The sequence below is a fragment of the Callithrix jacchus genome, chromosome 7 (genome assembly GCF_049354715.1).
Source record: "Callithrix jacchus isolate 240 chromosome 7, calJac240_pri, whole genome shotgun sequence".
NCBI lineage: Eukaryota > Metazoa > Chordata > Mammalia > Primates > Cebidae > Callithrix > Callithrix jacchus.
The window spans coordinates 108522432-108587105 of record NC_133508.1 but is presented as its reverse complement, the minus strand read 5'-3'; the positions used below and the strand labels follow the sequence as shown (position 1 = coordinate 108587105).

Genomic DNA, 64674 nt, shown 5'->3' with positions numbered 1-64674 from the left:
AAAAGGTGACTTCTCAGTAGAATTGTTTATAATAGCAAATATTGGAAACAAATTTTCCATTAACATGAGATAGACAATGTATTGTATTAAATTTATATAGTGCTATGAAACAGTGGAAATCAATGAGCCAAAGTTATATAAATGAATATAGATAAATCTCATAAACATAATGTGAAATTGATAAAAACTACCGAAAAATACTTGAAGAATTATGTCATTTATAGATAAGTAAAGCCAGATAAAGTAATATTATATACATACTATGCATTTAAGATATACATGGGTTAAAAAATGTATATGTATGGAAATGAAAACACCAAATTCAAAACAGCAATTATCTTGGTGGGAAAGGAAGTGAGTTGTAGACCGGAAAGAGTCAGGAGGGCTCCAAGGGGGTGGTAACTCTATTGGTAGATTTAATTTCTTAAGCTGAAGGAATCTCTGCAGAAGATGAAGACAGATCTCCTAGACTGAAGATTCCTAAAAGACTTCCAGACACACTGCAGAACTAGCCAACTAACAGAGATGCTGTCTCTGTCACAATTAAGTTGCTGCTGAGTCACAAAGCTGCCTCCACAGCTGTCAGCTCCAGATCCACATTGCCAGAAACACATGTGAAGCACATTTCCATGTATTTACAGAGCCATGATCAGGAAGCACATTTCCATGTATTCACAGAGCCATGATCAGGAAGCACTGAATCAGGAAGTTGCCATCACAGCCATTGACTCCAGAACCATAGAGCTTCTGCCACATCTGTTCCAGCAAATGGATGCCCTGCATCCTACCTCTTTCCCCATATAATTCAGTTCTGAACCACCGCTTCAGACAGATGCATTCAATTGATTGAGCCTCCATCATATATTTAAGCTCTGGTCAAAAGGAAGCCTACAAAATACAGGATTGTTCATTTTTCCTTAGCAAAATCAAAATAAGAATAACTCTTATGAGAAAAGGTTATTCAAAAAATTTTAAGCAGACTACAGTGACAGATTTCACTCAAATAAGAGGAAAATTTCAGCTTTGTACCTGTATCCTTCTCCACTATTTATACGCTGTTTTTCTTTGGTTTGTTTGTTTTACCATGTCACAGAAATTGCTGGTTGTCTCTCAATATGTAGTTGAGCTTCTCTCTCATTATCAGAAAGAGAACGTAGCTAATGAGATATAAGCAACACTTTTATGTGCTAATTCCAAGAAGTCTCCTTAAGGGAAAGGAGAGGCTCTTCTCGGTCCTCCCATTGGTTGTATTTGCTGGAATGTAAATATAATTATTACCAATTTGACTAGCCACTTTAAATCATAGTCAAATTGCTAAAAATGATAGGCATGCTAGAAGGAATTTAGATCTCTTCTGAAAGTGGGGCTAAGCTTGGAAGTAACTGTGGGCATGTTTACATAATAGAGAAATAAATGTTTATCTTGTATACGCCACTTTGGGGCAGATGGGGGTGGGTTCTTTATTACTGGCAGCCTAACTTGATTCTAACTGATACAGAAAGTAGTATCATTAACTTGAAGTCCATGTAAAAATTAATCTTAATAACAGCTAAGTAGACAAACATTTGAAACCTGAGAATTAAGGGTCTTGCCCTTTTACAAATCCCTATAGCAAAATACTATAGGAATTTCCCTAATCTTTTGGAGGAGTTAATCAGAGTATAAGCTTCACTTCTTTCCAAATAGTTATGTTGTCTTCTCTCTAACCTATCAAGTTTCTCAATATTATTCTCACAAGTTATACTCTGAAGCTGAAAATAAGGTTTGGAAGATCCTATCAAATGCTAAGTATGGTGTACTAATTATTTCTCGGTCCTTGATTTTGCTTCCCTCTGAATACATCCTTAAATTTTATTATTATATTTTACCTTAGTTGATCTAATTATTAATAATAATAAATTAATGCAAGCCCACTCTGGTGTAGACACTGGGTTAGATGCTGCAGATATAATGATGAATAACATTCCTATGGACAAGATAAGCTCCAGTTTAATGGGAGAAGATGGGTACAAAAACTTCACTAGACATTGTATCAGGTGTTAAAATAAGATATTATTGAGGCACTAAAGAGCTAATTGGGGAATCATATTCTCCTCATAGCTGATTCACCTTTACTGTTCCAACACTATCTTCTTGTTTTTAAAACTTTCTTAAAGTGGTGCCTATTTCCATAATATTACAACTATATAGCCTGGTACTGATCCCTAGACATGTACCATTTTGGATGAACAATTTATAGTAAGTGTTTTTAAAATATCCAAGTTATGAACTCTATTCATACCTTTGAAGTGGAGCAACTTTTCCCTGTATTTTTAATGATTTGAGAATCTGTCTCTAATAATTAGGTAAAATAATATTTTCAGACATACATTGATAAGTATCAAACATTATCAGTCTTTTACTCCATTGACCACACTTAAAGCATGTCTTCTAGATTAGCCAAAAACAATTACTCCCTTCTCTTAATTTATAATTATCTTGTTGTGAAATCACATTTTAGAATAATGCTTTCTAAGTCATTAATCTTTAGTCTATGGACGAGAATATGAGACAGAGTCAAAGCTGCCTAAAAACTTTTTTTTATTAGAATTATCACTTTATCACTATGTAAAAGAACTCTGCATGTAAAAATTGATGGTGTGAATTATGTATTATAGAATTTTCTAAGGTATCAGAGTCTTCACTCTTAGAACCAGTATCCATCCCAAGACTTTGGAAGGCCAAGGCAGGTGGATCACCTGAGGTCAGGAGTTTGAGACAAGCCTGGCCAATACAGCAAAACCCATCTCTATTAAAAATACAAAAATTAGCTGGGCATGATGCCACGCGCTTGTAATCCCAGCTACTTGGAGGCTGAGGCAGGAGACTCACTTGAACCTGGGAGGCAGAGGTTGCAGTGAGCCAAGATCGCGCCACTGCACTCCAGTTTGGATGACAGAGTGAGACTCTGTGGGAGGCAGAGGTTGCAGTGAGCCAAGATCACGCCACTGCACTCCAGTTTGGATGACAGAGACTCTGTCTCAAAAAAAAAAAGAACCAATACCCAGCCTAAGTTATTTTTTAATGCAGTATAAGAATAATAATTGCACATCAACTAGGAAATTTAGCCATTATGAGAATTAACAGAGTATTAAGGAAGCCAAAGTACGTTAGTAATATTCAGAGTGTGTAAGCACAGCATGCCTGACTATAAGCAAAGCCATATATCTCTTATTCAATAAGCCAGTAAAATGCATTATATTTTTAAAGGCCAGATGCTTGGGGGCAAAACAAATGGCAAGCATAAAAGGCCTAAGCCAGCAAATACAATCACATAATGTAAAAAGTTTAGGGAATGAAGTGGAATGTGAATTGTGTGGCTATCAATAAAAACATAATATTGACACGCTACTTCTTTGGGAAACAGTGGGGAGATTTCTGGAGGAGTGATAGGCTGAGAAAGCCTGGATCCCAGGAGACTCAAGCAGCAGCATTCTAAATGCATCAGCATTGATGAAGTGTACCCTCAGGTAACCCAGCAAATAATGAATTACAATCATCTAACAGAGGCTAAAAATAAGGAATCAACCCAATTTCCCCATCTTTCCCATTGAGCCTAATGCTGGCGGCATTCTGCAAAAAGAAAAATCTGGACTACTTAGAATACCTTTCAGTTCTCAAAGAATTCCATTATAATAGGTCTTACATATTTGTATGACTTTAAATATCATTAAAACAGTTACCAGACGTGTTTAGAATTGAAAAAACATAGAGTGCTATGCAAGAATGTTGAAAGAAAAATATAAGATACTGTCAGTAATTATCTTTTTGCTAAATTCAGCAAGATTTGCAGTGGAGTATTTCTATTATTAGTCAAGATCATTTATAAAAATGATAAGCATTCATTACATATACTACTTATGTAGTTGGGTTTACTTACAACATATATTCATTCAACACAGTCATTGAGCCCTCGTGTCACATACTATCCTAGGTTCTGTGGAGGAACAAATTTATGAGAGACATGAGTGAGCCCTGTGCAAAGAAAGCTTATTGCATAATGCAAGAGTTACATGACTAACTGGACTATATTAGAGAACATGATGAATACTTATATGGTTTGGATTTGTGTTCCTGCCCAAATCTCATGTCAAATTGTAATTCCCAATGTTGGTAGAGGAGCCCAATGTTGGTGATTGGATCTGGGGGTGGACTTTCCCTTTGCTGTTCTCATGAAATCTGTTTGTTTAAAAGTGTGCAGTATCTCCTCCTTCCCCCTCTTCCTCCTGCTCCAGCCATGTGAGATGTGCCTGCTTCCCTTTCACCTTTTGCCATGGTTGTAAGTTTCCTGAGGCCTCTCAACTCATGTTTCCTGTACAGCCTGCAGGACAATGAGCCAATTAAACCTGTTTTCTTTGTAAATTACCCAGTTTCAGGTAGTTCTTTACAGCGATAAGAGAACTGACTAATACAAATACCATTAGAAAGGAACAGTAAAAGTGCTGTGGTGGTTCAGATGGTGAGGGAAGGAAGAATAATATTTATTCATTCACTCACAAATATTTCCTCAAGGAGTCTTCTTGGCATTGGGACAAATTAGTAAACAAGATAGAGAGGGACCCAGTCCTTTCATGTTTTACCAATGTCAGCACACTTTATCTTCATGAGAATGTGGTGAAGCAAGCATTATGAAAAGATGGTGACTATTTTACTATATGGAGTATAAACAACGATCTACCAATAATGTCCAAAGCACACGGCTTGCAAGAGCAAAAATTCAGTCTCTCTACTCCTGTCCTCCCTAGAACATACCCCAATGTGCTAACATCTACCAAAGGAGCAGTCTTATTTGATTTTACTTTTTGTCTGGGGGTAGAACTTAAACAAATAGAAGAGAGAGTTCTCTAGGACAGATGTTATTGCACAAAACTATTTCACAGCAGAACTCTTCAAGGTTACTACAAGATGTGAATGGAACAATGCTTTATGTCAGAAATAAAGACCCAAACAAAAAGCAGTAAAACAACCTCTCAAATAGGTCCTGAGTGTCTGAATATTTCACCTTAGTCATCTTCAATAAACGATGCTGACACTTTAACTCAACGGAAATGTTTGGTTCTGAATGATAACACTGGGATATTGCAATTATCATAACTGATTCTATTATGTAAACTACAGGAGACTTTTTTTTTTAAGGCAGAAAAGATTATTAGATTTTGGGAATCTTTTCAGCAATGAGAATTAAATCAAAATTTATTTTCTGACTAGCCCAGGGAAGTAAGTTAATTAAAATACCTAATTCCATAATTATTTTGGGTAAACCAGCAAAATTTAATAGATCTAAAGGATTGTATATTTTGTTAATAACATTATATTTTTCCAAATGCCTCAAATCTCTCCAGATTTAGAATTACATCTTCCTTACAATATCTCTTTAGTGGCACAAATATTAATTTGCATTTTATTGAGCACGTATGAAGTGTCTAGAATTAAAATTACTTCTGATTCTCACAATAACTTGATAATGTTACTCTCATTTTAAAAATAAGAAACTTAAAGATTCATAAATAAGAACGTTTGAAGCCATAATTCAAATGAATTCAATAAAAAGTGCTTTGTATACTAATAGTTCTCAACTAAAAGTATCCTTCAGTCTCACCTGTGACTATTCCCCAAATAGAAATACCTGAAGCCATGTTAAGAACTATGAATAAGAGTTCCAGTGATACCACGTTTTTAGTGTTTAAAATCTCAACTGGTAGTTCTAATCTAGCTTAATAGAATATGATCTGTCAAGTAGCAAATTGAATGCAAGATGCTTCAATATCTGAATAAAATGGGAGCTACAAATAATGGGAAGACTTGGGAACATCTGTTTCTCTGCACCTAAAAGACATACAAGGAGAGAAGAATGCTCATAGTTTGCACAAAAGAGCTTCAGATTGGTCAGGCACAGTGGCTCACGCCAGTAATCCCGGCACTTTGGGAGGCCGAGATAGGCGGATCACCTGAGATCAGGAGTTTGAGACCAGCCTGACCAACATGGAAAAATCCTGTCTACTAAAAATCCAAAAAAATTAGCTGGGTGTGGCAGTGTATGCCTATAATCTTAGCTACTCGGGAGGCTGAGGCAGGAGAATTGCTTGAACCCAAGAGGCGGAGGTTGCCAAGAGCTGAGATCACGCCATTGCACTCCAGCCTGGGCAAGAGTAAAACTCCGTCTCAAAAATAAATAAATAAATAAATAAATAAATAAATAAATAAATAAATAAAGCTTTAGATTGTGACCAACACACCTTTTTTTTGATACTAGTCTTTTGGAGGTGAATATGGAAAATTACTTCACTTTTCTAATTAAAAGCAAATGGACACAAATGGAAATACCATCTCCTTAATTCCAATTTCTGATATCTTTCCTTTCTTAAATTAAGGGCTGAGGCCCGGATCAATACATATGTAGTATTCATGCTGCCTCTCCCTCTGCCTGTGCTCTAGCTAGATAGACATGTCAAATCGATTGGCGAAAGCTAAGCACAAATGCACCTAATAATTCTTCCTGAACCCTACTAAGTAGTCAGACTTGGCACTGAAGATGAGATTTATTTGCTATTCTAGATCATTCATTTATTCATTCACTTACTCACTGAGCAAAGACTTACTGAATGTCTACTATGGTTTTGGAAACAGTACTTAATACTGGAACTACAACAATGAATAAATCATGTACTCTGATACCTGAAGAGAGTAAGTGGCAGAAAAACCTCATCTACACATGCCTGACATCTATTTCCAGGGTACCTTTTCAAGCACTCATGTACTCTGTATCATAGCTCTTCAAAGGTGTTTGAAAATATTTATCTAGCTCTTTTTTTTTTTTTTGAGACAGAGTCTCATTCTGTCACCAGGTGCCAGGCTGGGGTGCAGTGGCATGATCTCGCCTCACTGCAACCTCTGCCTCCTGGGGTTCAAGCAATTCTTCTGCCTCAGCCTCCCAAGTAGCTGGGACTACAGACGCATGCCACCAAGCCCAGCTAATTTTTATATTTTAGTAGAGGCGGGGTTTCACTATGTTGGCCAGGATGGTCTCGATCTCTTGACCTTGTGTTCTGCCCGTCTTGGCCTCTCAAAGTGCTGGGATTACAGGTGTGAGCCACCGCGCCTGGCTTATCTAGCTCCTCATGGTCAGTGCTGCTTTGTATCATTTAATTCTTACAACAAACCTGCAAGGTAAATACCATTATTATCTGTATTTTACAGAGGAAGAAACATTTATTTAGAGAGGATATGTCAATTGCTAAAGGTTACACACATACCACGTGATAGAATAGGGACGTGAACCTAGGTCCATCTGACTTCCAAACTCATGCTTCTAACCACTAAACTTACCCCTTTGACCACTTTAAGGACAAGTTTATTAACGTTTCTACTTCCTGGAGATGTCCCAACAAAAAACTTTTTCATCTTTATAAAACAGGAATAATATTATTTTGTCAGTAAATGAGAAACAGGAAGAAAGGAAGGGAGATATTGAAGGAGGGAGAGAGGAAGGGAGACAGATACAAGTTGAAGTTTGGAGTTCAATATGAAGACCCTTGGGAGTACATAGTCATACACACCTATTCACATAAAATTTTAGCCCCACCTAATTGCAAATATATTTTTAAAACTGTCAACACTTTCTTTATGACTGATCTGCAAAATCTGATTACAAGAAGGAATTTGGTATCTTCTTCAACTCACCCTGTTTTTAGCACCCCCATCAACCCATCATGATGCCATCACAGTTGGATCTTCAGCGTCCTTTAAATTGGTTAGTATCTTAGTTCCCTTTGCATTTCTATAACAGAATACACCAGACTGGAAAATTTATAAAGAAAATACATTTCTTTTATTAGTTCTTTCTTCTCTGAGATAGGGTCTTGCTCTGTAGCCCACTCTGGAGCGCAGTGATGATCACAGCTCACTGCAGCCTCGATCTTCCAGGCTCAAGGGTTCCTCCCACATCAGCCTCCTGAGTAGCTGGGACTACAGGAGTGTACCAGCACTCCTGGCTAATTTTTAATTTCTTTTGTAGAGTCCAGATCTCACTGTTTCTCAGGCTGGTTCCAAATTCCTGGGCTCAAGTGATCCTCCTGCTTCATCCCCTCAAAGTGCTGAGATTACAGGCATAAGCCACAGTGCCCTTGCCTATTTCTTATAGTTTTGAAGGCTGGGAAAGTCCAAGAGCATGGTGCCAGCCTCTGGTGAGGGCCTCCTTGCTACCTCATAACATGGTGGAAGACATCACAAGGTGAGAGGGCAAAAGCATGTGTGTCAGCTCAGGTCCTTCTTTCTTTTCTTATAAAGCGACCAGTTCCATCACAGAGGGCCTACCCTTATGACCTCATTTGATCCCAATTACCACCCCCAAAGGGTCTACCTCCAATTAACATAAGAAATGGGGGACTAAGTTTTCAACACATGAAGTTTGGTGAACACATCAATCTATAGTAATTGGTTTGTTGGTTTGGTTGGTTGCTTTGGCCTCTAAATGCAATTGGTTAAATTTAGTTTTCTGTCAGTTAAACAAAGCCAATATAAGAATTCAGTAGCTTTCAGAGAATATCACAATTAGGGCGATCTCTGCCATTTATATTGTGGATTTCCAATAAATAGACTAGAGAAATTAACATATTTAAGTAGACTCTAGGTCTATGTTTGACAATATGGTTGCTTGCATTTAGCCAGATAAGCATTTTTAGCAAAGGTTCTAGAAAGGAGAGCAGTAGAAATAGTGTAAGGGAAAGTGGCCAGAAATGAAGATAAATATAATTCCTTTTAGTGCTGAGCACCCTGCAAGGCAAAGCAAGCGATAATAAGATGTAAGACAAGAACTTAAAAGGCTGTCTTTAAATTTTTTTTTCAGTGGTGAGAATTAAACTTATTTTCTTTTGTCACAAGTGAAAATATGTTTATGCCAAAAAAATTCAGCATAGAAAAGGTAAAAAAGAAGTTATATTTTTGCATGATTTTGAGAGGATTCATGTCTTCACTCTCAACCCTTTTGGTTAAAGCAAAATTAAATTGTGTTTTCTTAAAAAATAATTCTGACCACAGTGCCAAGAACATGGTGTATACCTAATAAATATCTGTGTAATAAATTTAGCCAGATAAGCATTTTTAGCAAAGGTTCTAGAAAGGAGAGCAGTAGAAATAGTGTAAGGGAAAGTGGCCAGAAATGAATGAATTAAAAGAAATATCAGAAAAGCAAATTTTACTTAGTGTTGGGTTAAAATAGCATGGAAATTATATTAGAGAATTTTCAAGAATTCATTTTATTGTGCCTTCAATTAATGAGTTGAAAACAAAACATATGTCATCTTTGGGAAAGAAAGCACTGATCTAAACCATTAAATTGTTGCAAATACTGAACTTATTTTAGTTTTTAATGAAACTGATTTGTAATGTTAGTGGCTGAGAGGATGAGATTGTTTTTCCCTCCTGGATATGTCTTTACCTAATTCTATTTGTTTATCTCAGAAGGTCTTCTCCTTTGCTTACTAAACAGTCACCTTTTCCCAAAACATTATAGAGAAACTCATTGAACCTTAATTAACTATTTAAAGAGTAGCTATTATGTTCTATTCTGGCTTTGTAATTACCAATTACATTATTTTTTTTTTCTCAAGAAGAAAAAAGCACTTCTGGACTTATTTTGATTGATTTTCATCAAGCAGCTCTCTTGCATCTTTAAGTAGCATCTTTTATAAAGGCATTTCAGTTTTGCTTAGTTTATGGTAATAACATTTAGATTTTTAATTAGTAGTAGATTTGGATGTCTTGTTTGTGCTTGAAAACAAAGCCCTACTTTTTTAAAAAAGAAGAAAATATTAATAAATTCTGCTTTTCTGCAGTTTGTGAATGAGACCTCAGTTAAACATCATTTGCAAGAAAAGCGAATGTTATTCAGAGGCTCTTGTAGCTTCATTTCAGTTTTCCACATTAGAAACAACAAATATCTGCATGTTCTTTAGTAAGTTCTTTTTCCTTTCTTAGTATGTGCATGATAAAATGAGAAAAATATGGCATTTATTTCCTTAATACTGAGGAAAATGAAATTTCACCCTTCTTTGGACAGAAGCATAATGTAATTCTTCAGTGCTACATCACAACCAGTTGTGACATTTCGTGGAGTAACTGTAGCTCCTGGAGCATGGCCAGAAAAAAAGGAATGGAATAGAGCAGGGCACAGAGTGGGGTGGAGGAGGCACAAGCATGGTCTAAGACTTCCAGAAAATGTCTCCAAATCATGGCACATCCAAGGTAAGCCTTTGAAGGGACGACAAAGGTGAGGTAGCTGATTTTTCTCATCAACTAAGAAAACATCTGAATCAAAGGAATAATCCTGGAAAAGCAGTGACTATTTATAGGTAGTTCCTGCTTACGCACTACAGTCTTCCCTAAATGGCTGCCTGGGTTCACCTCAACTGCTGTAAAACTCCTTAAACCTGAAACTTTAGAAATGACTAAATTGCAGGTCTAAAGCTAAACTTTCTCAACCATGGAGATAGATGTTCAAATTTCCTGGGAAACGTTTTGTCACTGAACACCTCCTCCCTCAAGATTCTGGTGCAGCTACCTTGGACATCGTTGTGAGCCACGTGTAAAGAACAATCAAGGAAAGACAACAGGGTAACTGGGTTGTTCTAATTTGACTGCTTCCTTTTGTTAATAATCACATTTACGTCTTAGCATTGGACTTTCTCTCTGGTCCATATCCCTGAGAGCAGACCCTTCACATCTTTTCTTGAGGGTACATTACATTAGGACATAGGGCTGGAAGGTAGTGTCTTTCCCTGTGATATTGCTGGTGCTCTGAGGGATTTTTCCCAACCATATAACCATAGATCAATAGTTTGAAAGGCCTCATCTTCTTTTGGTGTTGCTGACAATCTGATTTCAGTCAGTGGTAACCTCACCTTTACTATTTTCTCTTTTCTATGTGGCATATATCTGGGATAAACGAATCCCCCTAACTTCCACAAAATACTATTTTTTCTATATATTTCTTTCTCTTGCATAGTCTGCATCCTCTTTATTCCACGGATTTTGGTCGTTCCTTAAATATAATATTCCCAGGCTTCTATTCTTAACCATCTCCAATATTAGTACTTCATCTGCCACTTCTCTAAAAAGTTCCAGATCCATGCTACCCAACTGCTTGGTGTTTTTCTCACCCAGATACTGTACCAGACAATCAAGTAACATGCTCCAACATGTGAAAACTTTCTCCAAATAAAACCCTTTCTTCTCTCCATTTTTCTTCATTCTGGTTCTTTTTCCTAAATCCTTCACTAAATTGTCACATTATTGTCTAAGCTGCCACAGTAGCATTGTTATGTTAGATCCTCTACTTCTCTCACCACTCCCATATTTAATGCCACAATGTCCTATTCATGTTGCCACCTATATGTCCCTCAGTGTTCACTGTCACGTCCTTGTCATAGATTAGATTAGACTTACCTCTCTGATAAGACCAGGGAAGTTCCATTATCTGCTGCCTCCCAGTCTCTGGACCATATCTGTCTCTCTAGCTAGGGATGATTTCTACCTCTTCTCTAGCGCAAATCTTTTTGATGAGGTTTTGTGGAAGAATTACTTGAGCAATGTTTCTATCAGTCTGACCCCCAGCTCTCTCCTTCCCAGAGACCACCTGTGTCCCTAGGCAGCACTGCTGTCAAAAGAGTTTCAAGTACAACTTGTTGTAGTACCAAAACTCCTGCTCCTCTGCCACATCTGGCACTGCTGCTGGAGTCTTCCTCTCAGTTTACACTTATGAGTTGTTTGTGCCAATGATCCTGCTGATTCTTCTGCATTTATACTCCTAAGAGCCTACTACTCCCCCAGTCCATTAACCATCCCCTGTCCCTCCCACTGCCCTGAACTCCAACCCCCTCACTGGGTCTATCAGCTGTATCTGCAATAAACCCTAATTGTGGATGAGTTGATAGACTTTCTTACAGGGCTCCTGAGACCTACACAAATCAGGAAATGTGGCTGGACATCTGTTTGTGCCCCTGCGCATCTTATCACACTTACGGAGACTGCCCAGAGCAGTTGGAAGACTTCTAATAAGGGTGTTTCCTAATTTCACTCGCTGGCACACCAGGGAGATACCTCCAGTCCAGTCCCAGCATGCACTTACACATGATTTCCCTAAAGTTCAGGGGCAGCAAAAAGAAAATTGATTTAGAATTCTGATTCACAGGTATATTTTGCTTTGTGGTTCCCTCTCTTATTCCTTGGCCTGTCTCTACGTGTTAGAAGCCCTCTCCCTGCCCTGCCCAATATCCCAGGACTCAGCAGTTAAAGATACTGCATATTGAAGCTCATTAAAATTCAGGTCCCAGACCACAAGAGGCCGAAAGAGAAAGAGGAATTCCTTCTCCAGTTGTTCTGAGGCCTGCCTTTCCCAAATGATAAACACCTGAAATACCCTCTATAGGGTATGAAGGGCCCACAGAGGTGTAAACTAATCCAAATGAGAACTATAGCAAAATCCAAAACAAGAAAAGCCTAATATCTGTCTAAAACATAAACACACATAGAATCACAGCTTCCCCTTGCAAAGGTGTCCACTGGCTACTGGATAAAGTCCAAACTCCTGAGCGAGGCAAAAAACACCTTCCCAAGTGGCAGTCGCCAGATGTTCTAGTCTCACATTCTGCCTTTCCACCTGATCCCCTCTGCAAGCTTTGCTCAACCTACACTTCATCATGCTAAACGACCTGCCATTCCCCAAACACTCCACGTTGCCTGGACTCAGTGCTTCTGTACGTTCCACCCTCTATACCCAAAGAGCCCTTCTATGTTCTTTTCATGGTAGGAAAATACTTGTTATTTCTCTTTCCTAACCTCTCTCATCAAAGTTGATCTTTGTTTTCTAGACGTCCACAGCCCTGTTGTGAAGTTCAAGGTAGTATCTCTTAAATTATGTTTTAATCGTTTGCATAAACTACTAGATTCTATCTGGTGTGGAGCTAATATCAATCAATGCTTGACGAATAAAATTGAAACTTTCTGGTGTTTTCGCCATAGGATTCCAGTATTCCTTTTGACATTAATTCTTAGACCTGGAAAATAACTAATTGTTCTGCCATTGTGGTTTGAGATGTGAAGAAAGCGATTTTTTTCCTTAATAGAAATGGTACAGACCTGGCAAAAAGCATGCTCATCCCTGCCCATGGCAGATACTGCAAATCAATTACAACACTTGTTTTAATTGTGTTGCAGGTTGGGTTCACTGGAAGCAGACACTTAGACAAGAGTGTGGGTTCAGGATATTGATTAGGGATCAACACTGTGGCAGGTAGAGGGAAGACAGGATCAGGCAGAGGAAGAAATGGAACTGTGAGGCTGTGCAGTAAGCCTGACAAACCCTCACACAACTCTCCAGTGAGCTGTGGAGCGTATGCCCATCAAAGCTGACCTGCTATTGACCAAAACTGGCTGGATCTTCACATTCTCATCAAGATTAATCACTGGATGTGGACTGCCCTGGGAAGGTCAGGACCTTGGTTGAAACGATCATCTGCAGCTGAGGCAGATCTGGAAGTTGGATGCTGGAGACTGTCCATTGACTGCTTTCTCAGGAGCTGGGGCAATGAATCCTTCCTTGAAGAGTATTTGGATGGCACTTCTCTGTCCACCACACCCAGATGTGACATTGGACTTTTACTCTGCATAGCACTCTAAATAGACCAATTGGTGACAGCTGAGGGGTAAGATAAAATCATTATGCTAGCCCCGCCTTCAGAATTTTAGACCACATTCTCTGTGGTATTTTCCTGCTTGAACTCTCAAAAACACGTCCCTTTCCCAGAGTTTTCTGAAGTAGGAACAAAATGGCTGTGTTTCAAAGGAGCTGTTAACATTGAAACAGCTACTATGCCAATAATAAAATGGCATTTTCAGCAGTTTTAAATTGTTTAATTAAGTCTTTCCTACTAGGCAGGAACTGAACCAGTTTCTTTCCTCTCCATCTAGGAGATTTCATGAGAATTAACTCTTTCTCTCTAATATAAATTCTATTCTCTCTCCTTGCTCCTCATGTCTCTCTTCTCAGTTTCCCTCCTTGGTGTTCTTCCCACCCCTCGCCTGTCTTGCCCTCTCTCAGGCATAATCTCCTCTCTCCCCTTGCCTCAGTTCTCCTTCTGCTGTCCTCTCTTCTCTCTCACTCTGAAGTTTTGGTCAAAAGTCATCAAAGTGGGATTGATGTTCTGATCCAGATCTTTGTCCTAGAAAATATTCCAAAAAAATAATTTTAGATTAAAATACTATGAGAGAAGTCAGGAGAAAAGGAAAAGGAAAGCTCATTTTCCTCCTTCTTCATTTTATTATGATTTTAGACTAGAAAATACATTCCACAGTCTGAAATACCACAAGCACTTCAAATAGCTCAAGGTACCAAGGGATATGTTATAAACTGTCCTTGACAAACGATAACCAATTTCATCTTGGTCAGTGATGATATCCAGTTAATGGGCTTCCTTATCCCTCTAAAGGGAATTAGGGAGTTGAGTGAGTATGTTTATCTGAACAAGTGCAGACATGTGTAACCTAATAGTGCTTTGCTGTAGTACTTAAATGTCAGTATCTGCTGAAATGCAGTTGAAAATACTTGCAGTGCTGAATCACAATTTAAAAATTGCTGGATTCGTGGTTGCATTTAACTGTGATCTATCAGTTAGTGAACCATTTCTTCTTGGCTGCTTTATAGGCATGACTCAGATTACCCTTCTTTTTATTCTTACCAGTATGAAATAATACTTTTTAAAAGAAGTTTGCCTTTATTACATAACATTATTTTTAAAATTTTCTTATAGCATCGAGTGTAGTATTATTTTAAGTGCCTGGGTAAATAATAATTTTGTGCATTGTCCTGTGTTTATGACCTTCTAAGAGGGTAGGTCCCAAGGCAACTATCTTATTTTTGATTACCAGAGATGATAGATAAAATTAAAATGAAAAAAAAAATGATGAAACTAGATTGTTTTACGTAAGAAAGAACTTACAGGTACATAGATAGGAATAAAAGGTCTAGAATCTGGCAGATTGAAAGAAAGAAAGATGAAGTTTGAATAGCTACCATAATAAATGAAACTGGCAAAAAGAGAGGACTCTAAAAAGGATTTTTAGGAATATTATTGTAATGAGCTATAGAATCTCCACCTTGTAATACTGAGGAAAACTTAATTAAGGCAAGATCACCAAACACAGTAACTTAAAACAGGATACAAATCCAACCTGCCTATATATTTACAAGGTGGGTTAAGAATGATATTTGTATTTTTCAATAATTGAAAAAAAATCAATGTATTAGACCACTCTTGCATTGCTAGAAAGAAATACCTGAAACTGAGTAATTTATAAGAAAAGAGATTTATTTTCTCTTTTATTTGAGACAGAGTCTCGCCCTTTGGCCCAGGCTGGAGCGCAGTGGTGCAATCTCAGCTCATTGCAACCTCTGCCTCCCAATCACATTGCAAGTGATTCTTCTGCTGCAGCCTCCCAAGCAGCTTGGAAGACAGGCATGCACCATCAAACCTGGCTAATTTTTGTATTTTTAGTAGAGACGGGTTTCACCATGTTGGCCAGACCGGTCTCAAACTCCTAGCCTCAAGTGATCTTCCTACCTTGGTCTCCCAAAGTGCAGGATTACAGACGTAAGCCACTGTGATGGTGAAAAAAGAGATTTAATTGGCTCAGGAAACTTCCAGTCATGGTGGAAAGCAAAGGGGGAGTAGGCACATCACAAAGTGAGAACAGGAATGAGAGAGAGAGATATAGAAGAAGTAGGGAGGTAGGGAGAGAAGAAAGAGAGAGGAGAGAGGAGAGAGGTGTCAGACTTTTAAATCACCAGATTTCACAAGATCTCACTATTACAAAAACAGCACCAAGCCATAAGGAGATCCACCCCCACAAAGCAAACACCTCCTGTGAGGCCCCACATCCAGCATTAGTGAATACAATTCAACATGAGATTTGGGCAGGGACAAATAGCCAAATGATGTCAATCAATATTATATCTTGTATATGTGAAAAATTACATGAAACTAAAAATTTAATGTCCACAAATAGTTTTATTGGAACACAGCCATGCTCATTCATTTATGCATGTCTATGGCTGTTTTGGCACTGCAACAGCAGAATTGAATAGTTGCAAGCAGATCAGATGGCCCACAAAACCCAAAGAATTTATTTTTGATCCTTTTAAAAAAAAGTTTGCCAACTTCTACCTTAAAACAACTATTTATTCTTATGAAGCTGTGCGGTGACTGAGGCAGTTCTTGTATGATTCTATAACCATCCAATAAGAAAGTCATTGCTCCAATAAGCAAGTATGAAAATTCTGCTGATCAAATGCTGCCAGGTCGTCCTACTCTGTGATAGGGAATATGTATTGATTAGATCCTGTTTTGGCTCCATGGGAGTATATTCCCAGTCCTAAGCTAGCCACAGACCTTACTTCAATCTTCTATGCCATACTTCCCTGTTTATCATCCTCATTGACTACTTCTGATTAAGGCTTTGAAAAATATGCTCTCTTTTGATAACTGAACAGTTTTCTCAGCCTGCTGCCAACATATAGAAATTTAAAGAACTTTTCACTTCAAGAGTCTCAATTTCTTTTAGCCCAGCTTGGTTCTTTCTTCAAAAATTTATAGATCATCTATATATTTGATACAATTCAACTTTATTTGTCAAAAACCACATTTATCATTTCCCTTTTAGATAAGCCTCTCTGTCTAGATTTAATTACAAATATTTTGGGCCTATCAGATTTCTGTGGGACTACAAGTTTACACTTCTAGAAACAATCTTGTCCAGCTGAGAAGATATATTACACATTAGCCTAATTATTTCAGAGATCATAACAAAGATTTTGATTCTACTTCTTTGGTTTGACCTGTGAGCATGGATGTATTGGTCTGTTTTCATACTGCTTATAAATACATATGCAAGACTGGGCAATTTACAAAAGAAAGAGGTTTAATGGACTTCCAGTTCCATGTGGCTGAGGATGCCTTATGATCATGGTGGAAGGCAAGGAGGAGCAAGGCACATCTCACAAGAGTGACAGCAAGCAAAAAGAGAGAGCTTGTGCAAGAAAACTCCTGTTTTTAAAACCACCAGATCTTGTGAGACTTATTCAGTATTGTGAGAACAGCACAGCAAAGAGCTGCCTCCATGATTCAGTTATCTCCCTCGGGTCCTTCCCATAATTCCCATGTGGGAATTACAGGAGCTACAAGATGAAATTTGGTTGGGGACACAGACCAAACCATATTATTCTGCCCCTGGCCCCTCCCAAATCTCATGTCTTTGCATTTCAAAACCAATCATACCTTCCAAACAGTCCCCTAAAGTCTTAACTCATTGCAACATTAACTCAAAAGTACACAGTACAAAGCCACATCTGAGTCAAGGCAAGTCCCTTCTACCTATGAGCCTGTAAAATCAAAAGCAAGTTAGTTGCTTCCTAGGTACAAGGGTACAGGCATCAGGCAAATACAGCCATTCCAAATGGGAAAAGTTTGCCAAAACAAGGGAGCTACAGGCCCCATGCAAGTCCAAAATACAGCAGGGCAGTCAAATCTTAAAGCTTTAAAATTATCTACTTTGACTCCATGTCTTATATCCAGGTCACCTGATGCAAGAGGTGGGTTCCCGTGATCTGGGTCATCTCCGCCCCTGTGACTTTGCAGGGTACAGACTTTCTCTTGGCTGCTTTCATGGGCCGGTGTTGAGTGTCTGAGCTTTTCCAGGCACACAGTGCAAGCTGTTGGTGGATCTACCATTCTGGGGTCTAGAGGATGGTGGCCCTCTTCTCACAGCTCCACTAGGTGGCACCCCAGTAGGGACTCTGTGTGGGAGCTTCAACCCCCACTCCTATTTTCCTTCTGCACTGCCCTAGCAGAGGTTCTCCATGAGGACCCTGCCTCCATGAGGATCCATCCTACATGAGGATGTATGGAAACATCCAGGCGTTCCCATACATCCACTGAAACCTAGGCAGAGGTTCGCAAACCCCAGTTCTTGACTTCTGTGCACTCACTCACAGGCTCAACACTATGTGGAAGCTGCCCAGGCTTGGGGCTTGTGCCCTCTGAAGCCACAGTCTAAGGTCTACATTGGTCCCTTTCAGCCATGGCTGGAGTGGCTGGAACACAGGGCACTGACACCCTAGATTGCATACAGCAGAGGTACCATGGGCCCAGCCCACAAAACCACCTTTTACTCCTAGGCCTCTAGGCCTGTGATAGGAGGGACTGCCATGAAGACCTCTGATGTTCCCTATGGACATTTTCTCCATTGTCTCAGAGATTAACATTTGGCTCCTTGTTACTTATGCAAATATCTGCAGCGGGCTTGAAGGCTTGAATTTCTCCTCAGAAAATGGAATTTTCTTTTTTTTAAATCACATTGTGAGGCTTCACATTTTCCAAACTGTTATGCTGTTTCCCTTTTAAAACTGAATGCTTTTAACAGCACCCAAGTTACATTTTGAATGCTTTTCTGCTTAGAAATGCCATCCATCATATACCCTAAATCATCTCTCTCGAGATCAAAGCTCCACAAATCTCTAAGGCGGCAGCAAACTGCTACCTGTTTCTTTGCTAAAACATAACCAAAGTCACCACTGCTCCAGTTCCCAACAAGTTCCTCACCTCCATCTGAGGCCACCTCAGACTGGATTTCATTGTCCATATCATTATCAGCATTTTGGTCAAAACCATCAATAGGTCTCTAGAAAGTTCCATACTTTCCCACATTTTTCTATCTTCTTCTGAGCCCTCCAAACTGTTCCAACATCTGCCTATTACCCAGTTCCAAAGTGGCCACATTTTCAGGTATCTTTTCAGCAGTGCCCCACTCTACTGGTACCAGTTTACTATATTAGTCCATTTTCATTTTTCAGCTAAAGATATACTTGAGATGGGGCAATTTACAAAAGAAAAAGGTTTAATGGACTTACAGTTCCAATGGATGAGGAAGCCTCACAATCATGCCAGAAGGCAAAAAGGAGCAAGTCATGTCTTACATAGATGGTAGCAGGCAAAAAGAGAGAGCTTGTGCAGGGAAACTCCTGTTTTTAAAACCATCAGCTCTCATAGACTTATTCACTATCACAAGAACAGCATGGGAAAGATCTGCCTCCAAGATCCAATTATCTCTTTCCAGTCTCTCCCACAATACATGGGAACTATGGGAGCTACAAGATGAGATTTGGGTGGGGACACAAAGCCAAACAATATCAATGAGATATACTGAAAGCTAATGCATTGAATATAATCTCTGCCTTTAGACCCAATCTTAATTTGAAAATCTTTCACTGAATTTAGAGACTCCACATAAGAAACAGTTCTTCTATACAGTGGAAAATAAAGGGTTGTTTCACAAATGAGGCCAGCATTTATATTTATATGGGGGAACAGGGTACAATTGAAACCTGTCTTAAAGCATGTTTTTAAAATAGCTCAGTCATATTAAACACTTAAATATAAAGAAGGAAGTATTTTATTAAGAAATCTTGGAAACAACACTATAATTTTTTGAAGATTTTCATTGTGGTAAAATGTATATAACATAGAATTTGCCATTTTAACCATTATAAAGTATACAATTCTATGGCATTGATTATACTCAAAACCATCACTATTTCCAAAACATTTCTATCATCCTAGATAGAAACTCTTTATTCATTAAACAATAACTTTCCATTCTCCTCAACCAGTACTAACCTCTAATCTACTTTATGTCTCTATGAGTTTGCCTATTTTAAATATTTCATATTAGTGGAATCATATACCATAATATTTGTCCTTAGAATCATATACTGTAATATTTGTCCTTTGTGTCTGATTTATTTCACTTAGCATAATGTTTGAATGATTCTTTTATGCTTTAGCATGTATCAGAACTTCATGCCTTTTAATGACTGATTAATATTCCATTGTATATATTTGCCACATTTTCTTTATCCATTTACATGTTGATAGACACCTATGTTTTTTGGGGGGCTTTGTAAATAATGCTACAATGAACACTGGCATAAATCCTTATTTTCAATCCTTTAGTTATTTACCTAAGAGTGGAACCCTGGGTAATATGGTAATTCTATTTTTAACCTTGTGAGGAATCACCGAGCTGTTTTCCACAATGGCTGTATAAAAATTCCTGTTTCTTCACATCCTTGCCAACATTTATTATTTTCTATTTTTTTATTGTAGCCATTCTGGAGGATATAAGATAACACATATAATTTTGCCTTTTTAAATAAAAAAGTAGACATTATATTAAAATTTAAAATATTTTGGAAAAAGACACCATAACTAAAGTCAAAATAATCATGTTATTTTTAGAAAAAACTTGTGATTTTGATGATAGGGAAAGGGTAATATCTATACTACAATAAGGTTTAAAATGACAACGTCCAAAAGACAATTGACAATATTATAAATTAATGTTATAAGTTAATATTACAAATAGTCAAAAATATATGACAAGATACTCAGGTAAATGCAAAGTATAACATTTTACATGCATCTGAATGCCAAATTCTTTTTTTTTTTTTTTGAGATGGAGTCTCACTCTGTCACCGAGGCTGGAGTTTGTGGTGGCACCATCTTAGCTCACTGCAACCTCCATCTCCCAGGTTCAAGTGATTCTCCTGCCTTAGCCTCCCAAGTAGCTGGAATTACATGCAATGGCATGACCACATAATTTTTGTCTTCTTGTTTTTTGTATTAGAGATTAGGTTTCACCATGTTGGACTGGCTGGTCTTGAACTCCTGATCTCAAGTGGTCCGCCCATCCCAGCCTCTCAAAGTGCTGTGGTTACAGGCATGCACCACCACACTTGGCCTGACTGCCAAATTCAATAGAGTAATGACACCTATTGCTGGCATAATAAGGACAAGAGGAGGGAATAGAATGGTCATATTTATCTGGTAGAAATTGGAGCTGTAACAGCTTATCTAAAGAGCAATCTGTATAAATCTATTAAAATTTTCAATTTGGCTACCATAGAATCCAGAAATGCCACTTCAACTGTGAGAAAGAGGAATCTTAATACATACGTATAATAATGTTTAATTCAGCATTATTTTTAGAGGTTAAACATTTTGAAATAATTTCCCATCAACATAATAATAATTTAGTAAAATATGCTATATTCACATCAGGAATGATTATGTAGCCATCAGAGAGAAATTACTAGTACTATACCAGCTGATTTAGAGAAATTTCCACAAAATATTTTAGAGGGAGAAGAGCAGGACAAAATATTTACATTGTTATTTTATTCTTATTTTTTAAATTACCATAAAAATACACATCAGCCATAATTCCATGAAAAATACTAAGACTACATTGTAGGTTTCCAGTCTGTGTTATTACCTAAAGGAGAAGTTTACATGTGTGTTAAAGAAAGAGTAAAAAGACAAGATAAAACAAATCAGGAAAAGAAAGATAGAGGAGGATAAATATGAGAGAAGACAATTAAATCTGGAGTAAATTAATATATAAAATAAATTATGAGCAAAGATGCAATTAAAATTGCTAAGTTGTAATTAATTGGAATTAATAGTAACTAATATTTATTATTTAAACTAAAGATGAAGCTAAAATTACAGATAAAAATGAATGGACAACTGGAATAGGACAATTGGAATAGGTTTGTATTCAATAGGCTTATATTAAAAAATAAAATAAATATACTAAATAATTATGAATTCCATTATAAAACACATAGTGTATTTGTTAAAAATAAGAGTAACAACTAAAATATAAAAATATAAATAAAGAATGTTTTAGCAATTAAACTAAAAGAAAAAAGAACTAAAAAGATAAAGCATCAGTCCTAGTCATTTATTGATATTCAATAAATATTTATTGAGTACTCAATCCCAATATATTCAGGAACTATACTATCTAGTCTCTAGATATACAGTAGCAAACAGAAGACAAGTTCTCAGCTTTTAAGTAGTTTAATGCTGGTGTAGTATACACACTATTAACACTAGGCATTCTAAAAGGCTATAAAAATTAAGATCAACATGCAAAAATAAAAAATATTCCCATATGCATCAGAAATATGTATTCATAATATTTGATGATCTCATGAAAAATAAAATTACATGGTAACTAGGAATAATTCTAACAAATATTTATAAGAGATTTGATGGTGAAAAATGTTAAACTTTGTTATAGAAGTAGCCCTAAATAAATAGAAAAATAAACCACACTCACTGAGAAGCGTATGCAGTTACTTAAAGATTTTAATTCTACTTCTAAAGAAATCCATAAAATAAATGTGATTTCCATCAAAATCTTAACAAATTGTTTAGTGAAATTCAGAAATCTAATTCTAAAAGCATAGTAGGTCAAGAGCAGGTCGAGAATAACCAAGACAACGTTGAAAAGATTAACATGATGAGACTTGCGAGGTATGAATTACTAAAATGCTATGGCAATTAAAACATAACAGTATTGAAACATAAACAAATAGACCTGTAGGACAGAATTCAAAACCAAACTCTTAGGTGTATGGGAAATCATATGTTATATAAATGTAAATACAAATGAGAAAGAAAAGATAATTCAATAAATGATGCTGAGACTTCAGATCATTATCTTATACTTAACTAAAAATAGATTATATATTGATTTAAAACCTATATATATAAAGTAGATCTTGAAAATATTTAGAAGAACATATATGTGAATATGTTGAGAAGATTTAGTGAAGAAATTTTTGAAAAGGTTCAAAGGCACAAGAAATAAAGAAAATTATAAATTTGGGTACATTAAAATTAACTTGTTTATCAAGAAACATTCAAAACAAAATGAATACATAAAACAAGCAAAAACTAGGAGAACATGTTTGTAATGCAGATTATCAGATTATTATCCAGAATATATAAAGAACTCATACTACTCAATAAGAAAACAAAAATCCTTGTATAGAAGTGAGCAACAGATAGAGTTTATAGGAAAAGCCATTTGAAAAGTGAGCAATAGTCATAAAAATATCCTTGATATTACAATCAATGAAATGCAAACTAAGGCTATAAATTTTATTTTATAACTATAAGGTTAGATTTAAAAGATTAATTAGAAAAATTAAAAAAATTAAACTCTGATAATTTCAAGAGTTTATAAAGATGTGGGAATAGCAATACACTTATACAGTAACTAATGTCTAATCGAGTTGAAGATTGATTGACTAAAACCCAACATTTCCAAATGTTGCTCTATGGCCTAGATATATTTTCATACATGGCACAAAAAAAGCATATAGAAGGATATTATGGCAGAGACTGACTAGCATTTTACCAAATGTGTTTCCTCCTTTTTCTGGGCATACATTTAGATTAAATTTTCTCAACTCCTTGCCATTTCATGTGACCCCATGACTGAATTCCAGCATATGGTAGGCAAGTGGAAATAATGTATAGTACATACAGGCCTGCTCCCCCACAAAACCACCTGTATGTAATCGCATTGCTTTTTCCTCTCCATCAACTTGAAGCCAGGAAGCACAAAGACTTTGGGAGTCACATGATGTAGATGCTGGAGCCATAAGGTGGAAGTTAGAGGAGAGTCCTCGAAGATGGTCCTGACAACTAAAGTTCTTTCATATTTGAGTTATGAAATGTTTGGGGAGGGTTGTTATCAGATCTAATGTTACCTTAACTAATATAAAAGCATTCTGAAGAATAGTTAATAAGAATCAGAAGAGCCCATCAGTAGAGAGTTTGATAAACTGGGATGTTCATAGGCTATAATACCATTCAAGAGTTAAAATAAATGTACCTATATAAAAAACTAGAATGAGTTTTAAAATATATCCTTTTTTTGTGGCTTTAATAACAAATATTTAATTCTCACAGTTCTGAAGGTTTGAAGTTTAAGATCAAGATGTCTGAATGGTCTGGGTTTTGATGAATGCCTTCCTTTAGTTTCACAGATGGATGCCCTCTGGCCCTATCCTCATGTGGAGGGAAAAGAGAGCTAGAGGAAGAGAGAAAGATAAAGAGAGAGATATTGAGAGAAAGTAGGCTCTTTCGGATCTCTTCTTAGAAGGGCATCAATTCCATCGTTAAGAGCTATTGGAATTTTAATACATACCATATCTTTTGGTGAACTTGTCTATCCATTTTTTTTCTTATTTTTTTATTGCATTTTAGGTTTTGGGGTACATGTGCAGAGGATGCAATACAGTTGCATAGGTACACACATGGCAGTGTGTTCTGTTTGCTTTCACCCCTTCACCCACATTTGGCGTTTCTCCCCAGGCTATCCCTCCCCACCTCCCCCTCCCACTGGCCCTCCCCTTTTCCCCCAAATAGACCCCAGTGTTTAGTACTCCCCTTTCTGTGTCCATGTGTTCTCATTTTTCATCACCCGCCTATAAGTGAGAATATGCGGTGTTTCATTTTCTGTTCTTGATATATAAATACATGGTATTATATCATTCATGCATATTTTTCAAAAAGTCAAATATCTTTGGGAAGTCACCTAATGTCTCAGTTTCAATTTCTGCATCTATCATATTATATCAAATTAGAGCCATTACTGATTGTAAAATGTATTTATTATTTACATAAGAATAAGAAAAAAAACACTCCTAGTTAAACCATGAAAAAATACATCCTTACCATTTGAAAAATGGATTTAAAGAGTTCTCTTAAATTTATTTACATGTAACATTTTTAGTTATCATATGCCTCTATGGAATGAATAGTTTAAACAAAATAAATTGTTAACATCCTGCTAAAATATCTTCATTTTCACACTCCAATTCTTCTGAAGCACTTTTTGACTCAAAGTCATTTAATGTCCATTTTTTTTCACCATACTATAACATCTTCTGTGCCATCAAAATTATTGTTGGTGTAGCAGTTCAAAGGAAGAAAATGCTAAAAGAACTAAAGTCTTCAGTGCTGTGCTTTCAAACTGACTTTGCAATTGTGTAGCACTGCCTTTTGAGACTCACTCAAAAAATGTGGTTAAACAGTTTTGATACACTCCCCCTCTACCTTTTTCTCATAACCATTTAGTTTAGAGTAATGGTTAAAGAATGCTCTACTATCATTCCAAGTTGCTGACACTCATTCTGTAAGTTCTGATGTCCACCAAAAAAGAGCCTGAATAGCCAAAGCAATCCTAAGCTAAAAGTACAAAGCTGAAGACACCATAATATTAGCCAACTTCAAAGTATACTACAAAGCTACAGTAACCAAAATAGCATGGTACTGGCACAAAAAAAGACACATGGACTAATGAAGCAGAATAGAGAACCCAGAAATAAAGCCTCACACCTGCAACCATCTGATCTGCAACAAAGTCAACAAAAACAAGCAGTGGGTAAAGGACTCCCTATTCAATAAATGGTGCTAGGATAACTAGCTAACCATAGGAAGAAGACTGAAACTGGATGCCTTCCTTACACCACATATGATCATCAACTCAAGATAGAATAAAGACAATGTAAAACCTAAAACTATAAAAATGCTTGAAAAAAATATAGGAAGTATCATTCTAAATGTCAGCCCTTGCAAAATTTTATGATGAAGATGCCAAAAGCAATTGTAACAAGAAGAAAAACTGACAAATGAGACTTAATTCAACAAAGCAGTGTCTGCACAGCAAAAGAAACAATTAACAGAGTAAACAGACAGTCTACTGAATGGAAGATTATTTGCCAATATGCATTTGACAAAGGTCTAATATGCAGAATATATAAGGCACTTAAACTAATTAACAACCAAAAACAGGCAGCCCTATTAAAAATTGGGCAAAGGACATGAACAAACATTTTTCAAAAGAAGACATACACAGCCAATAAGCATATAAAAAAATGCTCAACAACACTAATTGTTAGAGAAATGCAAATCAAAACCACGGTGTAATGCAGATACCATCTCACACCAGTCAGAATGGCCATATTATCAAAAAGTCAAAAAATAACAGACACTGACAAGGCTGTGGAGAAAAGAGAACACATACACTGCTGTGGGAATGTAAATTACTTCAGCCACTGTGGAAAAGTGAGGCCATTTCTCAAAGAATTTAACATGGAACTACCATTATACCCGACAGTTCCACTATTGGGTATGTACCCAAAGGAATATAAATTGTTCTACTACAAAGACACATACATGTACATATCTGAGATAGCACTATTCACAATAGCAAAGACATGGAATTGACCTAGATGCCCATTAATGGTAAACTGCATAAAGAAAATGTAGTACATATACACCATGGAGTACTAGCCAGTCATTAAAAAAAAAAAAAAAAAAAGATCATGTCCTTTGCAGCAATGTGGTTAGAGCTGGAGGCTATAATCCTAAGGGAACTAGTGCAGGAACAGGAAAAAAAATCACTTGTTCTTACCTATAACTGGGAGCTAAACACTGAGTACATATGGAAATGAGGGAATAGATACTAGAGCCTACTTGAGGGTGAAGGGCAGGAAGAGGGTGAGGATCCAAAAACTACCAATTGGATACTATGCTTATTACCTGGATGATGAAATAATCTGTACACCAAACCATTGTGGCATGTAGACTTATCTATAGAACCAAACTACACATGTATGCCTGAAACTAAAAAAAAAAAAGTTAAATTATGAAAACAAATTTTGATGTTGCTTCTTTTGATGTTTGTAAATGCCCCCAGGCAGTGACAACTGTATCACAATTGATGTCTGGGTAGCAGTAGAGTTTCCATGCAGAAATACTTTAAGAAATTTATATATTTATCTGAAGCCAAAATCTGGAGAAAAACCAATAGTGAAAACAGGAAAAGCATGATTATTTTCCTGTGAAAATTAAAGCTTAAAAATCAGTGTAGAGATGTTACAGTCTTGCTTGTAGTTGCCATGGTCTACGTGTGATTATGTCCCTTTCTTCAGTTAACAGTGAGTCATTCTTGCATATAATATAATTATCAAACATTATAGGCATAGTATAGTTATAAAAATCCTATGAGTGGTGTTCCAAGAATTATCAAGATTTGAAAGCAAAATAAGTCCTTAAATTAGCAATGTTGATAAGTGAATCTTTATAGTAATGTTAACCTTGCTAGGTGATGCAAATGTTATGTCATTCTAACACTGCCCACGAATAATCACTGGCATTTTGCAGTATTTGAATATTTGATATGAGCAAAGTTATTTGCATATACGTTACTTAAAGTTATTTGCAATACTTTAACAGAAGAAAAGCAACAAAAAGGTGTAAATATTGTTATGGAATACTACAATATGAAATCAGAAACTGATCTAAAACATGAAATAGCAAATACAATGTTGATTTCAATATCTAAACCAAAATGAGGACATTTCTTAAAATTTGTTTTTAAAAAAAGAAAAAAGAGCTTATATAAAGCATGTGTGCCTTAATAACAAAACTGACAAACTTGTTGCTTTAGACATAACCTTTAATGCAATCAACATCAATGCAAAATGAAAATAACTTTTACTACTACGTCTAAAATATTTGCTTCCAAACAAAGATTATCAGATGGAACAATTAATCTTTCATGTTTAAAATTTTCATTTTAAGAGCAATTTCTAAATATTAAATATTTCATATAAACTTTTCATATTTTAAAGAATTTTTATTTAGCTTCATAAATGTGACCTATAGAATGTCCATATCAGGTAGAGATTTATGGCTTGTTAAAATATATTGATTCATAATACCAATAAACTATGCATTTTCATATCATTTTTAAATAGTCTCCGAATCTCTTAGTATAATTCCATCACAGAAAATGATTCACTATTTATTATCATGGTGGCTCATTTAAAACAGATAAACAGCACATTACGAAAAATGCAGAATAACATAATTAAGACAATTCCTGAAAATTGCCAGGAATCCTAATTTTTCATTCATGAATCCCAAAGTTTAATATCTACTGGAAATCTGGAAACAGTAAAAGCAATAATAAGATGATTTTGATTGGAATATGCATCTCAATTTCACTGATGTTAAATTGCAAAAATAAATGTGAGCCTTAAAATCAAGGAAGTACAATATCGAATGAAGACATCATATTAGAAGGTAGTTTCTTTTGCTATCCTTCTAGATCTAAAATATTCAGTGAGCTCATGATAAGAATTTTTTTTAGGAGGCAGAACATACTAATAATTGTCCAGAATGTTAATGAGTCATGCCTCTCTTTATCTTGTCTTCTTCCTCTTTCTCATCTTAATAAATAAATTTTCTGTTAATATGTTTTTCTATTTCCGTCTTCTCTACTTTAAACCAAACTTTGATTTTCAGCTTTCTATAGTGTCAAATGATATTATTTTAACTAAATATAAATAATCTGAAAAAACATACTTTTCTTACTTTCATTTTTTTCTCAAAAGAGCAGATGGCATAAAACCAACCACCCAAAAAGTAATTTTTTGTCTGCCCCCTTTTAAAATACTATGGCAATGTTAGAGCTAAAATGGGGTGCAAAGTTATGTAAAATAACTTAGTTTATTTGATAATATAAAAGCAGAAGATAAACCATAACATCTGTATTGCCCTACTCTGAAATATCTTGTTAACATGCTGAAAGAAGAAATTATTTTCAAGTATTTGTTTTGGAAGCTGAGTAGCATGAGCATTAAGATCACCTGAGGTTGTATTAATATAACGAAAGCCTGTCATTACTGTGGAGTTTTTGTAAACCCTATTGTGTTTTATTATAATCTCACTTTGATGAATTAGAAAAATGTAAACCTACATGGCAGAAACAAAATACGAAAACACTTAATAGTCTTAGTATCTTCATATCTCTATACTCCACTCCTTAGAGAGTCAAAATCTAAAAAGGCTTCGCTAATACCAGATTATTGATTTTAGTAGTTGCTGGTCTCAGAGTTTTAATCCCAGTCCTGACCTTTGCAGTTCTAGGACAAGTCACTTAAGCTCAGTTGTCCCTTCTCTAAGAAGGGAGATAACTAGATGGCGACGAATTATGTGAGGTTTCCTGATTAATATTTGCAAAGTGCTTTAGAGATTAAAGGGGTTTTCAAATTGGCAATTACTATTATAGATACCAGCACAGTCAAGTGGTCTAACTGAAAGATTGGCAGCCTATAATATTTTAGGTTGATTGTAAGAGTTCTCCTTTTCAGACTATGGCTGCTTTTAGGAAATCTATATTTAAATATTAACAACATGAGGAGCAAATACTCCCAGAGATAAACATGTAATTTGAATCCACGATTGTTTATGCGTCTTCTCTGTGCCTTTTCCATGTCTGTGTTTTTAAAATTCTGTAGGTAAAGGACTGAAGTTCAGGCTGAAGGTCACTGAAGCTGCTATAATTTTATTAGAATGCTCATTGAATGTGCTTTAGAAATGTAATTTAAGGCATTAATATGTACACACTAAATAAAACCACACAGGTTGTGGGGAAAGTTATTTATGATGCTGGAATTTTACCAGTTATAGAAGTAAATAATATAACGTGTGTATCTCTGAAAATAATGTAAACTCAGCTTACTCAATAGAATCAGAAAAGGAAATCTAAACAATTCCGTTATTCTATGAGGAGGATAATTTCACTGATGACAGCTTTTCATAATTTTACTCTTCCAGAAAGCAAGTAATTTTCCTTATTCCTTATTTTATTGCTGTTTTGGATTGCACTGCTTGTTGGAGTTTCACCCTCTGCTAATAATTCTTCAGGAAATGTATTTTCACTGTTTTTCATATGGCAGTTACTACTGGGAGTATCTAGTTGAAACCAACAGAATTACAACTCTCTTCAATATCCCTACATGACATGGGTAATATTTCAGTTTAATCCAGGGGCATGAATTGAGTCAAGAACAACCATTTCAATTTCTGCTGCAGTGTGTTTAGGCTTAACATGGACTAGCTACCATACTCTGACTCAACGAATCATATTAAATTGCTTACAGAAACTTGCTAAGAAAGCAAAAGGCATTTACTTTACTACTCTCATGAAGTGCTTTTGCCTCATAACCATGAAAGCTATAAAAAGAAGTCCACCAGAAATGATGGCAAAAACTTCATACTATTCTCCAAAAACCAAATTCCCACAAAAAAGTTAAATAGCTATTAAGATTGCTTCTCTTTTATATAACAGGTTTACTGCAATATTCCATTAAAAAAACAGATATTATCTTTGATAATAGATCAATCTTATTTCCCTGTAGCCCTACCCATAATAACATGACTCTGTTACATACTTGCCATATGTGAGATCAAATGAGGAGTGATATACCCATATGCTCATGCATTCTCTCAGTCTTTCCATGATTGAGGGCATTGTTTAACAAGTGACTAAAGTTAAAGGAGTTGTTTGCAGCTATAGAAGAAAACAGGTTGGGCACTAGAGAAAAAGATGTTACATAAAACAGGGCCATGTACTTCATAATATTTATCTGTCTCTCCTTAAACTATATGAATGCCCTTATTTGTGTCAAAAACTCCTTAAATAGTTAAGGAGATTTCCAGTGACCTGAAACTAGATTTTAGCTGAGACGGACACTTAGCAAGTCGTAGTAAATGTTGACTAAATGAATGAATGAAGTCATATCCCTTTTAGCTGGAAATAAACACATATCACTACACATAAAGGTAATTGAAGAATTATATAACTTGTCCTAATTTTTAAAATTAAGGCTTCAAACTTTTTTTCTTTTGGTAAATTATCAGAACAGTTGATACTCCTATTGTTCAACTCTTGTTTTCAGCACTGCAATGAGCAGAAAGAGCATGGTAAGTGAACCCAAAGAGGAAATAAGAATCCAGTCCTGACTTTTTCAGTAATTAGCTTTGGGTACTAGATGAAAGACTTCAACCACTTATGCATCAGGCTCCCCTATACAAAATGCAGAGGTTGAACTAGCAGTTATTTCATGTTATCAACTGTTCTAACGTGCTGTGGGCCCATGTGGCAAGCATGGTTTGCTAACTTCCACAATGTAGGAAAAGATATTTCAATTAGTTCTTGTTGCAACTATCAATACTTATTATTTAGCTACTATTTTGCTTAGTTTTTTAAAATGCCTATTTCTATGTCCTCCTATATTTTCATTTTCCTTGTGACATTACCGCTATTTGGTCATATTTATATTATGCAGAAAATATGCTTTATTTTTGACCCTGAAGACACAGCCGTGGAACAAATAAATTGAAGAAATCACTGGTTATACAGAAATGCTGTGCAATGTTTGAAAATTATACTATTTGTTATATTGAAATGTGTACTGGGTTTGAAAAAGTCAAATCCTTCTGAAATTATTGAGGCCAACCTATCTTCACTCCTTTGAATATCCTATTCTGTGGCATAGATCAATACACTGAAGCTTTGTGATTCCCTGAAGGGCTTTTAGTATTGGTAGTGCCACTTCCTTCTACTCAAAACCTCTTGGGGAAAAACTGTTAGATGTATCATCTGCTTAGTTCTGTTCTCTTCCCTTCTTCAGCACCTGATCTCTGCTCCCAATTCTGCTTCAGCAGGAATATCTCTTAAGCAGATGTCTTCTTCATTTGCTGTTATTCTAATAATAACCAAAGACATTCATTGGGTCTTTTGCATTTAGCAGATTTACAAGTCTTTCTGCATATATTAAATTTGTTCTAAAACCTCTGCTTATGATTCTAGGTTATCAGTTTTCAAGACACTGTCCTAATTTTTTTTTAATTAAAAAAATCCCTAAATGACCTATGTAATATAAAAATTAGGTGTGATTTTCGATTTACACTGCTTAGGTTTGTGTTTTAATTTGGCAGGAGGATATATAATAGTATTAACATATTTAGCCTTCTAATTATTTTGCCGAGATTAGTATTTAAATATATTTATATTTCCAAACAGTTAACTAAAAGTTACTGTGACTAGGGGGTCCAACTAAAATCAACAGATATTATTGAGCTCCTGTTAAATGCATAGACATTTTGACTAGATGCCATCGGCATTCATTAATAATTAACTAGAGGCTGTGTATGGTGGCTCATACCTGTTATCCTAGCACTTTGGGAGGCTGAGTCGGGCAGATCTCTTGAGGTCAGGAGTTTGAGACCAGACTGGCCAATATGGTAAAACCCTGTCTTTGCTAAAAATACAAACATTAGTCAGGCATGGTGGTATACTCCTGTAATCCCAGCTACTTGGGAGGCTGAGGCATGAGAATCACTTGAACCCAGGAGGCGGAGGTTGCAGTGAGCTGAGATCATGCCACTGTACTCCAGCCTGGGCAACAGAGTGAGACTACATCTCAAAAATATATATATATATATAATTGACTATAATTTTATTTTCAAGATGCTTATTGTCTAGTAAGAAAGAGAAGCCAAGTTCATTCACAGCTTGACTAGAGTCAAATAAGGGCCATAAGAGAAGTACAAATGCTATGTTCAAAGGAGAGACAAAACATCTTTAAAGCCTCAGGAAATGTGGCTTTTGAGGTAGGCTTTCAAAAATAGAAAGGATTTTAACAACTGGGCATGAATCATGCTAGGAGGAGGAAATACACTAAACAAAAGTATAGTGGCTAAACAGTGTTGGGCGTCTTTGAAGAACAGCAGGCTGATAATTTGGTTTGTATAGGAGAGTAATAAGAACTGAAACTGAAAGATACCAGAATAATCTGTTCCCATGCTGCTAATGAAGACATACCCAAGGCTGGGTAATTTATAAAGGAAAAAGATAATTGACTCACAGTTCAGCATGGCTGGGGAGGCCTCAGAAACTTGCAATCATGACAGAAGGGGAAGCAAACATGTCCCTCTTCACATGGCAGCAGGAAAGAGAAGGGCCAAGCAAAAGGGGTAACAGCCCCTTATAAAACCATCAAATCTTGTGAGAACTGACTTACTCTCACAAGCAGCATGGTGGTAACTGCCCCTATGATTCAATTACCTTTCACTGGGTCCCTCCTATGACATATGGGTATTATGGGAACTACAATTCAAGATTTCAGTGGGGACACAGTCAAACCATATTAGCTACATTGAACAAAATGCCTTTTTAAAATATTTAAATGTTATGTGTGATGTGATATTATTTTGTTATGTACTAACTCAGGTTTATACATGAAGTTTTCACCAGATTCATAGTAATAGAGCAAATGTTAGATATAATATTTAAAATTTTCTGAATAACATTTCTTCTATGTAATTAAGTCTATAAAAATAAATGTATTGATGAATTAGGAATAAAACTTTCATTCAGTAAATAACAAGAAACTCTCCAGAGTTTAGCAATCAGGGCTAAAGATGTTAAAGTCACATTAAACAAAGTATAAAGTAATGTAACAGACTTTAAGTTAAACATGGAACATTAAATCTGTACAGATATGTCCATATTACCTGGAAATCCTACTAAATGATTATAAAGTAAGAAAAAATTGTACAAAATAAAAATAAAATGATTACGAAAAAAGACAACAGCCAATAAAACTGCCAACAGTGTTTCAGAAAATAAGATGCAATGAGACAGCTAGTAACTGAGTATAATCTGTGTTTTCTGTGATTATTAAAGGAAATGAGTGAAGGTAGGGTACAGAAATCAAAAGAAGCAAGCTGATTCATACCACTAGCACCATAAGGATTTAGGCCTTTCAAGGAGTAATTAAGGTAAAATAATGTCTCGGAGTGTTTCCTAATCCAATATGACTAGTGTCCTTATAAAAAGAAATTAAGACACAGATATGCTTAGAGAAAAGACCATGTGAGGACGTAGGAGAGAGCCACCTGCATGTGAAGGAGAGGTCTCAGAAGAAACCAAAGGTGTTAACACCTTAATCTTGAACTTCTAGCTTTCAGACGATCAGAAAATATGTTTATGTTGTTTAAGCCATTCATTCTGTGGTATTTAATATGGGAGCCTGAGCAAACTTACTATATTATCTGTTGATCGATTGGTTGGTCTATCAATCTATCTAGTCTCTGATGATTGCTCCAAAGGAATGCAAGGCAGGGTAATCAGAAATAAGTGATTTGCTCTAGAAGTCGGGGTGGGAGAAGGCTCCTTTTATTTAGTGTGATCAAGGATAATGTCTCCTAGAAAATGTCAGGTTAGGTAAGATCTGAAAGGTAAAGAGGAGCCACTCATACAAATATTTTGAGGAGTATTTTTCAGGCAAAAGAAAGTTTAGCACAAGTTCAGAATGAAGAAACAAGGCAGACTGGGGACTAACCAGCATGGCTGGGGTACAGCAAGAAAGAAGGGTTATAGAATGAGGTATGTTTGGAGACGTAGGTGGGAAGGTCATTTCTTTTTTTGGTAAATTGCTCATTTCTGCCTCAGAAGGTCTAAAGCTTAGTAAACTCTAAGAAATATGAAAGTTTATTTATTTTGGTAAGTTGACTTAAGCCCATCTCCCAACTCTTATCCCATTATACTGCCTGGAATTTTATCTCATTTGTTATTGCTCCCCCTCTTACAACCACCTAGATTTGTTACAAAGGTCCCAGAGTCTTGGGCAATGCTACTGGGTCAGGAAGCCTCCTTAGTAATTGATCATTAATTGGCAGGGGTTACTGCTGAAACATCTTGTCTTATTGCTCTGGGTTTTGGGATTTGGAGGCACAGCTGCTTTCCTGCAGAGTGTGGTGTCTGTGAAACTTTAGTGAAGTGGAGGGTTTCATGCCTTGGGTCTACGCTCTGAGAGTGACCATAATGCCATCTCATTTGATGTCATACCTCTACTGATGTCACTGTCACAAGAATTCAGTAGGTCCCTAAAACCAATGGGGCCCACTAAGTCTATTTTTTTTTTTTTTTTTACTATATTGAAAAAGGAAAAAAAAATCTTTCTCTTTCTCTCTTCTACATTGTCTCAGAGGCATTCTCTTCTCTCTCCTCCCACGGAATAATCTTTTCAAGGAGTTTAGGCTTTCACAAAAGATAGCAAGAGGTGTGGCCTTCGAGGAGCTTCTAATTTAAGTCCTGCTAATAATGACTTTGATAAAAAAATAATAAGGCCTTTTCTATATATATGAAATGCAGGAAAAAAAGATGTTAAAGAAGAACAACCAAAAATTGGTATATCAATAAACTCATTTGTCTCACTAGCTTACATAAAATTGTGATACTTGCAAACAACAATAATAAAACTTAACTAATAGAAACATAAAATGTTCTCCTAAAAGCTTACTGTGTTTAGAAAATTTACTACTTCAGCTTAGAATCTATAATCTCCTTTTTCTCACCATTCCCTCCACCCCAACAAGTGCTGCTTTTTCCAGTAATCGATCTTTGGCCTGTCTAGACATTTTAGAATAATACTCAGCTGATTTATTCACCTGTCTTTTCTCTTGGGAATTGGTGGCTATCGGAGCTGACTAAATGAAACCACTGCTGACTCTTCATCCCAGATATTTTAGACTTTAGCTAAGTACCTTTTCAAAAAGTAGTAATGCATGAGCCATACAAAATAAGGAACTTCAAACCACTGAAGGGTTAACAAGATAGAACGCTGTAAAAAGAAAAAAAACAAGCTATTGTAATTTGGAAATGTATCCCCAATGAGATACACTGTATTCTCCTTTCAGTAATCTTATATTGGTCTTTATGCAGAGTTTAAAGAAGACATATTCTCCAAACAGTCCTTGATGTGGGAAAAGCTTTTATTTTTAAAGCTAAAGAAGATGGGTTTTCTAAATTGTCATAGGCTGTGGTTTAGCAGCTACATTTTGCATGGTCCCTATGCAGCTTATTCTTTTAATTATGCTGCTAACAGCTTCCCCAGTGGATTGGAACCCACATTCAGAGTTCTCTTATCTTTAACCTTTCATCCCCATGACTCTCCACACCACAGATGCCTTTCTTAATGCCTAGGTCTGAGTCTGGGGACTGCTTAGATGGGGACTTGCACAACAATAAAAGGGAAAGGCAATTGTAGTTTTTCTCTGATCTTGAATGTCCAATTTCTACATACATATTAAATACATAAAAATGAAAAAGTGATCTATTTTATAATACAAATGGTATCTGGTCTTTCATTCAGCTTTTAGAAAGTTATAAACCTTTGATGATTCTATGTGGGGCAACACTTTAAAAAGAGAAAATGAAAAGCTGTCTTGTCTGTACAATAATACCTTATTTAAGTGGGATAAAAGAAGGCCAGAGTATGTAATTATTCAAACAATTGAGGCTTACTTCTAAATAAGTCAAATATTTAACCAATTTGGGCTTCAAAATCTTTGAGGAGGTATACAGTTTCCTTAACCAGAAGATGCTGAAAATAATTCAATATTTCTTTATTCAAAACAATCATTCACAACATGCAGGCTTATCAAGGGAATACAGTTTGATTAATTTTCCTCGTTCTTCCTTTCTTGATTTTTTCCAGCAAAACCAGGCTTATCTTTAAGGATGTGTCTATTTTTGTGTTGTTCTCATTCTCCTCATCCCCTACGATGCTTTCAGTTTTGATGACTTGCTGAGGGTAGAGAAACCAGATACGTAAGCCTGTTAAGACCTCTGTAATAAATGTCAGCCAGGAATCAAGAATAAAGTTTCTTGATTTTTCATCAGCGATTGAAAGACTGGTCTTCCTTTAATCAGGCATGGGAACTGTTCTGAAGAGTTAAGTTGATCAAAGCCAGTTATGATAGTGTTTTTTAGTACCTAACATGATTAAATAATTTGGATGTATGCTTTTAAAGGAAATCAAGTTCCCTGGATTTAAGATGAAGAACTGCGAACCTGGAAGGGTCCCCTGAGGGGAAGGAAGAAAGGTGAGTGTTCATTAAGAAAATCCTCACTCTCTGCATTCATCTAAATCTAAAAGATTTCTTCTCAGAAAAAAATGGAAGAAAAGAGATGGGGTCCAAGGAGGTCATTAGCATAGGGGGAAACATCAGAGAAAATTCAGGCTACAGGCAACAGCTGAAGTTTCTTCTCTGACCTCTCAGGCACCTTAAAAGGTGGGGGAAGAAGGGAGTAAGGAAGTGGATGAGGGAAAAGACCAAGGAAGGAAAGGACATGGTTCCAAAGACACCTCACTTAGATACTAACTATGTATCAGGCAACATGTCATGGGTACCAGTCTTTGAACTATTTCTGTCTGATGCATTATTTGCCCCTCCTCTGTTCATTCTGTGTCTCAGGGGAGTTGTATCTTTAGGCTGCTGCTTTGCTCAGGCTCCCATGTCCCACTGGAGCCACTGTCCCATTTCTGACTGGACATGGGAGCTTAAGAAAAGCAGATGGGAGCACAGGATAGAAACTAGAGGATGGAACACGGCAGTTAGCAGGATATTTCTCCTTGTGTCTCTTTCCTTCTGGGAGTGTCACTATCAATGTATCCTCCATAATTCCCACTGATATGGATAGGAGGCAGGGAAATACTGGATAGAAGAGAGTGGTCCTTGGCAAGGGCTCCATCCTCAAGCCTGGAATGACAGCCCAAAGTGAGAAGTTTATATCCCTGTTTTTCCACTCAAATGTTGCCTTTTCCAAAACTTCCAATCCTTTGAATTGCACCCCCTCCTGTACTCATAAAAAACCCCAAGCTGTGCTGGCAGCAGAATGATAGAGAAGGAAAGAAGAGAAGAAGCAGGTTGACTTCAGAGAGATGGCTTGATGGCAAGACCTCAGAGAAGAGTTCAGCTAGGGAAAACTCCAGGGGAAGACCACCTTCACGGTCCATCCCCTTTCCAGCTCTCCATCCCACTGAGAGCCATTTTCATCAGCAATAAAATTTTCCACATTTACCATTTTCAGTTCATTCATGTGACCTGATTCTTCCTGGACACGGAACAAGAGCTCAGGATACAGAAGGCTGTCACACTGAGCTGTTAAACACTTAAGCCCTCTGCAGATGGTAAAGCTAAAAAGAGTGCACTGTAATACCCTCTGGGGCTCTGGGGGTTGCAGCTACCCCACTAGATGCTACCACAGGGCCACACAGAGTTCTGCTCCTGCCGGCACCAAGAAGCAGTCATCCTAGCCACCGCAGCCACTTACCTGGGTGCTTCCCCTCCTGTGAGGGGCTGAGAACAGTGGGCTGAGTAAAAGAGGCACCCACTTCGTGAGTCCCATGACGGGGTCAGGGAAAATCTATTTCACCACCAAACACATTAGCTGTGGTTCCAGTTTGCCTAGGTCAAAGTAATCCTGAGTTCTAAGTTACATTTGGCTCCTCTCCTTATCCTTGCATCCTGCTGTTACTAGCCACCAAGTTATCTACTTGTTCCCTCTTTGGCTTCTCAGCTCTTTCATTGCTGTATTCATTCTCTGTATTTATTTTCCTGTAAAATCCACTGGTGGCATTTATACCCTATGCAATGGTTTCATTTTGCTGTTTAGATCTTAATGATATAAAAAGCACTTTACATCTTATTTAGTCCTTACAAGTTCCCTACAAGGCAATAGTAATCATTACCTCTTTTACAGAAGAGAAAACCCAAAAGTCAGCAAATTTAAGATCTTTGCTCAAAGTCATAGCACTGGTAAGTAGCAGAACTATGATTCACATCCAGTTTCAAAATCACACTTAAATTGCTCTGCCTACCAAGGGAAATGACAGAGCCAAGGGAACGGCAGCTAAAAAACCCCCAAAATCTCTAGGCCTGAAAACAGACATTTATTCTGCAGCATAGCTGCCCTAGGCCCAAGCAGTGTCACTAAAGGGAGCTCCTTTGGCCGTTTACAAATAGTTTCTACCTTTGTCATGCTCTCTCCAACTTGCAGACATATATATGAAATCAATGTTATATTACTTTAATAATAATCATTAACCCTAGGTATTCATTCTTTCAGTTGGCCTATGTTACCTATAAAGAATTATATTAAAGAGAGCTCTATTTAAGTTACTGAATTCTGAATACTGGTTTTTAATAAAATGACAAATTACAACAATAAAATAGATTTGAAGATCCTTTATGGGATATGTTGGTAATATCCCTGACATCACTAAGGATATTCTAAGAACTCTCACCATATTCCAATTTAGCCTAAATAAGAGAAAAGTTGCTAATTACAAAACAGTTGCTTGTAACAATTCATATTGGTTGTTCCCCATTCTATTTTTCACCACGGCCTTCTAAATGCCAGTAAATTTCTACCTAATAAATACACCATGTAGACTGTTACCAGAAATTCAATTACAAGGATATATGTAGATGTATATTCAACACTGAAATTCCTCTGTAGTATCCATACTAGAAGACCTACACGTTCTTGAAAAACAAAAAAAACAAATCTCCAGCGTATATCCTTGGTTCAGTTTTCTACACAATGCAACAGGAACGAACGAGTCAGAAACATAAGAAGCACCATTTTATGCGTTTTCTAAGTCCTCTGATTTTTTTCCCCCAAGATCTCCTTGTTTCTTTGAATAAAAACAGGCTTTGTGGCTCTGCCAGTTCTTTTATGTGCTGCAGAACACCTGGTGGCCAATTGCTAGGTGGAGGATAATTAGCCCCTCAATTATCACCAGTTTATTTTCACCTGTTCCACTAGCATTTCCCTATAACTTGGAGCTTGTCTAATTAGTCTTTTCTGACCCATTCTCCACCGTCAGACTCAAGAAATAGCCCCTCCACTGAGTAATTAACCCATGGTAGGCCAATCTTCCAGCTTTTGTTTCAACTCCTGCTGGAATCATTAAAATCAAATGAACAAAGAAACATCATGGGACAGGGTAACAAGAATCGAAAAAGTTCTGTCTCTCTTCTCCCTTTGCCAGCTTCCAAATCCAAATTATAGAACCTTAAGCACAGTGACATTTAGTCAGACACATATGTGCTTGCTGCTGAATGTCTTGAAAGAGCAAAATAGCATTGCCAGAATTATCAAGTTCAGTTCTCTGAAATGCCATAGGAAATATGGTGTTTATTTTATACCTAAAAGGTGAAAGAGATCATAAAGAATCCAAATTTTAAGATGCAGGCCAAAATCTCAACCTGTAAAACCTTCTCAGGATGCTGTAATTGAATCTAACAATTTCTTCTTTACATTATTTTGGTAGTCTATGAATAGTTTTTCAAATTATTTATATACATGCACAGAAATTCTTACTTTGCTATATCAAACACGTTGATAGAGAAGTTCAGCAGAGATTACTATAAGGTTAAGGAACAGCTCATGTTTGCTTATTCATTCAAAAAGTATTACTGAGTGTATTAGGCACAGAATTAAGCCCCAGGGACACAGAAAAAGTGAAAAGTTCTTGTAGCTTTATTTCATATACTTCAAAATATAGATATTACATATGTGGATATCTATATCTATAAATACAGTATGTGTATATATGTATATAGAATATATTATATTCTTATATGTATATGTATACACCAACACATACTTTTACTAATACATTGAAACCATACACACATGCTTAAATATTGACGGGAAAACATTATTTTTGGCAGTGGACATTTGTTATATTTTGGTCTGCCATTTTCTATTTTTCTTTTCAATACTACCCCCAGTTCTTTTAACAACCACTTCACTCCTGCTACAAGGACTGGTTTAGGACTGAGCACATGACAGAATTGAGTCATCAGGAGCCAGACTCAAGACATCTGTTCCAGCTTTGCAAAGAGAGAAGCTCTCCTTTCCGTTTCATTCTTCATTTTAACCTGAATATCAGAGGATGTGAGGTCTTGAATTGATGCTGCCATTGTGTAACCATTTGAGAATAAAGATACAGCAAGAGTAAAGAATAAAGCTATAAAATGAAAAGAAAGCCCTAGTAACATCATTTAAATTCTATGTAAGCCCTTTCTCAAGTAAGGTTTTATCCTGAACTTTGCTGTCATGTGAGCCAGTAAGCATTCTCGCTTTCTAAACTTAGGTTTGGGCTTAGGTCACTTGTAATGAAAAGCAGTCTCACTAATAGAGATTGACTCTCCAATGTCACATATAACAGTTTCAGATATAAGGTAGTTATATTTTCTTTAAAACAAATAAGATTAGAGAACATGCACCTTATCTAGTTTGAAGGTTTAAACATTCAGATAGGAAGTTGTGTTTTATATTTGCTTTTGTCCTGTAAAATTTTAGTTCCTTTCTGTACTATAAATTTCCTCCTGTGAATCTGGTGAATCATACCATTCCATAAAGTATGTTGCCAAGAAATTGTACCCTTTACTCTTATATTGCATCACATGCCCTCTAAATGGTTTTTAACACAGCAGCTATTATTCTGTCAAGTCGAATAATTTTAGGCTTATCTTCATATCTTCTATTCATTCCACCAATACTTACCAAGTAGTAACTATATAATGTTATTGGCTATCCAAAGATAAATAGAAAAGGTTGCTATTTTCAAGGTGCTTCCAGGCTTTTTAGGCGATTCTAAAGTGATGTAAAAGGACAGCCAAGTACTGAACGGCACTTGCCATGTAGCTTTCGTTCTCTTATGGTGCCACTCTTTCCATTATCTCCCACATCCAACCTATTAGCAAGTCCTTATGGCACTGTCCCCCAAATCTTTCTCAGTTCTGTAGCTACATTCTTTAAAACTTTAGTCCAAGTCACCATTCTTTTAAATTATACTTTAAGTTCCGGAGTACATGGGCAGATCATGCAGGACTGTTACATAGGTATACACATGCCATGGTGGTTTGCTGCATCCATCCCCCCATCACCTACATTAGTATTTCTCCTAATGTTATCCGTCCCCAATCCCCCACCTCCTGCCATCCCTCCCCTAGCCCCACAAACCCACAACAGGCCCCAATGTATGAAGTTCCCTCCCTGTGTCCATGTGTTCTCATGGTTCATCACCCATTTATGGGTGAGAACACATGATGTTTGGTTTCCTCAGCAAACTGACACAAGAACAGAACACCATTAATTTTTACTTCTACTACTGCAGTAGCCTCCTAAACAAGTCTCCGTGTCTCAACTCTCACCCACTTCACAATCCCCAATCTCTTCTCCACATGACACCCAATATGATCTTCTCAAATTATAAATCAGATTAATCTATTCTGGTGCTTAAAACCATCCAAGGCATTTTTATTGCCTTTAGAAAAAGAAATCTAAACATATTACCCTTCCCTACGGGCTCCACATCACCTGACTCCCATCCACCTCATCAACATCAGTTTCCATCTGCTCCACGTTATCTACCTCACCCCAGCAATACTAGCCTTCATTTCATGCCCCAGAAAAGCCAAACCCTTTGCCATCTTGAGTTCTTTGAATGTACATCTCTTCTGACTATAATAATCTTCCTTTCTCATTATTTAGGTCTCATCTCTTCTGACAAGCCTTTTCCAACTATCTTAGCTAAAATGATACCCTGAACTACCACCTCACCAAGTTCCTATCCCATTGCCATATTTCATTTTTTTCTTTTTTTCAATTTTAAATAACCTTTAATATTTGCTATGAAGCTTGATATAAAAATTATGAAGAATGGTGCTGTACACTCTCTGATACACGGCATGCTTGCCCTGTGGACCTTCTTTATAAATTTTACCCAGCCGTCTAAAATCAGCTCTCTCAAGGGCTACAGGTCACAATCAGTCTAGTAGCGCTGCTGAAATCTAGCTGCAACACCAAGTCTTTTACATTGCTCCTAAATGTTATCTTGAGCTCAAAGTGGAGCAAACAAAAACAACAGAACAAGGAGGAAGAGGCGCATAAGAACAAGAATTGGGCATGATCACAAGAATTCTCTAAATGCCATTTAGGAGAATTAAAATCCTACATTTTTCTTATCATGAAGAAAGATGGGAGGGAACCACCTTGCTACTCATATGTCAACGTTATTTGTAAAATCGGATGCCACTGAAATATTGGTTCCTTTTCCCGTGGATTCCTTCGAAAGGGCTCTTTTCTGCTTCCGCCTTCACCCAGCATGGGCTTGGCTGGGAGCATCTCGGAGCCCCGGGGCTCTCAGGCCTAGGCCCACCCTGCTCTTCCGGCTCATCTGTTCTCCAGAGGGTTGTAGCGCAGCCGGTGCGGCCCTACGGAGTCGTCGCTGTCGCGGTGTGGGAGCTGGGCCCACTCCGGTGGGAAGGTAGCCGTGCTGTACACGAAGCACTGCGCTTCGGTGGGCGCCGGCGGCTCCTCGGTGCCTGGGGCCCGGTCCTCCAGCAGCTGCACCCGCAGCGCCATTCGCTAGTAGAGGGTCGGGCAGCTCTCCAAGTCGTCCAGGAAGCGCAGCATCCGCTCGTCCACCACGTAGACTTAGCCCTCCACGCGGCGCCCCGAGCCTGGCAGGTGCAGCAGCCACAGGATGTTGTGCATCCCCGCGATCACCAGCGGGTAGGGCTCCAGTGTGCAGCCACGCGCCCGGAAGGCTGCGGAGCCGTGGGCGCCATCCCGCAGGACCTGGTGGTTGGGCTGGCCCGGCTGCAGGGTGCCGCACCCTAAAAGGAGGGCCATCGGCAGAGCTTTAAGTTTGTTTCTTCAAAAAAATGTTGCCTTGGAATCCAGAACCACGGTAAGCCCGAGAGTCTTAAAAACTTTTGACTTCACAGTCCTTTCAAATGACTCAAGGAAAAGTAAGTCCACCTCACATGGTGACCAGAAGGTCCATGGGGACCAAATACCCAGTTTTCAGTCCTGCCGGCAGCCTGGGCCGTCAGGCACCATATTTCATTTTCTTTGCAGCACTTACCACTATTTCAAATCAGACTGTTTACTTATTTACTTATACAATAAGCATTGGCCTTTCCCCACTGAAATGTAACTTCCAAGAAGTTGGGGATCATGTTTTATTCCTTGCTTTCTCTCCAGTAATAAGAATGCCTGGTACACGATAGGCAATCACTACGTATGTATTGGCTAAGTGAATACAAGACTTGCTACTTGGTACAGGTATGTCTAGCTCAAACTGAAAACCAAGAAAATTGGGAAGAAATTTAGAATGATAAAATTTTGGATAAATGGGGGGGAGGGAATGAATAAATAGCATGTAGATTATATGAGTTAATGAGAAGTTTGAAGAAAGTTCAATAATCTGAGGAATTAGTATAGATCTATTTTCTGTAATATCACTTACAAAGCAACGAACAGTGAGACTACAATATAGAACAATGATGAAGAGGAACAAATTAAATTGCAGGAGGGTTTAAAGTACTAATTCCAGGGTTGTTGTGAGCTTTGTGCTTATTTAACACTGTTACTAAAAACCTAAACAAGAAAATACCTATTATATTTATGCAACTGTGGATAATCGTAAACTGAATTTTGTTACAAGTATCAGTAAAAATCCAATGCTCAATTAATATTAACTACGTCAAAAATCTAGGAGCTGGTAACCATTATTCTAGCAAACTAATGCAGGAACAGAAAACCAAATACCACACGTTCTTACTCATAAGTGAGAGCTAAATTATGAGAACAAATGGACACATAGAGGGGAACAACATACACTGGGGCCTCTCAAAGGGTGGAAGGTGGGAGGAGGGGAGAAGCAGGAAATACAACTAATGGGTACTAGGTTTAATAATTGGATGATGGAATAATCTGTACAACCAACCTCCATGACACATGTTTACCTATGTAACAAACTTGCACATCTTGCACATGTACCCCTGAACCTAAAACAAAAGTTAAAAAATTAAAAAATTAAAAAATCTAAGTCTATTAAAACTTGAACATTGATTTGAATTCTTTTTAAAATACAAACGTTCACATAATATTCAGCTGGCTAGAATCATTAATCAAATGAAAGCTGAGATGCTAAAGGGACTAGTGGCAAATATGAGGCATTATTGCCTAGTTAGATACGACTTGATAATTCAGAATAATAGGTTTGTTTGTTTAAGTTTCCAGAATAGATGGCAGATTTAGAATGTCTATTAGGTTCTATGAACTTTACCTTTGTTTCATTTTATCTTCAATTTAACTCCTAAAGGGTTTATTATCTCCATTTTACATATCAGAAAACTGGTGATGAGAGTCAAACCTTTATCTACCAAATTCCAAAGTTCTTTTTATCATTAACATTCCCCTTGCTGCAAGCTCTGAGACATACAGAATTACACAAGGCTAAGCAAAATATTCTATTCCATTTCACTTAAGACTAAGCAACACATTAGGCAAAAGCTATTAGAAAATAAACAAAAGTAAAGAAACTTTAAACAGGATTCCTAAAATGAACAATGAAACAAAATGTCAGCATGCATTTTTTTCCAGACCATAGCTAAAAAGGCAATGCAATTTAAAAAGCGCCAAAATCCCAATCTACAATAAGAAGAGAGTATTTTTAAACTGAAATTAAGTAAAGATTAATTTATAACAATTGCAAAGACAAACAACGTGTCTTGAAAGACAAACAATGAGCTTGAAAGGGTAACGTTCATCCATTGTAACCTTTAAAAAAAAAAAAAGAAAACAGAAATATTTAAGGTAATGGATATTCCAATGCCACTGATTTGATTCTTATAGACTATATTAATATATAGTCAATATTATAATATAATATCAAATTATCACATATACCCAGAGAATATTTACATCTATTATGTACCAATAAAAAATAATTTTAAAAAAAGAGAGAAGCAGATTGGTGAGTGACAATGAATGAACAAACAAACGAATAAATAAATGAACAAAGACACTTAGTGTATGCTGTTGAGAGCAAACTTGAGCTAGTAGGCCAGGGGCTAGAAGCAAAAATTTAGAAGTGAATTTTGGGTCATCATATTCCTTTCCCTGTCCCAAGAATCTTGTGCTTCTGAAGTGATTCTGTGTTGCCTTTTCAGCAAAGTAAATGAGGTTTTAATTGGTCCCCTTCCTTGAATTAGAAGATAGACTCCAGATTCACTATCAATAGGAATTTCACTGGTGTTTTATGTAAACCTGGACATTACATCTATAGTATTTTCAACTTTCACATTTTTAATTTTTGTCAGGTAATACCATAACAAGATCCCCTGTGTCAATGTGTTACCAGAAAGAAAAAAAACTGAAAGAAAAGAAGCATCCATATAAAGTAAACAAGTTAGACTCATTTTTCATTTGTTAACTAGCTCCACACGGCTGTTGGCTGTGACAACAAATGATTTAATGAGTCTAATTTAAAATGGTCTTGTCTGTGTAAGATAGATGTCTTAGAAAATACTTTCTAAAATCTCACAGCTATAGCAAAGGCTGCTTCAATGTACCCTGAGAAAAATTGGCAATACTCTTCCACTTTTTTTTCTGAATTTCTGGTAGGCCATATCAAGCTAGTAGCAGCAAGAACTATAATAGTCCCATTGTACCTGGGAACGTTTCCTAATAGTAAGGGTAAATAGAATGTTTCAGATATACCAGTTCAAGAAACCATAAGTATTTGTCAACTGTGTAGAAAAGTGATTAGTCAGCAAGAGCCTTTCTGAATTATGTGATCATCTTCTCTTGTCAATCAATTAAATGGCCCTTTAAAGTGATGCTTTGTCAGAAAAGGATATTGATAAGAGACATGATGTATACCGGGCAATGGCAAAGAAAGGGCCACATCTCCAGGGGTGAACACTACCTGGGTTGTGGCATTTGATTTTAGAAAGCTTGTAAATATATTAGATTGAAGAGATGAAATCTTCCAAAATCCATTTCCCAAGTTCACAAACACACATCTTCTTCCCCATGTAAAATCGAAGGTAGATTTTAAGTGATGAGCAGGTATGAAGTGTTATCTCTGAATTCACATGATGCTTCTCTTTGTATAAAGAAAAACTGCATCTTTTTTATCATTCCTTGGTGACAGATAAAACACATTATATAGCTTCTGAGAGGGTCAGGTAGATTCAATTTTGTTGAATGATCTGCCTCAGCTTGAAACTGAGTGTTTTGTTTTGTTCTTGCAACATAAAGAAGTCTAAATTTGGTCAGTCTAAATATGTATCCTTACTTTTTTGAATATCCAGATATGGTGATTATCCAGAATTAACCATCAAAACTCAGATTAACTAAAGTCACCTCTATAATATTTCAATTTACTAAAAGTATTTTAGGAATCCAGAAGCAAGAAACCTCAGCACCACTACTAAAGGATGTATACACTAAATAAAAGCCTAGAAACCCGAAGAGCAGATGTGATTCAGAGCCATCCTCATGAAGAAATTATTCAAGAAGTCAAAGAAATGAGGAAAAACAGTGTCAAAATATTTTCACATTAAAAAAGTAATTAGCATATACTGCATAAATTAAAGAAATGTAGACAAACAGACAGAGCCATAATACAAATACCTTTGCAAGCCAAGTTTCAGCTTAGATAAATATAGTTTCTGCAAGTGGAAAGATTTAAGCTATTTCTCACAGCTATACATGTGCGCTTTCCTGACTTTTGTAGCAATCTCAAAGAAACCAACAGGGAAGGGAATGGGTGGAACAAATGCTACCGAGAAGATTGAGTAAATTGCCAACTGTCTAGTCTGTACAGGTCATTAGCCTCATCACACTGAGCTTTTGTTCGTGGTCCAAATCTCAGACCAGCACTGTAGCAGGCTATTGTTTCCACTGGAACTTTGTAGAGAACAAATTTCAAAATGTCAAATGCCACATGCTATTTTCACACTCCACACTTGCCTTGAGTCTTAGATAATCAAAAGAAAAATAAAAAATTTACTCCACTGAAAAAAATGAATGTTTTTGTTTAGATAACTAATTTCTTCAAATTATTTATATGATGCACAAACCCCAAAACGTTTTTATCATGTGTGAGTTATAAATAGGATCAGAGGTATAATCCTGAATGATTTGCATCCACTTATTGCAGTACAAATATATCATTAATAATGGATACTTTTCTAAGTTTAATAACAGATACATTTGTCCTCCCTAATGTGAGTGGGCATCAGCCAATCAATCAGGCCCTTTGGCAACTTCCTTAATTTCAAGTGATGTTATTTTGATCCTCACTTTTTCCTTTGGTATGCAATCTCCATTTTAACCTCCTTTTGCTGTTCTGTCATTTCTTTGATTTCTTGTTTTATTCAATTACAGTTTACTGAATTTCATAGCATGAATTGCTTGTAGAAAATATATTTTTTTCATGATCATATCTTTATTTTTAAAATTAATCACTGCTGAAAAGCAGAAAATTCAGAGTTTACGTTTTGAAGCTTAGTCCAATGGGGTGCATCCTGTTTCTTCACACAGCAAGCAGAACGGATTAAACTATGTTTCATGTTCATCTGCTGCTCATGGTGGGGCTGTTGAGGACTGGTCTTGTGTGATTTGGATAGCCATTGCTGGATTGGACCACAATGGAACCTGTGTTGAGAAGCAAGGTTGCAGCTCTATTTGATCACATTACCAGGCTGAAGCAGTCTTCCTGAGAGGCTTGAAAAATAGAAAATAAGAAAAATATAGAAAAATAGAAAAAAATATTTTTTCTAGTCCTTGGGTTTTTGTTTCTTCAAAGTTGAGTTTTGTCTTTTGCACTGTAAATTAAAAAAAAAAAAAACTTTAAGGTTTTCTAGATGGCTGTGCCAAGCCATTTCTTTCATTTTCTCATCGTTGAGTGGCTTTATCCCAATTTTCTAATTTGATCTATTTATTCTTATATAGTGTTTGACTTTCTGATCCCTTCCTTTAGTATCAGAAATCACTTTGCCTTCTCTTACACATTGGTATAGTATGAGGGCTCAGTGTTTTCTGTTCTATGAACATTTTCTGTACCCTCAGGGCATGACAGAAAGGGTGAGGTAAAAATAATCTCAGTTGACATAATGAACTAATCTGCAGTCGTGTCTAAAATCCCCGAGTTCTGCTTTTCTAAAATTTGTTAAATGCCCTGAACCAGAGCTAAAGTCACATAACTGTGGGAAAATGTACCATTTCCTTGGGGGGATATTCTTAGACTTCAGGTTGGTCCTTAAAATCAGTATTAGGTTGCTGCTCTCCAATATTCATTTTCTTTTTCTATGGTAATAGAACCTCTGATATTTAGCTTTGCTCACTGCTGATCAGGATAAATCCACATTTTATATTTTGTAGACTACATTTCTACATACAACCCTTGCAATTAAGTGTAGCCATCAATTTCTGGTTGATGAGATGCAAAGAGTGTGAAAGCTGTCCGGAACCTTCCTTAAGAGACAGCATGCTTGTCCTTTCTTCCAAACCAACACTTGAAATATGAATGTTATCTTCCTGAACATATCATCAAGACAATAAATGAAGGAGCGCCAAGAAAAAAGAAGGCTTTGGTCACCCAGATGTACCACAGCAGACCAAGCCAGTGTCACCTATGTTTATGTAAGAAATAAATATATGCATATCTTATTCAGCTAGTATTTAGAGTTTTCTGTCATTTGCAGCCTAATTTTGACCTAAATAATACAACCCCTTTGAGACAAAGGCAGCACTTACTGATTTTTAGGGTAATTGTCAAGCAACTAGTTTGAGAAAGGAAAATATGAGTATATGCTCCTAATTTTATTCTCTCTAGATTTAGAAGAATTAGTGCAAATTATCAGGACTTTGTTAACATTCCCAAATGGCTTCTTGGAGATGGAGACAATACTGCTCCATTCCAGAACCTTCTGTTTCTTTCCACAGCTGCTGCCTTTCTGAAGCATTTGATATTGTGCTGCTTCTCGTTTCCTCTTGGCTGTTGAGTGTGATTATATTTTTTGGCTGAGTTTTCATTTGTATTTCTGTAGAGTTTTCTTTTTCCATGTTTTTGGTTTATTATATTAGAGATTCAGTGATAGAGCTCCATTGTACATCTTTAATCCAAAGCCCAAGATCCCATTTTTGTAGAATTGTTTCCTTTCTATCCAAGTCTAGAGCTATTTCGTAGGTAAACATATCTTTTGAGAATAAAAATCATGGCATGTGGTCCCTGGGATGTTCCATTTTATGTGTCAATTTGACAGGGCCACAGGGTGCCCAGATATTTGGTCAAATGTTATTCTGGGTGTGTCTATAAAGGTGTTTCTTGATGAGATTAACATTTAAATCTGTAAACTGAGTGAAGCAAATTGCTTTATCTAACATGGATGGGCTTCATCCAATCAACTGAAGGCTTAAAGAGAATAGAAAATTTGACTCTTGTGCAAGTAATAGGTAGCTCCTCATGCTTTACTGCCTTTAAGCTGAGGCATTGGTTTCTTTGGACTCAAACTGAAATAATAGGCTTTTCCTGGGTCTCAAGCCTGCTGGCATTCAGATTGTTAACTACACCATCAGCTCTTCAGGGTCTCTAGTTTGCCAACTGCAGATCTTGGGACTCCTCAGCCTCCATAATCATGTTAACTAACTCCATATAATAAATACAGCCATACCTTCTATTATTGTACTTTGTTTTATTGTACTTTGAAGATACTGTGTTTTTACAAATTGAAGGTTTATGGCACCCCTGCCTTGAGAAAATCTTTCTGTAGTATTTTTCAACAGTATGTACTAACTTTTGGTCTCCATGTCACATTTTGTTAATCCAGCTTTCATTATTTTTATATCTATAATGGTAATTGATCATTGGTGACCTTTAATATAACTATTGCAATTGTTTTGTGGCCCCATTAATTGTGCCCATATAAGACAGCAAACTTAATTGATAAATGTTATGCATGTTCTGACTTTTCTACCAAAGAGCCATTCCTCTGTCTCTCTCCCTCTCCTTTGGTCTCCTTATTCCCTGAGACACTACAATATTGAAATTAGGCCAATTTATGACCAAATCATGACCTCTAACTGTTCAAGTGAAAGGAAGAGTCCCATGTCTCTCAGTTTAAATCAAAAAGTGGAAATGAGTAAGCTTAGTGAAGAAGGCATGTCGAAAGCTGAGATAAGCTGAAAGCTAGGCCTCTTATATCAATTAGCCAAATTGCGAATGCAAAGAAAAAGTTCTTGAAAGAAAGTAAAAGCACTAATCCAGTGAACACAAACATGATAAGAAAGCAAAACAACCTTATTGCTGATATGGAGAAAGTTTTAGTGGTTTGGATAGATCAAATCAGCTGTAACATTCTTTTAAGTCAGAGTCTGATCCAAAGCAAGACCCTAACTCTTCAACTCCGTAAAGGCTGAGAGAGGTGAGAAAGCTGCAGAAGAAAAGTTAGAAGCTAGAAGTTGGTTCATCAGGTTTAAGGAAATAAGTCATCTCCATAACATGAAAGTGTCAGGTGAAGCAGCAAGTGCTGATGTGGAAGCTACAGCAAGTTGTCCGGAAAACACAGCTAGGATATTGGAAAAAGGTAATCAGATTAAAAAACAGATTTTCAGTGTAGATGAAACAGCTTTCTATTGGAAGAAGGTGCTATCTAGGACTTTCATAGCTAGAGAGGAGAAGTCAAAGCCTGGCCTCAAAACTTCAAAGGACAGGCTGACTCTCTTGTTAGGGGCTAATGAAACTGATGACTAAGTTAAAGCCAGTGCTTATTTACCATTCTGAGAATCCTGGGGCTCTTAAGAATTATGCTAGATATGCCCTGCCTGTGCTCTGTAAATGAAACAACAAAACCTGGATGATAGCATTTATGATCATAACATGGTTTACCGAATTTTTTCTTGTTTCTTTTATTTTTTATTGCACTTTAGGTTTTGAGGTACATGTGCAGAACATGCAAGATAGTTGCATAGGTACACACGTGGCAGTGTGATTTGCTGCCTTCCTCCCTTTCACCCCACATCTGGCATTTCTCCCCGTGCTATCCCTCCCCAACTCCCCCCCACCGCTGTCCCTCCCCTATTCCCCCCAGTTGACCCCAGTATGTAGTGCTCCCTTCCCTGTGTCCATGTGTTCTCATTGTTCATCACCCGCCATGAGTGAGAACATTCAGGATTTCTTTTCTGTTCTTGTGTCAGTTTGCTGAGAATGATGTTCTCCAGATTCATCCATGTCCCTACAAAGGACACGAACTCATTGTTTTTGATGGCTGCATAATATTCCATGGTGTATATGTGCCACATTTTCCCAGTCCAGTCTATCATCGATGGGCATTTGGGTTGGTTCCAGGTCTTTGCTATTGTAAACAGTGCTGCAATGAACATTCGTGTGCATGTGTCCTTATAGTAGAATGATTTATAGTCCTTTGGATATTTACCCAGTAATGAGATTGCTGGGTCAAATGGAATTTCTATTTCTAGGTCCTTCAGGAATCGCCACACTGTCTTCCACAATGGTTGAACTAAACCCACTATTGAGACTTACTTCTTGGAAAAAAAATATTTCTTTGAAAAGATTACTGCTCACTGTCAAAGCAACTAGTCACCCAAGAGTTATCCAAGAGCACTGATGAAGATGTACAAGGCAATGAATGTGCTTTTATGCCTGCAACATTCATTCTGCAGCCCTTGGATCAAAAAGTAATTTTGACTTCAAAAACATGTTTTATAAGGCTACAGATGCCATAGGTAGGGATTTCTCTGATGGATCTGAGCAAAGTGAATTAAAACCTAGATGCCATTAAGAACATTCATGGTTCATGGGGAAGAGGTCAAAATATCAACATTAACAGGAGTTTGAAAGAAGTTGATTCCATCCCTCATGGATGACTTTAAGGGGCTCAAGACTTCAATAATGGAATTAATTGGAGATGAGGTGGACATAGCAGGAGAACTAGAATTAGAAGTGAAGCCTGAAGATGTCGTTGAATTGCTGCAGTCTCATGACAAAACTTAAATGGTTGAGAAGTTCCTTTTTATAAAGAAAGTGTTCTCTTGAGATGGAATCCTTTCCTGGTGAAGATGCTGTGAACATTGTTGAAGAAACAACCAAGGACTTAAATATTACATAAGCTTAGTTGATAAAGCAGTAGCACAGTTTGAGAGGACTGATTTCAATTCTGAAAGAAGATCTACTGAGAAAATGCTATCAAGCAGCATTACATGCTACAGAGAAATCTTTTGTAAAAGAGTCAATCAATGCAGCAAACTTCATTGTTACCTATTTTAAAAAATTGCCACAGCCACCCCAACCTTCAGCAACCACCATTTTGATCAATCAGCAGTTATCAACATCAGGGCAAGACCCTCCACCAGCAGAAAGACTATGACTCACTAAAGGTTCAGGTAATCATTAGCATTTTTAGCAATAAAAACGTTATTAAGATATGTACATTTTTTAAAAAAATAATGCTATTATTGCATACTTAAAAGCTACAGGATGGTATAAACATCATCCTCAGCAAACTGACACAAGAACAGAAAATGAAACACCGCATATTCTCACTCATAGGTGGGTGATGAAAAATGAGAACACATGGACACAGAAAGGGGAGTACTAAACACTGGGGTCTATTGGGGGGAAAAGGGGAGGGCCAGTGGGAGGGGGAGGTGGGGAGGGATAGCCTGGGGAGAAATGCCAAATGTGGGTGAAGGGGAGAAGAAAAGCAAAGCACACTGCCATGTGTGTACCTACGCAACTGTCTTGCATGCTCTGCTCATGTACCCCAAAACCTATAATCCAATAAAAAATTTAAAAAAAAAACATACCTGTCATATGCACTGGCAATACAAATACATATGATGACTCACTTTATTGCAATATGCATTTTATTGTGATAGTCTGAACCAAACCCACAACATTATCAAGGTATTCATATATCTGTATATCTATACATATATCCCACTTGTTCTGTTTCTCTGGAAAGCCCTGACTAATATAGTCTGCAAAAACTTTTTCCCACATTCAAAGAGAGGGAGAATTCTGATGGGTAAATGAGGATTTATAATCTCCAGAAAAAGTCCTGAGTATTGACAGACATTTCTTAGGACTTAGTAACAAAATTGATTATAGTGTCTTACATGATGAGGTCACATTTGAGCCAAGACTTAGAGTCAGCTATGTCTGTCATATGGAGTTACATGGCATTCTACACATTATTTGCCTTCAATGATTTACATGGGGGGTAACTTGCAATATGATGAGAGGAATTCAGATTTTTATACATAGACATATTTTTTGGACTAGATTGGGAGAAGGAAAAAATAAATCTGCCAAGTGGCACAAAAAGATGGCAAAGCCCCTGAGAAAGAATTCATACCAAGCAAAGAAGGAACCCAGAACGGCAATTTTAAAGCAGGATTTGAGGGTTGCGTGACGAGCAAAGATATAGTGAGATGGCAAATATCTGTGCTACCCAGAGGCCAGCATGAAATCTAATCCCAGTGTGGCTACCCTAGTGACAATGTATACCCCAAAGAGACAAAGTGCCATAGGTCTAAACAGAAAGTGACCCTTTCCTAAAGAGCTTACTATTTTAGGGCCCAAACAATCCCAAACCATCCAACTAAACATTATATATATATATATATATATATATATATATATATATATATATTTGCCCTCACAGACTTCTGGCAAATTTTATAGCATCATGAAGTTTAAGAGCATTTAGAAACTGAAAAGGCTTAGGAACTGTAGCTGAAATGCAAATGAAATGACATAGTAGAAACCTCCATTAATTTATAAACTTTTGTAAGAACTCTTCAGTGTTTCCAAAAACATTTATGGGACAGTGAAATTTTTAAAGGTACTAAAATTCCTACATGGGATTAAAACTGAAAACCTGAAGTATTAATATGAACTGATCTTATTCATACCTGTAGATTGGTACGATTTAAAAATGTTTGGGTGACATGTGCTGCTTCTGGATCTCTCACAGGGGTGTCCTAGAAACAAAGCCTGCACATAAATAATTAGGGTTTATTCTAATCCAGTTTGTACAACTTTTTCTTTTAGAGAAGAATATGGCAGACTAAAGTCCAAGAGAAATTTGCACTTCATGTCTCAATCCAGTTTATTTACTCTTATTCTTATAAACAACATTGTTATTAAATTGGAACAAATAGTCAGACTTCAGGAAGCTTCTTTTCAAATTTAAGTTCTACCATACATAGTATATCCCTGAGCCTTTTAAGAAGCCTATAGCCATATAGTAAAAGCTTCTGAGAAAACTTTTCTCTCTTTTTTCTCATCTGAGTCCACTGGCTTCTTCCTGCCATTGGCAGTGCTCTTGTTGACTTTGCTTTCTTCGACTGATTTTACTTCTTACTATTGGTACACAATAGCAAAACATGAAGGAAATAAGTTTTTCAAAGGAAAGATGTACAAGGGCGTTATATTCTTTTCCTCCTCCGGTCTTTATTTTAAGTCACAAATGCCTAATTTGACTTAGTTTTGCTGATTGACTCTGGACATTCAATAAGTATTTTTTGGATGTCTATCTAGCACTGAGCTAAGTTCTGTCCGGCACTGGGCTGTGTTTTAGGGACTTAGTAGTAAACTAGATAGACTGAGTACCTGCTTGCATGGAGCTTGTAAACTGATGAAAGATACAGATAGATATGAATGATCCACAGACAACTACAATACAATATACCGGAGAGGCAGTGATACATAGTGAGGAAGAGCAAGGGCCAGAGCCAGACTGCTTTTGGTTTAAACTTTGCCTCTGCTGTTTGTTTTTTATCTTTTTAGTTTGTCGTATGGATAAGTAGCAAACATGAAAGCATTCATTAAGTGCTAAATAATTCTTAGCTACAACCGTTAGCCGTTTACCTTCTCTGATATTGTCTGTTTTTATATTGCCATATGTGTATGTTATCTGTCCCTATACTATTGTAATTATTATTATAATTATTTATATAATGACTACCACCCCAAAATCTCTACTGCCAGCAGCATACATTCATTTTTGGGAAACTTTCATTTTAAGATTTTTCTTAAAATTCTGGGCCAGAGAGTTTCCTGAAAATGTTATAGGAAATCTATTGCTTGGTAATCTAAAGGGGCAAAATGTTGTGGTTGTTCTTGTTTCTTCTAAAAGTTAGTCAATTACAATCATTACCCATTCTCCCAGACACAGCCCCTCCTCTCCCTATTTTCCTATCAGGGGCTCTTTGTGCCTTCTGTGATATAGTATTGCCAGAAGGGTGTAAATCATTAGTGTCTCATCAGACTCAGTGGGCATTATGTGATCTTTGAACTTGTGTGTCTACAAAAATCAACAAACTGAAAATATTTAGAGATGACACAATAGAACCATCTGTGGCATTAGTACATTTTCTATATAACATGAAGATCTTGCTTTATCTGTACTCTTATTTTAAAATAAAGTTAATGTTCTTATTTCAATTCCTGATGGTGCATATCCCTGATGTGGAAAATCAACCAACAAGAAAAATTATCATGCTGACTCTCTCTTCCTGTTTTGCAGTTTTACTACCCCCATCCAGAAATCCTGATGGGAAAGGAAACTGCCTTGCTCTATCTATAATTTATCAACATGAAAACATTAGGGTTTTAATCATAAAATTCAAGAGGTCAGTCTTATCTCTACAACTGTGCTCTGAAGATTTTCTAATATGAAGAAATGCATTTCCTAAGCATAAAACTGTAATTACTAAAGTTGATGGGGGGAGAGGATATGCAAATGTATAAAACATTCCACGAGGAAATGCATATCTTCTGTAGAAATCCAGAGAGTGATTATAGGGTATGGGCAGAGAGGCAGGAGTAAAGAGGGGGGTGGCAACCCCAAAATGTGTGTAAGAGAGAATCAGGGCAGCAAATAGGTTAGAAAGGTGAGGCTGGAGGACTGGTCTGGGAGCTGCAATTGAATAGCAGGACATGCCTTCACTTAGACTGAATTTAATTTGAGGCAGTGTTGGAGAGGCCTTAGGGAGACTATGGGAGAACTAAACCTTATAAATCCCTTTTTGATGCTAGTACTAGAGAGAAGTGGAAAAAGTCTTGAAAATATAAACATGATCTACATCAGGATATGTTGTACATTCAGTAGCTGCGATGAAGCAGATGATAGAGTCAACAAATATATAACTGCCATTGCCTACACTGAATTACTCTGCCTTGGGTAACAGATCTTTACCTCTAAAGGTAACAAAATGTTAAATCTATTCAGAAGAGTTGGCATAGATTCCACCCATTATTCTTACCCTGTGATTCTTTCAAGTAACCATAATAGTTCAGCAAATATTATCTGAGCACATCTACATATTCTCATATCACAAAAATCCCATTCAAACATTAATCATTGTTAGAGTTGGCTTGTTACACGTCCACATCTTCCTCTTGAGGTTGCAAACTTTACAAAAACAGAAACCATTTCTAACTTAGTATCATTAGTAATAATAATAGTAACTAACATTAATTAATTACTTATTTTCTGCCAGACACTAGGCATTACTTCATGTAATCTCAACAACCTATTATTTGTTGTTGTTGGGAACAACAACCTAGGGGAAACTTATTCTTTTTTTATGATTATACTTTAAGTTGTGCGATATATGTGCAGAACATGCAGGTTTGTTACATAGGTATACATGTGCCATGGTGGTTTGCTGCACCCATCAACCCATCATCTACATTAGGTATTTTTCCTAATGCTATCCCTCCCCTTGCCCTACCTCCCTTGACAGGCCCCATTGTGTGATGTTCCCCTCCCTGTGTCCATATGTTCTATTGTTCAACTCCCACTTATGAGTGAGAACATGCAATGTTTGGTTTTCTGTTCCTGTGTTAGTTTGCTGAGAATGATCTCCAGCTTCATCCATGTCCCTGCAAAGGACATGAACTCATTTTTTATGGCTGCATAGTATTCCATGGTATATATGTGCTGTATTGTCTTTATCCAGTCTAACATTAATGGGCATTTGGGTTGGTTCAAAGTCTTTGCTATTGTGAGTAGTGTTGCAATAAACATGTGTGCATGTGTCTTTATAGTAGAATGATTTATAAACCTTTGGGTATATACCTAGTAAAGGGATTGCTGGGTCAAATGGTATTTCTAGTTTAGGAGTCTTGAGGAATCACCACACTGTCTTCTACAATGGTTGAACTAATTTACACTCCCACCAACAGTGTAGAAGTGTTCCTCTTTCTCCAAATCGTCTCCACCTTCTGTTGTTTCCTGACTTTTTAATGATTGCTATTCTAACTGACATGAGATTGTATCTCAATGTGGTTTTGATTTGCATTTCTTTAATGACCAGTGATGATGAGCTTTTTTTCTTATGTTTATTGGCCACATAAATATCTTCTTTTGAGAATTGTCTGTTCATATCCTTCACGCACTTTTTGATAGGGTTGTTCTTTTCTTGTAAATTTGTTTAAGTTACTTGTAGATTCTGGATATTCGCCCTTTGTCAGATGGATAGATTGCAAAAATTTTCTCCCATTCTGTAGGTTGCCTGTTCACTCTGATGATAGTTTCTTTTGCTGTGAAGAAGCTCTTAAGTTTAATTAGATCCCATTTGTCAAGTTTGGCTTTTGTTACCATTGCATTTGGTGTTTTAGTCATGAAGTCTTGCCCATGCCTATATCCTGAATGGTATTGCCTAAGTTTTCTTCTAAAGTTTTTGTGGTTTTAGGTCTTACATTTAAATCATTAATCCATCTTGACTTAATTTTTGTAGAAGGTATAAGGAAGGAGTCCAGTTTCAGTTTTCTGTGTATGGCTAGCCAGTTTTCCCCACACCATCTATTAAATAGGGAATCCTTTCTCCATTGCTTGTTTTTGTCAGGTTTCTCAAAGTTCAGATGGTTGTAGATGGGTGGCATTATTTCTGAGGCTTCTGTTCTGTTCCATTGGTTTACATATCTGTTTTGGTACCTGTACCATGCTGTTTTGGTTACTGTAGCCTTGTAGTATAGTTTGAAGTCAGGTAGCATGATGCTTCCAGCTTTGTTCTTTTTGCTTAGACTCTTTTTTGGTTCCATATGAAGTTTAAAGTACTTTTCCTAATTCTGTGAAGAAAGTCAATGGCAGCATGATGCTAATAGCATTGAATCTATAAATTTCTTTGGGCAGTATGGACATTTTCACAATACTGATTCTTCCTATCCATGAGCATGGAATATTTTTCCATCTGTTTATGTCCTCTCTTATTTCCTTGAGCAATGGTCTGTTGTTCTCATTGAAGAAGTACTTCACATCCCTTTTAAGTTGTATTCCTAGGAATTGTATTCTCTTTGTAGCAATTGTGAATGGGAGTTTGCTCATGATTTGGCTCTCTGTTTGCCTATTATTCGTGTATAGGAATGCTTGTGATTTTTGCACATTGATTTTGTATCCTGAGACTTTGCTGAAGTTGTTTATCAGCTTAAGAAATTTTGGGGATGAGACGATGGGGTCTTCTAAATATACAATCATGTCATCTGCAAACAGAAATATTTTGACATCTTCTATTCCTATTTGAATATCCTTTATATCTTTCTCTTGGCTGATTGCTGTGGTCAGAACTTCCAATACTATGTTGAATAGGAGTGGTGAGAGAGGGCATCTTTGTCTTGTGCCAGTTTTCAAAGGGAATGCTTCCAGCTTTTGAACATTCAGTTTTATATTGGTTGTGGGTTTGTCATAACTATTTATAGTTCTTATTATTTTGAGGTATGTTCCATCAATACCTAGTTTATTGAGTGTTTTTTTTTTATCATGGGGGGGTACTGAATTTTATCTAAGGCATTTTCTGCATCATTTAGGATAATTATGTAGTTTTTGTCATTGGCTGCATTTATGTGATTGATTATGTTTATTGATTTGCATATATTGAACCAATTGAACCAGCCTTGCATCCCAGGGATGCAGCCTACTTGATCGTGGTGAATTATCTTTTTGATGTGTTGCTGGATTTTGTTTGGCAGTATTTTATTCAGGATTTTCGCATCAATGTTCATTAGGGATATTGGCCTGAAATTTTATGTTTTTGTTGTGTCTCTACCAGGTTTTGGTATCAGAATGATGATGGCCTCATAAAATGAGTTAGGAAGGGTCTCTCTTTTTCTATTATTTGCAATAGTTTCAAAAGGAATGGTACCAGTTCTTCTTTGTTCCTCTGATTGAATTTGGCTGTGAATCCATCTGGTCCTGGGTTTCTTTAGATTGGTAGGCTATTAATTACTGCCTCAACTTCAGAACTTGTTATTGGCCTATTCAGGGATTCAACTTCTTCCTGGTCTAGTCTTTGGAGGGTGTTAAGTGTCCAGGAATTTATCCATTTCTTCTTTCTAGTTAATTCGCATAGAAGTGTTATAGTATTCTTTGATGGCAGTTTATATTTCTGTGGGATTGGTGGAGATATCCCCTTTATCATTTTTTATTGTGTCTATTTGACTCTTCTCTCTTTTCTTCTTTATTGGTCTGGCTAGCAGTCTATTTATTCTGTTAATATTTTCAAAAAACAAGCTCTAGATTCATTGATTTTTTTAAAAGGGTTTTTCATGTCTCTATCTCCTTTAATTTTGCTCTGATCTTAGTTATTTCTTGCCTTCTCCTAGCTTTTGGATTTGTTTGCTCTTGCTTCCCTAGTTCTTTAAATTATGATATTAGGGTATTGATTTTAGATCCTTCCCACTTTCTTCTGTGGGCATTTAGTACTATAAATTTTCCTCAAAACACTGCTTTAGCTGTGTCCTAGAGATTCTGGTATGTTGTATCTTTATTCTCAAATAACTTATTTATTTCTGCCTTAATTTCATCATTTACTTAATTGTCATTTAGGAGCAGTTTGTTCAGTTTCCATGTAGTTTTGCAGTTTTGAGTGAATTTCTTCATCTTGAGTTCTAATTTGATTGTATTGTGGTGTGAGAGACTGTGGTGTTTTTTTCTTTTTGAGATGGAGTTTCACTCTTGTTGCCCAAGCTGGAGTGCAATGGCACAATCTCAGCTTACTGCAACCTCCACCTCCTCAGTTCAAGTGATTCTCCTGCCTCAGCCCCCTGAGTGGCTGGAATTACAGGCACGTGTCACCATGCCCAGCTAATTTTTTGTAATTTTAGCAGAAACAGGGTTTCACCACGTTAGCCAGGCTAGTCTCAAACTCCTGACCTCAGGTGATCTGCCCACCTTGACCTCCCAATGTGCTGGGATTACAGGCATGAGCCACCACACCCAGCCAAGAATGTTTGTTATGATTTTCATTCTTTTGGATTTGCTGAGGAGTGTTTTACTTCCAATTATGTGGTCAATTTTAGAATAAGTGCTATATGATGCTGAGAAGAATCTATATTCTGTTGATTTGGGGCAAAAAGTTCTGTATATGTTTATGAGGTCTGCTTGGTCCAGAGCTGAGTTCAAGTCCTGAATATCTTTGTTAATGTTCTGTCTCAATCTGTCTAATATTGACAGTGGGATGTTAAAATCTTCCACTATTATTGTGTGGGAATGTAAGTCTCTTTGTAGTCTCTAATGACTTGCTTTATAAATCTGGGTACTCCTGTGTTGGCTACATATATACTTAAGATAGTTAGCTCGTCTTGTTGCATTGATCCCTTTGCCATTATGTGATACACTTCTTTATCTTTTTTGATCTTTGTGGGTTTAAAGTCTGTTTTATCAGAGACTAGGATTATAACCTCTGCTTTTTTGTTGCATTCCATTTGCTTGGTAAATCTTCTCCATCTCTTTATTTTGAGCCCATGTGTGTCTTTGCACATGAAATGGGTCTCCTGAATACAGCACACCAATGGGTCATGACTCTATTCAATTTCCAGTATGTGCCTTTTAATTGGGGCATTTAGCTCATTTAAATTTAATGTTAATATTATTATTATTTTTTTTTGAGATGGAGTTTCACTTTTATTACCCAGGCTGGAGTGCAATGGCGCAACCTCAGCTCACCGCAACCTCCGCCTCCTGGGTTCAGGCAATTCTCCTGCCTCAGCCTCCTGAGTAGCTGGGATTACAGGCACATGCCACCGTGCCCAGCTAATTTTTTTTGCATTTTTAGTAGAGACGGGGTTTCACCATGTTGATCAGGGTGGTCTCGATCTCTTGACCTTGTGATCCACCTGCCTTGGCCTCCCAAACTGCTGGGATTACAGGCTTGAGCCACCATGCCCAGCCAATGTTAATATTATTATGTGTGAATTTGATCCTGTCATTATGATGCTAGCTGATTATTTTGCCTGTTAGTTGATGCAGTTTTTTCATAGTGTCAATGGACTTGACACTTTGCTATGTTTTTTCAGTGGCTGGTACCGGGTTTTCCTTTCCATATGTCATGCTTCCTTCAGGAGCTCTTGTAAGGCAGGCTTGGTAGTAACAAAATCAGTATTTGCTTGTCTGTAAAGGATTTTATTTCTCCTTCAGTTGTGAAGCTTAGTGTGGTTGGATATGAAATTCTGGGTTGAAAATTATTTTAAGAATATTCAATATTGGCCCCCACTCTCTTTTGGCTTGTAGGGTTTCTGCCAAGAGATCTGCTGTGAGTCTGACAGGCTTCCCTTTGTGGGTAGCCCTACCTTTCTCTCTGGCTTCCCTTAACATTTTTTCCTTCATTTCAACCTTGTTGAATCTGATGATTATATGTCTTGGGGTCACTCTTCTTTAGGAGTATCTCTGTGGTGTTCTCTGTATTTCCTGAATTTGAATGTTGGCCTGTCTTGCTATGTTGGGGAAGGTCTCCTGGATAAAATCATGAAGTGTGTTTTCCAACTTGGTTCCATTCTCCCCATCACTTTCAGGTACATCAATCAAGTGTAGGCTGATCTTTTCACATAGTCCCATATTTCTTGGAGGTTTTGCTCATTTCTTTTCATTCTTTTTTCTCTAATATTTTCTCCAGGCTTTATTTCATTAAGTTGATCTTCAGTCTCTGATAACCTTTTTTCCACTTGATTGATTCAGCTATTGATACTTGTGTATGCTTCAAGAAGTTCTCGTGCTGTGTTTTTCAGCTCCATCTGGTCATTTATGTTCTTCTCTAAATTGGTTGTTCTAGTTAGCAGTTCCTCTAACCATTTTTCAAGGTTCTTTGCTTCCTTGCATTGGGTTAGAACATGTTCCTATACCTCAGAGGAATTTGTTATTACCCACCTTCTGACACCTACATCTGATAATTCATCAAACTCATTCTCCATCCAGTTTTGTTCCCTTGCTGTACAGGAGTTGTGATTCTTTTCAGGAGAAGAGACATTCTGGTTTTTGGAATTTTCAGACTTTTTGTGCTGTTATTTCCTCATCTTCATGGATTTATCTACCTTTGGTCTTGGCTGTTGGTGACCTTCACATGGAGTTTTTGCATGGTCATCCTTTTTGTTCATGTTGACGCTTTTGCCTTCTGTTGTTTGTTTTCCTTCTAACAATCGGGCCTGTTTTTCACAGGTCTCCTGGAGTTTGCTGAGGGTCCATTCTAGACGCTGTTTGCCTGAGTATCACCAGAAGAGGCTGCAGAACCACATAGACTGCTGCCTACTCCTTCCTCTGGAAGCTTCATCCCAGAGGGGCACCCACCAGATGCCAGCTGGAGCTCTCCTGTATGAGATGTCTGTTAATCCCTGCTGGGAAGTGTCTCCCAGTCAGGAGGCATGAGGGTCAGGGACCCACTTAAGGAGGAGGCCTGTCCCTTAACAGAGCTTGAATGCTGTGCTGGGAGATCTGCTGTTCTCTTCAGAGCTGGGAGGCAGGAATGTTTAAATCTGCTGAAGCTGTGCCACAGCTGCCCCTTCCCCAATGTGCTCTGTCCCAGGGCGATGAGAGCTTTACCAACAAGCCCCTGACTAGGCTGCTGCCTTTCTTTCAGAGATGACTTGCCCAGAGAGGAGTAATCTAGAGAGGTAGTTTGGCTATAGCAGCTTTGCCCAGCTGCAGTGGGCTTTGCCCATTCAAACTTCCTAGTGACTTTGTTTATACTGTTAGGGGAAAATCACCTACTCAAGCCTCATTCATGGTGGACACCCCTTCCCCCACCAAGCTTGAGAGTCTCAGGTCGACTTTAGATTGCTGTGCTGGCAGCAAGAATTTCAAGTCAGTGGATCTTAGCTTTCTGGGCTCCATGGGGATGGGATCCACTGAGCAAAACCACATGGCTCCCTGGCTTCAGCCCCCTTTCCAGGGGTTTAACAGTTCTGTCTTGCTGGCATTCCAAGTGCCACTGGGTACAAAACAAACTCCTGCAGCTAGCTTGATATCTGCCCAAATGGCTGCCCACTTCTGTGCTTGAAACCCAGGGCCTTTGTGGTGTAGTCACCTGAGGGAATCTCCAGGTCTGTGGGTTGCAAAGACCTTGGGAAAATCATAGTATCTGGGCCAGATAGACCCGTCCCTCATGGCACAGTTCCTCACAGCTTCCCTTCACTAGTGGAGGGAGTTCCCTGACCCCTTGTGCTTCCCTGGTGAGGTGACACCCCATCCTGCTTCTGCTTGCCCTCCATGGGCTGCAGCTACTGTCTAACTAGTCCCAAGGAGATGAACCAGGTACCTCACTTGGAAATGCAGAAATCACTCGCCTTCTGTGTTGGCCTTACTAAAAGCTACAGACAGGAGCTGTTCCTATTCAGCCATCAGAGTCCCAGAAACTTATTCTTTTACTTATACATACAACTCTATTTTTGGTGCATCTAATTTGGTTGAGCACTGTACCACATACTAGAACTAGATAAGCAAACATTACATGCTCTGGCCCAGCCTAAATGAAGCTTACTTTTTAGTAAAAGAAATAGACTACAAATGAATAATCAGACCAACAGAAAAAAAAAATCTAAGTAGCCCAATTAGATAATTAGAACAAACAATGTATCTGTAAGTATGAATAAGGTCTGAGAGAACAGTTGGATATTTTTGAGAGGGGGAGCAGAGGGCTATTTTAGATAAGACGGTCAGTAAAGTCTTCTGTGAAGAGGTAAATCTGAGAAAAAGTAGAAATAAACCTGCCATGTGTCAAAGTGCTAAAGTGAGAAAGTGTCCGGCTTGTTTGAAAAACAGAAAACAAACCACTCTGTCTGATGTAAGCAAAGGAGAGGGTAGAATGAGCTTGGATGAGTAGAGAGAAGTCAGATCATGTAGGTCTTGG

General features: G+C 37.1%; 1 pseudogene; it reads right to left on the bottom strand.

Moving 5' to 3' along the window:
- Nucleotides 1-42319: 42319 nt before the first annotated feature.
- Nucleotides 42320-51532, bottom strand: LOC128928325 (gamma-glutamylaminecyclotransferase-like; annotated as a pseudogene).
- Between the last annotated feature and the right edge of the window lie 13142 nt (nt 51533-64674).